The following is a 71709-nucleotide window of genomic DNA, read 5'->3' as shown; positions in this document are numbered from 1 at the left end:
GGGGTGATGTAGAATAGGAGGGACTGAGGGGGTGGGACTTTACTTGAAGCAATGCCATTATCTAAGAGAGACCACATTCCTTCATCTCTCTCTCTCTGTGAATATTGAATAAACTACTTGGTAAGAACTCTTCTTGTTTTTCTGCTTCTTGGCATCCCCCCGTGGGAGGGATAGGATTCCATAAAGCCTTGACAGCATCTCAGGCAGTGGTCTGCGCAACACAAATCTATGCACATTGACTCCCTATGTTCAGTGGATTTCCCTCCTTGCCTTAGCATTGCATCATTGGAGTGAGAACAGGGAAGGAAAGACATGCCCCTGCTTTCATCTGTTAGCAACTGAAGAATATCAATGGCCGCAGCTCCAGCACATTGAAACCCATGCACACAAACAAACACCTGGATGCTGTCACTCCCTTCTAGTTTGCTACACATATTTTGGAAATGCCAATTACAACTGTGGGTTTTCCTAAAACAGCCTTCAGTCTTTCCTGGGCCTAATTGCTCCTAAGTGTTCAGGTCCTGTGATCACAGAGAATACATAAAACTGCCCAAGAATGTCGATTCTTAGCCATCTCAGTGTGCTGGGAGATTTTCCAGCCAAGGGGGATGAATTAAACAATTTAAAAAGAAGTGCTTTGTCCTGTTTGCGATAGCAGAGAGAATGAGAAGAAATGGATGTTAATGAAGTTTTCGGATGGGCATAAGAATTCCTCTAACACCCACAGACTTGAGAAAATGCCAACATAAACCAGAGCATCTGTCTTTCTGAAGAGCCAGTTGATGAAGAGAAACATTGCCAGTGCTTAGTCAGGCTTTTCTCACAAACTCTAAGACTGATGCGGAAGTTTGCCAGTGAGAACTTTCAGCTTGAGATTCGAGGAGGGCAGAAAGGTAAAAGTTGTCCTGAAAATGCCCTCTCAGCTAAGGATGGAGGGGTAGTTAATTCAGCGCACAACCCACACCTCTTAAACTAATATGCAGCCCAAAATGCAGCTTTCTCAAATTTTACAATGCAGTTCCCCAACCACAAAATGGGGGGGCGGGGGCCAGGGGCTATTGGGTTGTTGTTTTTATTTTTATAATGTATTTTGTGGTTTTATATCTTTATTTTATTCTGTGAACCACCCTAAGACCCCTGGGTATAGGGTGGTATATAAATTATAAGAAGTAGTAGTAGTAGTAGTAGAAGAAGAAGAAGAAGAAGAAGAAGAAGAAGATTATATTAAAGGAAAGAGTGCACAAAAAGTGTCTATATTAGAGTAAAGAACATGCAGAAATGGATGCCAGTTGCTGCAAATGGTAGGAGGAGAAAGTGCTCGTGTTCAGGTTCCACATGCAGGGCTTCTTATTCTTGTAAATTAAAGTGTCGGTGTGGGTGATGTAGTTGTAATCACTGACCTGCATATCTCCTAAATTTGCAATAGTTAATGCTCATATAGCCTGTGTGCCTCCCCCCCCCCTTCTTGCAAATATGCATGAAAGTGTGTTTCTTGGGTGTAAGCCTTTGATTCGGCAAACATCTAGAACCGTATGTGGTTGATTCCATGCACAATATTTTGTTACTCTCACTGAAAATCTGTACAGTGGTACCTCTGGTTATGTACTCAATTCGTTCCGGAGGTCCATTCTTAACCTGAAACTGTTCTGAAGCACCACTTTAGCTAATGGGGCCTCCCGCTGCTGCCGTGCCACCGGAGCACGATTCCTGTTCTCATCCTGAAGCAAAGTTCTTAACCTGAGATACTATTTCTGGGTTAGTGGAGTCTGTAACCTGAAGCATATGTAACCCGAGGTACCACTGTATCTGGGTGGGCACACATAGGGATTCCCACGAACACAGTAGGACTGCCTCTGAAATGCATTCAGAAACTTCAGCTGCTTCAGATTATGGCACCTTTGTTGTCTTTGGGTCCTGCCATGTAGAACAAATACAATATGAGTATTTGAGATCTTCACTAGTTTCCAGCAGGAAAAGAAAGCATGGGCTTATCACGTGGGTGAGAACTAAGCCATAAAATGTACATTTTTATTCAACCTTGGTAGTGTGTGTTTTGAATGCAAACATTCCAATGCATAAGTGTACTTGTGTCTATCTACAGTATGCCTTCTAACACATGTTATAAAACAAGCAATGAAACCAAGAGCTTAAGGAAAGCAATAGAATGCCCTAATTCTTCATACCAGAGCAGTTCTACATTTTTGCTGTCCATGTTGTCTGAACTGGCTTCACCCAATAAATACAGCCACTATGGATTAGAGCTTCAAAGCTGGGTAATCCATCCATCAAGGATTAGGGGCTGCAATGGCACAAAAACATGGTTACAAAGCACGGATCCACATGGATTCTCTCAGGATTTTTACATTGGGCTACCCCAAACTCACCGTCAAATCACGTATCATATCTGTGGCCACAGCATAAACCACAAAAATCATACATCCACTGTTTCATTCAGAATCCCCCCCCCCCTTGTTTTCCTCCTCTAAAAACTAGGTGTGTCTTATGGTCGGGTGCATCTTATGGAGCGAAAAATACGGTAAAAGGACTGGGAAAATAAAAGGGAATTTAGCTGGTGTTGAAATGATAGCAAAAGTAGCTGCCAGGAGAGCCTCTGTGGAAAAGGCATTCTACAACCAGAGTGCCGCCACTGCAAAGACTTTCTCTCCCATAGCCACTCATTGTACCTCACTTGACTGGGCCACTCTGAGAAAGACATCTGATGTTCTCAAGGTCTGGGTAGAGACAGTGCTTCTGAGTCTAAAGAGCTGGGTGGGTACATGTATAGAAAGACAGTCCATCCTCAGACCACCCCCCCCCCAGGTTTTTGCATATTGCTATTTTGAGAGGCTTCTGATAAAGAAGACAATCTGAGAGCCCTGATCTATACCGAGATGCAATGAGCAGTCTCTCTGAAGATGGCGAATTCTGTTGCATCTCTGCACTGGAAATTATGGATGAAAGCGTTCCTCTAGGAGAGGAGAAGCAAATCCACCTGTTCTGGTGGAGCCTGATCAGGGGAAAGAAAGGCTGGAATGGGAAAACATACACAGATGCAATACACGGTTTTCTCTGATGACAGAAACTTCATTTAATTGAGTTTCTCACAGCACACTAGCAGGCCTCTTGCATCACACTAGCCTGTCTGTGATAGGTAGACTGATTCTGTTGCCATTCTCAACTCTACGTATTTAAAGAGGTGGCAGCAGCTTATTTACCTCCCGGGGCCTTGCTCTTCTTCCTTGAAATCTCCATGTGCCTGAATAATCTTGGTAATTCTTGGCAAGTCATCTACTGTCCATGCAGAGTCCACTGTGACTTAGCAAAGAACAGCAGGGCATGTTAGATTGAATTTCTCAGCATCACACTTGCCCAGCTGCCAGAAAGTAAAATTCTTCCCTAAATCTGAGATTTAGCATCTACGTTACTCACTTTTCCCTTCAGTACTGAGGCAGTGATCTATATGTTTACATAGTGAGATGAAACCAAAGTGTCTCAGGAAATACACTCAGATCAAAGGGATTGGCTCTCTCCTCTCAGGGCTGAGAAACCCTGTCAATATCAGCACCCATTTCATAAATTTAATTTTCTTGGAGTGGTCACGGGATCGAGCTGTAGGACTGCATCACTATGCTTCTGGAAAGGAACCAGCTTTCTTGCACAGCACTGTAACAAAACTGAGCAAGTCCATTCCTTTGGGACCCTCCTCTTTCAAAGTGCTGCGGACCATGTGGCCTGTATCCAACTGGTAGCCATAGTTATGCAGCACAACACTATGCATGTCTACTCAGAGTTAAGTGCTACTAAATCCCACTGAATTTACTATGTGCATGTGTGTAGGACTGTACCTGTAAGTTACATCATTGGCAAACCATTTTCCCTGAAGACATCACAGCATCCTCCCAGTGGTGCAGCAATGAAACTGCTTGCACATTTGCAAAACTAAGCAGGATCTGGTGTGGTTTCAAATTGGATGGGGGACTTGTGTGTTCAGATGCTTGCATTGCAGGGGATTGGACTAGATGACCCTCGGAATGACAACACTACAATTCTATGATCCTGCAACAAACGTTAAAGGAAAACACAGGTAAATCCATCAAAAAATGCATTGCCATCCACATCAGCTTCTTATAAAAGACTATGTAACAGGCAAAAAGAGTTCAATAAATAGACACTAAAACAAATCTTAATATCAAACTATTGGAAGGATTAATTCATAATTCATTTCTAACAAGGAGAGATTAAGCTACCGCCTGACCTACGAGGCTGTAGCAGGATATTGGATACCTTTTAAAGAGCTGCAAAGAGAAAGAGATGTGAAACACCCTCGTTGACCTAGATGATGTGGAGTCCATTGTTATAATGTGGTTAAAGTTCTAGACTGGAACCTGAGAGACCAGGATTCAGCTCCCCATGAGGCTTACTCGGTGACCTTGGGATGGTTACTGTCCCTCAGCCTAACTCAGCTCACAGGCTTGTTGTGAGGAAAAGTTGGGAAGGGCATAACTATGTCCATCTAAAGGTAAAAGGTAAAGGTAAAGGACCCCTGGACAGTTAAGTCCAGTCAAACGTGACTACGAGGTATGGCACTCATCTCGCTTTCAGGCTGAGGAAGCTGGCATTTGTCCACAGACAGCTTTCTGGGTCATGTGGCCAGCATGACTAAACTGCTTCTGGTGCAATGGGACACCGTGACGGAAACCAGAGTGCACGAAAATGCCGTTTACCTTCCCACCACAGTGGTACCTATTTATCTACTTGTACTGGTGTGCTTTCAAAGTGGTAGCTTGGCAGAAGCTGGGACGGAGCAACAGGAGCTCATCCCGTTGTGGGGATTCGAACCACCGACCTTCTGATCAGCAAGCCCAAGAGGCTCAGTAGTTTAGACCACAGCGCCACCCGCTTCCCTTGCTTACCATCTACAGCTCCTTGGATTAAAGGTGAGATTTAATGAATGGTGAAAGTTCTCTGTTCTCTGGCATATTTTGGAATGACTACCGAAATACAGGATGTTCAAAGTACTTCACAAATATCATTCTAGTCAGCCTATGACGTAGGCCAGTATATTATTCTTCCTACATTGAAGCATTGTGTTCAGTATGTAATAATGCAAGATGTCTCAGGTCAATGAAGCCTTTGCATGCTAAATCTGAAATTGTACTATTATAGCTTAAATGGGATTATAGAACAGTCTGTTTATTTTATTCTCACAACTACACTGCTGAGGTTTTAAACCTGGGAACATTCTGTGCCAAGTGCTCATTCTATTACACTTAAGCAATGGCTTAATAAGAGGGCAAGAATTCAGATGAGGGAAGGGTTTGGAAAATTAAAATCCAGAATGCATTAATTACTAAAAGAGCATTTCAAATACAGTTATGGAACTGTATATTTTTGGGGTCTGTGTTTCTTTTCTCTACCCTCTTATGCATGAGCACTACTGGGATTTTTAGCAGAGGCTGAAGTCAGGTAATTTACTGGTTTCCAAACACAATTCTATGCATGTCTACTCTGAAGAAAATCCAATTGAGTTCTCATTGTACATTTAGGATTGCAACTTGAGAAAAGAAATATATGTTCCTATAGATCAAGGCTGGCTAACCCCTTTCATGCCAAGGGCTGCATTGACCAATGGCAACACTCTGGGGGAATCACATGTTTAAAGTGGGTGTGGCTGAAGCACAAAATGGTGGCTTTCATAATTTTTATGACTGTGTAAGTAATCTGTCTGAAAATATTGTATCTTTCGATTGCCCATCCCCATATTTTTGGGAAGTGTTTTTTATACAATAAAAACTGAAACGGAAAGAAGATAAAGTCCCTACCAGAGAAGAATGGCAAACGAAGTGATGGATTATGCTGAAATGGCTAAAATGATTGGAAGAATCAGAAATTGGGCAGACCAAAATTTTAATAAGGAATGGGGATTTTAAAAAATAATTTATCTTAAAAACCATTGTAAACAGCTGAAATCGTTAGTAGGGTTGGAATAACACTTGTAGTTTAATGCTGAATTTTGAACATAACGGAGATGTAAAAGATTTGGATTATAATAAAAAATGCAGGAGGAAATGATGAAAAATACGACCCACAAAGGGGGGGGGGTGAGGGAAGTTCAGGAGATCCTTCGGAATCTTGTCTTTATGTTGTATGTTGGATATGTGATTGTAAAACTTTAATCTGAAAAACCAAATAAATAAATTTATATAAAAAAGAACTGATTTATATAAAATTTATATAAAAAATTATATAAAAAGGAACTGTGTAAGTAATCTGTCTGAAAATATTGTATCTTTCGATTGCCCATCCCCATATTTTTGTTGTTAACAACAACAACAACAACAACACAACTATTTGATCGACAAGTTTCCCTTTAATGATACCTCCAAATTTCCCACATGGAGACAGGCTGTCCCGTTCTCCAGCTTTGATCATACCTTCATAGCTCTGGCAACCAGATCTGAACAGTTATCTCTTCCATGACCTCTTCCAGTCGGTGAGGAGGGAAATCGTAGATAACTCTGCCATTTATACAGCTGAAGCTTATAAAACACACATTTGCTGACCATTGTTATCACAATAAATAGTCTGGATGTTTTGGTATGAGTTTTGCAGAATACCTTGAGCTGATCAATGAATATTAAGTGTAAACCGTTCCCCGTGGAGCTGTACTATTACAATTTTCAACTTGAAATATATCCCACATGAATCATATGAAATATTGATGCAGCAAGTGATAAAAAAAAACAGGGCTGGTTTTCTGCTTGCTTTATTTTTTGCCAGCGGGGCGACAGCGGGGGAGGGATCCTGTTTTGGGTGTATCTTTAGCTGCTGAGAGAAAAATCCAATAAGCTAAGTGTGAAATGCAACCTCCAATAGATGACTCTTTCCTTTGTTTTCTTGCTTTTATTGTCCCTGCACATGCCATTCTGTTGTATTTGTGTGTCTGCTCCTTTGGAAGATTGAATTATATCCAAGTTGTTGGTGCACTAGAATATAAAGCAAACAAGCTATTGATTGTTGCAAAGGAAGTGGGGTTGGGGTGCGAACTAACTACTTGGCCTGTTTTACGCTGTAAAGTAAAATGCACACAATATGGATATATTGTGGATACGTACAGCGATGGAAGTGGCCTAAAAGGCCTCTCCTCCTTCCAGAGGGGAGGTGTTGTGGGAGGGAGACAATTCCTGCATCACGCAGGGGGCGTTATGCCCCCTGCCCCATTCACATGGCTGGTGCGCCGCGCCCCCAGTTGAGCACCAATCGGGCGGCTTGTTGGGGGCCTGGTTTGCTGCTCAAGATGCAGCCGTGCCAGCCATTCAGCCCATTTGCTCACCTTTTCGTCACATTGGAATGTGTTGTTGGTGTGTGGAAGGGCAAGGTGTGGCCATCGCCTGCCCCTTCAAATTTGGGTATTCCGTTAAAGGAACCCGGCGGTCGTGGATCCTGTCCGATGCCTGTGTGGTGGGGGGCCATGGCACGACCCTCGGTAACATCATGGGAGAGCTTATAGTTGTATTAGCATCAACAGGCTCCCCCTATTGGTGGTTAACCCCTATTCAGACTCACCCCTCTCCAAGTGGGTGGAGTCAAATCTTCCATGGTCCAATGCCTAAGCCAATACCTTCTAACTTGCTGTAATCAATAAAGTTGTGGCCTTTTCTTGCCCGTTAACCTTATATACTGTGTCCACGTGTCTTTATTCCTCCAAGCAGGGGTCGGGTCCTCAAACCACAACAACCGGTTTCCCCTGTCATCTAACCTCAGTGGGAACACACCTTCATGGGGTCCAGATTCTTTGTAGCATCTTTCCACATAATGAGAATTTGATCATATACATGTGGCTCAAACCACGCCTGGGCCCAAAGGCTGTGTATTCACATAATGTACAGCATTTGAAAAGCAGAGCAAAAAAAGGGGGGGGGGGTTACGGTTTGCAAAGACACTTAAAGAAAGCAGAGTCCAGAAATAGGAACTCTGTTAACATTCTACTGAATAAACTGAATTTTTAAAAACAAAAACAAGAAAGGCAGGAAGGAGAAGAACTCCCAGGGTGGGGAAAGGAGGGGAAGCTCCCAGGTGAGAGCTGGGAGGGTCTATCACCTTTTGTGTGGGATGAGGGTTAAGATGCACCCCCGATAGTGGGCTTTGTATTTCTTTTTCTTCCAGTTTTTCTCTCTATTGTCTTTCTTTTTGGGGGTCTTGTTTTGTTTTGCTTTCTCCTGTTTCTAGTTTTATTCAGATTAGTTTGGCTTTTATTGTATGTTGTATGTATTGTATGGGACGCAGGTGGCGCTGTGGGTTAAACCACAGAGCCTAGGTCTTGCCGATCAGAAGGTCAGCAGTTCGAATCCCTGCGACGGGGTAAGCTTCCGTTGCTCGGTCCCTGCTCCTGCCAACCTAGCAGTTTGAAAGCACGTCAAAGTGCAAGTAGATAAATAGGTACCACTCTGGTGGGAAGGTAAATGGCATTTCCGTGCACTGCTCTGGTTCACCAGAAGCGGCTTAGTCATGCTGGCCACATGACCCGGAAGCTGTACGCCGGCTCCTTTGGCCAGTAAAGCGAGATGAGCGCCGCAACCCCAGAGTCGGTCACGACTGGACCTAATGGTCAGAGGTCCTTTTACCTTTACCTTTATGTTCAGATAGATAGATGGAGTATAATTTAGGAAGAAAGAAACAGGGAGCTATTGTCTTTTAGAGACAGGCCTTGTTGAGAACAGGAGCAAATTCAGTTTAATATCCAGAGGAAAATTCCCTCAGAACTGCACATCCAATCATAGCACATGCTACCTGTGTGGTTGTTAAGCAACACCTACAACACCCTCCTGGGTAGCAGACTTAAAACAGAGAACAGAATTAGCACTTCTGTCGCAAATCAAATGATCCCTGTTGCTGCTGCTTTTCCAAAACTTGGGTACTTTTTGCACAAAGCCGTTCCATTTCCGGGTGGGGTGGTGTTGCGGTCAGGTCACATGGCCTCCACACACAGCGAGAGCTGGTGGAGTCCCACGTCATGGTCCCGGCCAGCCAATCCGGTTGGCCAGAGGATGTGGCTTATCCCTTTAAATCAGCCGTGCGGCCAGGGGGATCTGTCGGAAATCAAGCCTTTATCAGGAGAAACTGGCAACTCTCCCAGGCACCAGGCTTGGTCTCCTGTTGACCTCCCTGTCTGCTTTCCCGGCAGGATCCAGGCAGAGTTCGCGATAGGCGATCCTTCTCAGCATGAGAAGAACACACCCCTCTTTCCTGCCCCCCCCCCGGCAGGGGAAAGAGATAGACAGAAACGTATTTACATGCCTTTATTTCTGTCTTTGCAGCGTTACAGAAAACATGACTGCTCTCTTCATACTCCTGCAGTCGAGAGAGAACACACACTTCCTGTCCAGCTCATATTACACTCTGAGCTAATTCCGGTGCCCTCTGCACTGTGAATTGACTGTCCCTCTGTTTCCCACGGAACAGTCCCAACATTCCCATTGTGTTTTGCTTTCAAGCTACCAGCAGCTCGCAGCTGCATTGCTTCAATATCGTAACAATATCTCCCTTCTTGTTCCGGCTTCTGCAGATCTGCAACGTGCTCTCCTGCTACCTTGAGTATTCCAGCTTTTACCTTGAATCGCTTCAGGAGATCCGCCTTCCCTGCTTCGCCGCAGGAAGTGCTTTTGGAAGAGCCTCCTTCCCTCCATATTTTACTTTGTCTGCTTGTTTCCTTTACAGCAATGCGCACACCTCTCAGCTGGATCGGAACAGGTGATAGCCAGCTTTCTGTCTGCCTCACTGTTCTGTGCTCAGTCTTCCGGAGGGCAGCCCTTGAGAAGCGGGTTGAAGTGGCGCACGATATGGTATCCACGTGTTATTATTCAACATAAGGGAGAGGCCTCAGGGTCTTGACACGCAACTGTCCCAAAAGCAATAGCAGCAGTAATAATAATAATAATAATAATAATAATAATAATAATAATAATAATAATTTGTACCCTGCCCATCTGGCTGAGTTTCCCCAGCCACTCTGGGTGGCTTCCAACAAAGATTAAAAATACATTAAAATCTCACACATTAAAAACTTCCCTGAAGAATACTAGCTGGGCTGTTCTTTTTCCGATTGGTTGGCAGCCGAGGACCTGGGATAGGCAGAAAATGGATTGGGATCCATCACTAAATCTCAGAATGATTGTGCTAGTTCCACAAGCATTTCAGACTACCTCTTGTTTCACAGTCCCAAGTAAAAACATGAGAAAAAGAAAAAGAAATATCTGCACATGGCTGAACTTGGGCCTGTAAAAGCTACATATACAATCATTGTCTGTGACCAGGTTTTTATGCAGTATTGCTTTTTCATTTTTGTGGGATAATTTCCCTCCACACCTGCAGAAATGCAGGTGTGCAGAGTGGTTCTGGTATTCATAGCTATCCTGGTACATGGCCCATGGGAAGCATTGGGTAGCTGGCTCCATCCCTCGAGCCACCATTTTGTGCCTCCTGTACCACCAGCCGCTCAGTTGCCACTCATTTCCATCTGATGCTGGTCACCAAGGTTCTAGCAAGTAACAAAATAGATCCCACAAGCCTGGTGCCTGACCATCTCTGCCATAGGTAAAGGTAAAGGGACCCCTGACCATTAGGTCCAGTCGTGACCGACTCTGGGGTTACGGCGCTCATCTCGCTTTATTGGCCGAGGGAGCCAGCGTACAGCTTCCGGGTCATGTGGCCAGCATGACTAAGCTGCTTCTGGCAAACCAGAGCAGGGCACGGAAATACCATTTACCTTCCCACTGGAGCGGTACCTATTTATCTACTTGCACTTTGATGTGCTTTCGAACTGCTAGGTTGGCAGGAGCAGGGACTGAGCAATGGGAGCTCACCCCATTGCAGGGATTTGAACCGCCAACCTTCTGATCGGCAAGTCCTAGGCTCTGTGGTTTAACCCACAGCGCCACCCGCATCCCCATCTCTGCCATACATTCATCTTATATACTGAGAAGCAATACGCATCCTGGTGGCTTGCCCCCCCCCCCATGTTTATAATCTGGGACTAAGAAATAAAACTCCCTGATGTTTTCCAAGGGGCAACAATTGCAAAAAGGTAGGCACCCTGGCTTTTGACTCAAATGCATTTATTTACAGGCATGGATGCGTGTTTTGGACCATGGCCCTTGCCTTCTGGCCTCAGATTCAGGGCATTGCTCCTGGAATAGAGTGGAAGATGGATGACTATTTTTGTCTGCCACGGCACCTTCTATTTTTGAAAATAAATGAATGGCCCTGCCATCAGCAACCCCACCTCCATGCATTTCCCGAAGGCACTTAGAGATGTTTAGTAATCCAGACGCCGCAGACTCCAGAATTGTGTGCATGCTTTAAATTCATAGCTGTAACATTCTTCACCTGCCCCCAGTCATCAAGACAAAACGCATATTCTTACATAAAGATTGCTTGTGCCTCTGTTATTATAAATGCCGCGTAAGAGCACGGAAATGCTCCGAGAATGTTCTCTCCGTTTTTACATTGTACACCCTCAGGCTATGAGGTGAGGGGTTGCAAGCAATTTAAGAACTGATAAAGAGTTCCTGTAATCTGAATCTTGCAGAATTTTGATGAACAGCTGAAGAACTCCGGTTAGGCATTTCCATTCCCCCTCACCCTCCTTTAATTATAACTTTGATTTATAGAGAAAGAATCACTGTAACATTCCCATAGTACTTTTGGAGCACATTATCAAAATGCCTGTTGTTATGACAAATGAGGTGGGCATGAAGATTGAGGGCCTGCATGTTGTAGGAACACAGGTGAGGAAATACTTCTCTGAGGTGCGTGCTTTTGAAGGTACAATATGATGGAGCCAGTGGGGGGTGGTATCCATTTGGCATTCTTATTCTTATTCTTTTTTGAATTTTTATATAGTGGTACCTCGGGTAACATACGCTTCAGGTTACATATGCTTCAGGTTACAGACTCTGCTAACCCAGAAATAGTGCTTCAGGTTAAGAACTTTGCTTCAGGGTGAGAACAGAAATCGTGCTCCGGTGGCGAGGCAGCAGCAGGAGGCCCCATTAGCTAAAGTGGTGCTTCAGGTTAAGAACAGTTTCAGGTTAAGTACGGACCTCTGGAATGAATTAAGCACTTAACCCGAGGTACCACTGTACTGCCCTATACCCGGAGGTCTCAGGGCAGTTCACAGAAAAGATCAACATAGAAACCACCATATATATAATCAAAATAAAAACAACCACCAAATAACCCCCCTCCCCCAAAAAAGAGCCACATTTTAAAAGGGCATAGGATGTCAATCAGATCAACCAAAGGCTTGGTTAAAAAGGAACATTTTTGCCTGGCACCTAAAGGTGTATAATGAAGGCGCCAGGTGAACTTTCCTGTGGAGAGCATTCCACAGATGGGGAGTCGCTGCAGAGAAGGCCCGTTCTTGTGCTGCCACCTTCTAGACCTTGCAAGGAGGAGGCGCACAAAGAAGGGCCGCAGAAGATGATCTCAGGGTCCGGATAGGTTCATATGGAAAGAGGCGGTCCTTGAGGTATTGCGGTCCTGAGCATTGGTAGGGCAGAAGCAGGGAGGGCAACAGTAGTTGACAACACAACAAATCAGTGTCTAATCCTTGTTTTTGCCTCCATCCTCCTCCCTGCTGACTTTTATACTTAGGAGGAGGGAGCTGACAGCCAGTGTCGGATCCCAGCCACCTGGTTATAAGTAAGAAAGCAGGGCGTTGGCGGATGGCTGAGGGCAGCCTCCACCAGATGGAACTTTGGGAACTGGCTTTTATCAGTGTTGTGGTGGAATCCTGTTGGCCATGTATGCATTTAAAACGGATCAGTGTTCTACTTTGTTAAATCCAGTTCTGTCACGTAACTCTCAGGAGTTCCCACTTCTTCTTGCAGCACTTGCTACTGGCTGCTGCTTGTGCTCCTCCCTCCCGCCATTTCCCCCGTGAGCCAGAGACAAGGGGCAGGCCCACAAGCAGCATTATTGAAGAGAAGGAGACTCTTGCAGGAGCATGGGTCTTGGACAGGTGCCTGGCCACACCTGTGTTGGCCCTGGTCAAAAAATGGAACAAGTCAACGCTACTTGATGGAATAATAATAATAATAATTTTTTATTTATACCCCAGCCACTCTGGGCAGCTTCCAACACAATATTAAAATACAGCAATGCATCAAACATTAAAAGCTTCCCTAAACAAGGATTTTAATTGGGGAGGTGCTTTCCAACCTTTATTTGTTTTGCCTTTGCAAGCAAACCTCTGAGGTAGGTTACACCTCCCAATTTACAAATGAGGGGGAAATGGGTCAGGCTATGATCAGACTTGGACACTGGAGTCAAGTAGCAGCTACAGAGTTCTGTCACAGCAGTCAGTTCTCTCACCCAGAGGAGGAGGCAATTGCCATGACAGATTCCCTCCCCAGCCGCTGGCTACTTGTCCTTGTTGAGGGGGGACCTTTTGGTAATGAATAGTTGCCATTCTGTTCATATTCTATTCTGCTCAGGTTCACTTAGGCATTCAATTTCTCTCTCACCCACCATTGTGAGGTCTGTGTTTTCCTGAGGTCAACAGGTCATGTCATCATCCTGTATCCTCATAGCGACAAAACCAGAAGATTCTGCTGGCGTATCTTATCTTGGCCTCTTCATCTCAGATTTGACACATTGCTGCAGATTATCCTTGTGAGCCTAACACCTTCTTTCCAAAGTCACTATTCCTGGAAGCCACCCAGAGTGGCTGGGGAAACCCAGCCAGATGGGCAGGGTATAAATAATAAATTATTATTATTATTATTGTTATTATTATTATTATTATTATTATTATACATCCTGCTTCATGGGGGGACGTGGGTGGCACTGTGGTGTAAACCACTGAGCCTAGGGCTTGCTGATCAGAAGGATGGCGGTTTGAATCCCTGCCATGGGGTGAGCTCCCGTCGCTCTGTCCCAGCTCCTGCCAACCTAGCAGTTTGAAAGCACGTCAAAGTGCAAGTAGATAAATAGGTACCACTCCAACGGGAAGGTAAACAGCTTTTCCGTGCGCTTCTCTGGTTCACCAGAAGTGTCTTGGTCATGCTGGCCACATGTCCCGGAAGCTGTCTGCGGACAAACACCGGCTCCCTCGGCCAGTAAAGCGAGATGAATGCGCAACCTCAGAGTCATCCGCGACTGGATCTAACGGTCAGGCTACCTTTACCTTTTTATCCTGCTTCATTTCCTCCTGCCAGGCAAAATCATGTGCTTGGCAGCTGCTTAGGATCTTCCTCTAGGAGGGAGATACTATCTTGTCTGAAAGAAGTCACATAAACAATTTCAATCTTTTATATTTGTTTTATTAAGTCCCTGGGTAGGATCTTTGCCAGGTCAGGAATGGAACTTTGTCATAGTATGGCAGGTAAGGGGTGGACCCAGGAGAAGAGTAGCTTTTGTTAGATAATCGAGAAATCCTGAAAAATATTTCAGCAGCACAGTAGTGCACATTTCTCCTAATAGCCACATCTTTTGTGTGCAGTTTTGCCTAATCTATGCCTTTGTCCAATTTCACCTTATGTAATGCATTTTTCAATGCTATTTTTATTTACCTTAGTATATGAATTTTTATACACATTATTTGGCAGGGGAACTGCTCTGAAAAATTCAGAGAAGTGCAAATGTCAAAGGAAGGCTGTGTTTCAGTTTGTGTATTGCCTAGGAAAGTGAAAATTGGGTAGGTTTGCTTATAAAGGTAAATTGAATTGAATTTATCCCCATCCCTAGTTGTTGGCTGGCAAAATGATTGCTGCTTAATTTGTCTGCAAAAACACTAGCATGCTTGATAAAGGTCTGTATAATGGATGGCCCTTCTAGACTTCTCAGGAACTATGTCCCTGAGTGCAGACTAGTAGAAAATGTTCATACATCTTCCGAACAAATGGGGCAATGATTCTCAAAGGTTACATTTGCTGTCCTTGCCTTTTTGTGCATGTTTGTGTATTTCGCCACTAAACTAATAATTGATTTCACATGATCTCCTTAAGAGTACTACAGTACTCAGCAAACACTTGAGAAAACTATATTTGCAGCTTCACTATAAAATATAATGCTGAAACTTTCCTGCTACCCCTGAGGCAATGATCACATACATTATTTCATTCTGCAGCTTGAAAGGTTCACTATATCATTTTCAAAAAAGCAGCACATGTGACCGGGGATCATATAGAAATCAGGATGATCTCACAATGTTGCATCTGATGGGATGCTGTTGCCAGATGCCAGTAAATAAATCATCCGATTTGGCTACTGGATGACAGCACCGAGATCAAATGTAGGAATAGGAAGTGAGGGCAAGTGAGGGCAATTCAAAAAGAAATCAGTGGAAAATTTCAGAAGGAGTGTCCAAAAACTGCCAAATGAGGGAAAACGTTTTTGGTACTGATAAAAACGTTCTTTTTATTTTTAAGGTGATTACTTCAGGCTTAGCTTTGATTACATTATGCAGCTGGATTCCATAAGTGAAACTTAGCTGAGTGACACTGCTACATGCCTTGTTCTGAAAAACATATATTATCTCAGCAGCCTTGAATAATGTCCAGTAAGGTATCTAGAGATATATATCTCTTCTTTTGCTGGTAAACACTGTATCAGTAATTCTGTTTTATTCCCTTGAGAGATGGGTAGTTTGGGGAAGGACTATATTTTGTGGATGTGCCTGTAGATGTGTTGGCTGACTTTATGACTAATGGCTACTGTCCATACAGAATTATAAGCTCTGCAATATTTAAGTGCATTTACCCTCTCAAAAATCCACACATATGCAGACCCCACACACATGGACAGAGAGTAACAAACAGCCTCAGGTGCCAAACCAGAACAGACACCATTTTAATAAGCTGAAAAAAGAAGATCCATATCTCACCCCCAAGGTCTTATTTTGGCTTGCTTTTTTTCTCTAACAAGGTTTAGCACTCCAGCTATCACACCTGCATATTAACTATGGCTACATAGACAGCCCACTCTGCCCCTCTTCCTAGTCTGGGATAAAGTCCAATATTGCTTGTCTGGGTGAATTTACATGCCACATCTTAATAATAAAGCTGAGGTACCTGCCAGAACTCAAAATGCCGTAAGTCTAGAGACAGGAACCCCAATGCTGTTGGTATGATCCCAACACCAAGTGCAATTTTAAACTTCTTTTAAAAAGAAATCACTTCACCGAGTTTATGAAACCCTATACACACACACACACACGTTCTTATGTCACATATGTATACATCATCATATTACATTACAGGGCATATTATAATATAATTTCCAACATGTAGACAAAGTTTATATACCAAATTCATGTACCCAAAGAAAGAAAAAAGAAAAAAACAAAGACATAAAGCCATTTCAAAATAATATTTGTACCAACACTACGGACTTCCTGTCAATCTTGCTGTTTTGTTTTTTTTTTACAAATGAATGCACTCTTATCATTGTATATTTTTTTACATTTTATCTAATACATTCCTATATCAATATGTACCCTTCATCTTGTTTCTCAACTCAATTTCTCTCCAACGCCAATCAAATGCTAGCATAGATAGCGAACCTTTACTATATTTTTGAACATATGGAACCCTTTAAAAAAACTGTAGATACCAACCTGAGAGGAGAAGCTATCTTCTGGGTTTATCAAACCAGTTGGCCCATTGCCACGCTGACTGAGCAAAGCTGGAGAGGAAACATCTTCCAGTTTCACGATGCTTGCATTTTCATCATGCCCCATGTTGACAAAGAAAAAGGAAGTCACTAATTCTGGCTGCATAGCCTTTACCACGGCATTGGTATGGTCCTGTCCTAGGAATATATTTCACCTATGCTGCACTGTGATGCAAGAGTGTGACAAAGAGATGACAATCAATACCTGTCTATTATAGAGAGAGATAACAGAATAACCAGGCAGCTTGGTTTTGCTGTCTGTCCTAGTCTTAATGCCCCCAAACAGATTCTCTCTCTCCATTTAGTTACAGAAGCCCCCATCAGCCCTCTGACTTCTGGTTCCAAGACAGCTTTATCCTATTTTCTGTCACCCTGGCTGCATCTTTTCCTTGCATCTATTACCACATGTAACCTTCTGACCGAGTAATGTGATCTTGATTGAAGACACCAAGGAATCAACGAGAATTCAATTGGTAAGCCTCCCGTTTCAGAGGACAGGCTTTGTGTGAGTTCATGTCATTTGTCCTGCTCTTTTATTTCTTGCTTTGTATCCAGTATGTGGTGGTATTGGAGGCTGCATCAAATACGTACCATCATTATCGAGATATGGCACCTAGGGCCAATATTATTTATACCTTCACAGTGGAAGCGCATGATGCTTTGCAGAATTTCATGAGCAAGAAAAGGCAAGCCCTTTTCCTTAGGAGCAAGGAAAGAGACAAGAGACAGGAAGAAGAAAAGGTGTGATGGCCTGGGAATCTGATTCAGAATCTGAACCTGAGGAGTCCCAGCCTGCACAGGAGTCCCTGCCTCCAGGGCCGGCTGAGCCGGGGCAGGGGCTTGAATCTGAAGGGCCTGCGCCTGTGCCGAATCCTCAGGAGCAGACACCAGATGAATCCACTCTGGCTCCGGAGGTGATCGAGGACCCATTGCCGGCAGGTGTGCCTCTCCCAGCCCTGTCAGGGGAAGGTGAGCCTCCCCCTGGGTCCAGTAACCCTCCAGCCTCTCCTGAGCTGCAGAGGCTCAGGGCAGAGAGGCGGAGGGAACTGGGTTCTCTCAGGAGGAGTGCTCACCTTAAGGCCAGGAGAGGCGGGTCACCCGTGGGCCGGGACAGCCCCTGGCCTCAGAGGAGATAAAGGCCAGTCAGCCCAATCCCAGGTTGCGGGAGCAACGACGTTGGAAACCTGTTTCTGCCAGCACCCAGACCTGTTTTTCCAGAGTTCCCAACCACACCCGGCTTCTTGCTTTGGACTCCGCTTCGCCCTTGGTGGACAGTCTCCAGGCCCTCGGCCCAGGACCGGACTCTGACCACGCCTCACAGTAACACACACACACACACCCCCCGGGACCAGCACAAAAGGCTAGAGAGAGGTAAGGGACTCTGGGAATAACTGAAGTTGCTGTTGCACTCGTGTTCTTCTTGTGGCCTTCCCATGGGCTTCTGGTGTGAGAAGAGGGGCACTTTCAGACTGTTGCTATTTTCAAGTGGGATTCAATCATGTCCTGGCAAATTCAGGTTGCACAATTATAGCACATTGGGAAGTTTTGTAAAACAGACCCTCTACACTCAAAGATCAGGTGTTTTGTGAGAAGGAATGGGATAGGGAAATGCACTGGAAAGTGTGGGATAGCACTCAGAATCACAGAACTGTAGAAATGGAAGGAACCCCAAGAGTCATCTAGTCCAATTGATATGATAATCTTTATAGTCATTGTCCCATACAGAACAACGAAATTGAAAAAATCTACATCAGACATTCAAAAACCAACAATCCCAGCTATCCCAGCCTGGTTCACCCCCTAAAAACTCTGATACCCCATAATTAAATACAATATACTCCCATAGAGACTACCATACACTGTGTTTAAAACCAAAACCGCTTTTGGATAGAAACTCTTTCTCAGGCAGCTAGTCCTGCTCTTTATAATCCTGTACCTTCTTCCAGAAGGCAGAAGCTGAAAGAGATCATTTCCGGGGTGCGCAATATCCTGCACTATCTCTGCAGCTTTCTTATGACACCTGGAAGCATAGATTTGATCCAAGGTGGGAAGAGTGCACCCAATTATTCCTGGCAATGAAGGAATCTCAGCTAAAGTATCCATGACAGATGGCCATCCAGCCTCTGCTTAAAAACCTCCAAGGAAGGAGAGTCCACAACCTCTCATGGGAGTCTGTTCCATTGTCAAACAGCTCTTACTGACAGAAAGTTCTTCCTGATGTTTAGTCGGAATCTCCTTTCTTGTAACCTGAAGCCATAGGTTCGAGTCTCACCCTCCAGAGCTGGAGAAAAGCTTGCTCCATCTTCCATATGACAGCCCTTAAGATATTTGAAGATGGCTCTCGTATCTCCTCTCAGTCTCCTCTTTTCCAGGCTAAACATATCCAGTTCCTTCAACCATTCTTCATACGGCTTGGTTTAATGCATCACCTAAAATCACGAAAAAATCAGGATGAATGTTCGTTAAATAGCCAACTCAGGATGAATGCTTAAGAAACAGATTGTTCTGGAAGTGCCTCGGGGCGATGGACAAGATGGTCTCTTTTTATGTTCTGGGGTACGTATAGGAAGAGATTAATGTGAATAAAGGATGTTCATTTTTGTTTTGCTTGCAGATGAAATTTACATGGCTAAAACAAAAGATTGACAATAACTTTTCACACCCCTACATCTGCAGATGAGTATTTCCCCTAGTGTTCATTATTCTTCACAAGACCATAAAGGCAATACAGTTTCCAGAAATGTGGCATCTCTGGGCACTGTGTGTAATATAAACCAAAATTAGCACCCTCTCTACGATCAGAAATAACAGCATGGTGATTTAACATGTAAACTATAATGGCTCAAAGGAGATGAACAATGCTAGAAGTTAAGTCAAGGTCATTCGGCCACCAGCACAAAACACAGATGTGCAATTAAGCTAAACACCAAGGAAACAGCTTCTCCCCTTACCTTCCTTAATATCTCCTGCCAGTAGAGCAAACATAAGTGCCAGCAGTAACAATGAGATATATCTATAATAAAAACAGCTGAGGGATTGTTCCTTTGCCCAGGTCTTGGGGGGCGGGATGCTATGAGCCAAATAAGGGAGAGAAAATATCTTAACTCATGTACAGATTATTAATTAGAAAAGACAATTGTCCGTGTAGCTCAGGCACAGATACAGAAATATATGCATAAGGAGCTGAAATCCAGAAAAGCTGTATGAAGCAGATAACCTGACAGGGAATTCAGTCCTGTTTAAAGCATTGAGTGCTGGAAGATATCAGTGTTGTCCAGTCTTCGGATAGTCTTATCTGCCCCTCTGTATGGCCTTAGTAATTCACAAAACCCGAGACTTCAAGCAAAAGCACAAAAAAGCCTTCCCATGCCCATTAGCTCTGTATATGAGCATGTGTAATTAATTTAAAAACTAGGCTATTTTTTCTTTTTAAGGGAGTGTTAAGTGGTTGCTATTTTCCATTATTACTATTTTCTACTATGGCTAGGAAGGGGAGGAAAAGAACAGAACACCTTGAACGTATCCATTAGTGAGTATCCCGTCATACGGACTTGTCAAAGTGAAATAGTTCCTAGTTAATTAGCCGTTATAGCGCCTGGAGCAACTATTGCTTCTTCTTTTTTTTTTCAAAATAATAAAAATACATGAATCATTTTGAATCATACCTGTGCAACAGGGTGGGCAGAATGAAATAGAAGCATATTCATTTTCATGCTCAGCAGAAGAATAATTTGAGAATGGTTTATTAGGCTATTTTCATTTTATTTTCTTCTTGCATAATGGGGGGTTTCAAGGCTAGAACCAATGACCCCTAGCACTCTGCTTTGCTGCCCCCATCGTGCTGAGCCACTCAGAACCAGAGTGCAAAATGCTCTGTTCCCAGAGCTATGATGCCCTTGGAGGGCCCAGCATAATTCTACACACCTAGGCATTATTTCCCCATGACCTAATAGGACTATGAAAGGCTCCAGGTCAGGCTTCATTTTTTTTTAAAAAAAAATATATATTTATCAATGGTTTCAGAGTTACAGAAAAAAAGAAAAAAATAAGAAACAACACCACAATACATAAAAAGTAGAAAAAAAACCAAAACATAAAAACCAATACAACAATACAATAAAAAGATGAAAAAAAGATTAAAAAGACACAAATCCCATATTACATATCTTTAACTTCCATTTGCTTGTTTCATTGACCTCCTCACACCTCCCTTTTTGTATTCTAATTTAATTAGTTATTTCAGCAAATTCTTTCCATCTTTCTCGATTTTTATTAAATAATTTATCTTAACAATTTAACCTGTTTCAAATTGCCTTAATTTATTTAACCTTATCTTACCGTAAAATACCTTAGAGCTTAAAACTTAATACTCAATTATACATAACTCCTGATATCATTTCTACTAGAGCCATATAGTTTCATTCCAACATTTTCCCTACTATTCGTTAATTTTAGGCTAATTCCCTAAATAAAAATTTTTCTTTATAAATTTTCTTCAAATCTTCATCCAACGTCTCTTCTTCCTGGTCTCGGGTCATGTCAGTCTTTACTGTCCATTCCATCTAGTCCATCAACCTGGTAATCTTATGTCCGAGGCCCTTGTCTCTTCCATGTCCCTTCTGCAGATCTTCTTCTTGTTTATACCTGCACTTTTTCTTGTCTTTTGTTGGTCTCTTTCTTAATTTCTTTCCTTTCTCATTGAGGAGTAGGTCTCTGGGAGGTTCCAATCCAAAATTATCTCCGTCTCCCTTCATCAAACCAGCCCGTTCCCCACAGTCCCACTCCCCACAGTCATCAATGTAGTCCAAAAAATATTTAAGAGCATATTTCAAAGTCTCTCCGAAGTTAAGAACCTCCTCAGCTCCAGACTCCCCCTGGCCCACTCCAACTTCAATCTTCAAAACCAACGGCTTATTCTCCTGCAGGGCCTCGGGTCTCTCCATTTGTATTATTTGAGGTGCAACCGCAACCTCCTTCATTATCTTCTGCACTTGCCCAATCATTACAGGTTCCTGAGTTGGTCCCTGAATGGTTTCTGTGACAATATTCCCTATTTGTCCACAGTTATTGACTACAACAGTCATCAAATCCGCTTTCTCATTCATCAAGTCCATCTTCTCATGCATCTGTTCCAACAAAGCATTTGTCTTGCATAAAGCAAGCACCAAAACTTCCTCCCAGCTCATATTTAGTCAAGGTCAAAAGGACTGGTCCCACGATCTTAATCTCACAGCTGTAGTCCTCAAGTAAGCTGCAGCAACAATTTAGTAAGCTCACTCTAGAGGAGACAATTTCTATTTGTATCCATCTTTTTAAGGCAAGTCCAACAAAAGAAAATTACTTTCATTTTTCAGATATTTTGTTTCTTTAAAATGCAAAAGGCAACATTGGAATCAGTTTATTTCTCTTCTTTAGCTATCTGTCAAAGTATTCCATTCACAGTCAGTGAACCTCTCCAACAATTTCTGTCTCTGACACCCCATTCCCAGGTTAGAGATGGTGGAAACTTATCTTTCTTCACTCCCTCTCCTGCAGGCATTAAACAAAGTCCCCCCCTTTTCTCCTGCTTCCAAGGGGGTTTCAGTAGTTATAAATGAAGGAAATTTAGACTTTTTAAACAACTTTCCAGGCTTTAGCTTACAAGGTTTTTGCTTCAGTCTATATACAAAAAGCGGAAGGTGGACTTCCTGTTTTGAACCTTCCCGCTTCGGTGCCAAATTAAGATATTTCTTCATCCAATTTTCCGTTTCTACTCACGGGTACTTGTTTTAAACCCAATTGTCCACAGGAAAAAGTCAGCGCTCTCCGGTGATGGCTGTGCGGCTTCACTCCGTGAAAGTAGCAATCAGTTTGCAGCACCGCGCCGCTCACCCCACTTCACTCCGGGACCCCAAAATGGGGTTCCCCGTGAGTAGGGGAGGCGCTCCTGGTGCCCTGCTGAACCCCACGTTCCCAGGCTTCCTCCGCCTGGGATTTCTAGCGGGTCCCCACCTTCGCCGCGGCGGGAAGACCCAGTTTCCATGGAGCCAGTTCCTCCGGTCGGAGGAACTCCGCCATTCACCGATGGCGCTAACCCGGAAGTCTCGGCTCCAGGTCAGGCTTCAGCAGTGCTCAGCGCTGATCATAGTTCCTATGCATGATATTTCTTCCCATGCTTATTGAATACCCCACAGATTCCATTTATTTTTTATTTTATTTTTTATTTTTTTTATTAAAGGTTTTTCCTTAGAATCTCCAAACATTCAATTTATACATCACATAGTTCACTTATTGGACCTCCCTCAATTCCCCTGGTAATCTTCCGTAGTTATTCCTCCACCTACGCATTTCTTAATTATAATATCACCTTTAAGTAAATTTTCCTATCTTCATTTTCTTTCTTGCAATATTTCTTATTTTTTTCCACAAAGCTTCTTTAAAACACACTAGTGTTGTATGATCCTCACATACAGTTTCCAAATACTCCCTAAATTTTTCCCAGTCCTCCAGAAACTTACGGTCTCTTTGAAATCTGATCTTTCCCGTTAATTTGTCCAATTCTGCATAATCTGTTAACTTTGTTCTCCATTCTTCCAAAGTCGGTGCCTCTTCTTGTTTCCATCTCTGGGCCAGTAGGGTTCTCGCTGCCGTTATTGCATACTGAAAAAGTTTTCTATCCCTCTTATTTATTGCATTTCTAGTTACTCCCAGCAAAAAAATCTCTGGTCTCTTTACAAAATTATACTTCAACATTTTCTTTAACTCATTATATATTGTTTCCCAAAACCCCTTTACCTTTTTGCATTCCCACCACATGTGCATAAATGTGCCCTCCTTCTCTTTGCACTTCCAACACTTATTACAGATTTTATACATTTTTGCAAGCCTAGCCGGTGTCATATACCATCTGTATACCATCTTCATAGTGTTTTCTTTCAACGTAATACATGCCCCCACAGATTCCATTTCAAGCCTGCAGCATTCCACCCTGCCAGCTTTCCTGGCTGCTTGATGAATCAGGATCTGCTAGGATCTGCATGTGGCTGCCCCATGTGGTAAATATCTGAACTTCAGCTTAAAGCCTTCTCAAGGAAGAGCCTTCTGGATGGACTCCACTCATCTAACCTGACCACTTTTTGTCTTTTGACAGATTTGGGTGGAATTTGCAGACATAATAGCCCTTTCAGAGTGGATGGAGTATGCCAAATTTCAGGCAAATAAAGGCACAGATTTTTGTACTAGCCAACTTTAAAAGTTGGTCTTGGTCTTGGTGTTGTTTTAAAAAATAGAGAATTAAAAAAACACCTTTTTTTAGTTAAAAAAAATTTGGATTAAATTTTCAGGAATACAAAATGAATCCTGCCTTTTTGAAACAGATAAATGCAGTGTATTTGTGGTTGGTCTCTTTAAGTTTGATTTGCAGGATCAGATATCAAAAGGACTCACCTCCTCAACCACAACCTGCAGCCACAGGAAAAATCTTGGCTGTAGGTCATGCTTAAAAGAGAGAGGGGTAAACCACAATCTGGGTTTGGATGACATGCTAAGCCATACCTTGGCTTAGCTGCAGCACTCCACTGACATCAAAAGCACAAGGAGATACCAAGTCGCTGTGATCTCCTTCTTTGGGTGCATTTGTACATTTGCACTAGAGATTTTACGTTCTTGGACTCCGTGATCACTGCAGATGGTGACAGCAGTCACGAAATTAAAAGATACCTGCTTCTTTGGAGAAAAGCGATGACAAACCTAGACAGTGTCTTAAAAAGCAAAAACATCACCTTGCCGACAAAGGTCCGTATAGTTAAAGCTATGGTTTTCCCAATAGTGATGTATGGAAGTGAGAGCTGGACCATAAAGAAGGCTGATCGCCGAAGAATGGATGCTTTTGAATTATGGTGCTGGAGGAGACTCTTGAGAGTCCCATGGACTGCAAGAAGATCAAACCTATCCATTCTGAAGGAAATCAGCCCTGTGTGCTCACTGGAAGGACAGATTGTGAAGCTGAGGCTCCAATACTTTGGCCACCTCATGAGAAGAGAAGGCTCCCTGGAAAAGACCCTGATGTTGGGAAAGATAGAGGGCACAAGGAGAAGGGGATGACAGAGGATGAGATGGTTGGACAGTGTTCTCAAAGCTACTAACATAAGTTTGACCGAACTGCGGGAGGCAGTGGAAGACAGGAGTGCCTGGCTGCTCTGGTCCATGGGGTCACGAAGAGTCAGACACGACTAAACAACAGCATAGTTTGGTTTAGGGTGGCGTACAATCACGACCAGTGCATTCATCTGCAAAATACGAATTTTGCATGCATTTTTATGTCAATGTTTCCTTTCGCCTGCACTTTTTGCAGGCCAAAACTAGCACAAAATCTGGAGGGGTATGTATTTGAGGAATTGTGTTCCAATCTCCAGGCAAGTTCAGGAGTTTTGGATCAAGTCCATCGCTGGAAAAAGGGAGGTGAACAAGTTCTGCTCCACAGCCCTAGCTCAAATGAGGTTTTCCATCCCTGTGGTGAACAGTTGTAGCAGTGGCTGTTAGAGTCACTCAGAGGCTTCTGAACCCATGATGGCTGGCTCACAGACTGTTGTATAAACTGGAGTAATAGTAATAGTAATAGTAATAATAATAATAATAATAATAATAATAATAATAATAATAATAATTAATAATACTTTATTATTTACCCCACCCACCTGGCTGGGTTTCCCCAGCTACTCTAAGTGGCTTCCAACATAATAATAATAATAATAATAATAATAATAATAATAATAATAAGAAGAAGAAGAAGAAGAAGAAGAAGAAGAAGAAGAAGAAGCAGCAGCAGCAGCAGCAGCAGCAGCAGCAGCAATAAAACACCAAACACTAAAAACGTCCCTGAACAGGGCTGCCTTCAGATGTCTTCTAAATGTCATATAGTTGTTGATCTCTTTGACAGCTGATGAGAGGGCGTTCCACAGGGTGGGCACCACTACCGCCCTCTGCCTGGTTCCCTGTAGCTTCACTTCTTACAGTGAAGGAACTGCCAGAAGGCCCTTGGAGCTGGACCTCAGTGTCCGGGGTGAAGGATAGGGGTGGAGATGTTCCTTCAGGTATGCTGGGCCAAGGCTGTTTTGGGCTTTAAAGGTCAGCACCAACACTTTGAATTGTGCTCAGCAACATACTGGGTGCCAATGAAGGTCTTTCAGGACCGGTGTTCTACTGTCTCAGCGGCTTCTCCCAGTCACCAGTCTAGCTGCCGCGTTCTGGATTAGCTAGATCAGAAGGGTGGGGTCAAGCCCTGGATCCTGAAAAAATACAGCATTCCAGTGGCAGATCTGCATAGCAAAAGTCTCACAAGCTGGTTTCTAAAAAGACAAAAAACTACTTTTGGAAGGTGCGGGTCTGATTACTGCTTGTTTGCTTTAATGGCGCCCAGCCAGTCTAAGCTGAGGGTTTCTGTAGTGATGAGGCAATCAACAGAGTAAGCTTGCTGTAAAGGCTTTCCTCCCTTCCTCTCTACCATAATGTTTTATAGTGCTGGCTTAATGCCAGATGCCAACTTGTTGATCTATTGTGCAGTTGTTTGCAGCCAGATGCAGGCAGCAAATAAAGCATCACAATGGCTGGCGTTTGAAAGGCAAGCAATTGCTTTAAATTCTGATTCCTCCCTGTCACTTTGGGGTAATATGAACAACATTAACATCTTGGCAGATAGCTTGACAACTGGATTTTCATGAGACTCCAAGGGCCAGGCTCCCAGCTTGGGAAGATTGACAGATCCATTGAAGTCAATGAACTGTAGTGATTTACATCGGTGTCAGCTATGAGGAAACAAGTAGTTCAATATGGCATCAGCCTAAACCTAGATGCACTATTTTGCTGCTGAGATGACAGGCATCTTATCCCCTCTCTGGGCACAGAAGGACAGAGCTAAACCCTGGAGATCTAAGAGACAAGAGATCAGAATTGACTCCATGTGGCAACCAAAATTTAAAACTGAAATGTTGGGATTCAGAATGTCAATAGCTATAGAAGTAATTAAAGTGAAGGTTGGGCCAACTCTCTCTGTGCATCCTTCAGCTTTGGGTATTAGAAATTGCTGTAGAAGCTGGTTTTGAGAGTCTGTCAGTCATATTAGATAATGCACAACAAAATGGAACGACTAGGAAAGTTGTAGGAGAGTTGAAGGATATCCTTAGAGGGCTCCTATTTCTTCAATGTAATAGTGCCTTATCTTTCTAGCAAATAAAGCTTAAAGAATGAACCTAGGGCACATAATAGTGCATTTGCCCACCTCAGATGAGTCTGCTCACACCCAGTCGCATGAAACTTCCTCTCCAGTAGTACCACTGTTTCCTGGCGCCTATGCCAGTTAGCCACTTGTGTTTCAAAGCAGGGTTTGGGACAAGTTTCTTGTGTGAATTGGCACAAAACAGCTTAAAATCAGCAGGCACACACACCTCTCCCATTGCACTATAGTGAATGCAACAGTGAAATGCAGGACCTTCAAGCTAGCTGCCAGAGCCATTCTGGCCAGAGAGTCAGGTAATCAGGAGAATCCAGTAACCTTCCACTTTGTCCTACAGTGGTACCTCGGGTTACAGACGCTTCAGGTTACAGACTCTGCTAACCCAGAAACAGTACCTCGGATTAAGAACATTACTTCAGGATGAGAACAGAAATCTTACTCCGGCAGCACAGCGGCAGCGAGAGGCCCCATTAGCTAAAGTGGTGCTTCAGGTTAAGAATAGTTTCAGGTTAAGAATGGACCTCCAGAACGAATTAAGTTCTTAACCCAAGGTACCACTGTATTTTTAAAGCCATGACCTGCTTTTACTCTTCAGTCAGGTCAAGATGTTACCTTGGTAAGCCATTTTGTTGCTCAGTTCCATCTGTCAGCTCTTTTTCGCCATAGCTTTTTTGTTGCCTTAGCTCAGGAAAGCGGAAACTGCAGCCCTTCAGATGTTCTTCAATTCCAGTACCCATCAGCCTTGGCCACTGGCCATGTTGGCAGGGGCTGCTGAGAGCTGGTGTCCAACAATGTCCAGAAGCCACACAGGCTCCAAAACCCTGTACCCACCTTGCTGTGTCTTCAGCGCTGACTTCTTGAAACCAGGACTACACACAAATCTATGATTCTATCACAAAATGCAATGTTTGCTTCACCCAGGTTGCATACACACCATGCATTTCAAGTGCATTTTCCACACACACCTTAAGAATCATGGGGACTGTATTTTGTTAAGGATGACAGGAATTGTAGTTCTGTGAGGGGTAAACTTTAATGTATGGGTATCAGGGACGAGACTGAGGAGGAATGGTGGAGACCGCCCACCTCCTCCTGAGCCTTCCAGAGAAGAGGAAGGTAGTATTGAATTTGTGGTTTGAGGAAGGTCACAGCTCAGATACAGATGAACTGAAGAGTTGGAAGGTGTAGGAAGAAGAGAAGGGGGAGACAGAGACAGAGCAGTCAGCTAACATGTTATCACTGGAGAGCATTTCTGATCCCCCCCTTCTCCCAGAACACAGCATGCATTGAAAGTGGAAGACCAAATGACTCAGAGAAAATTAGAGGGGCTCAGTTGGAGCAACACCATTAACCTAAGAGGCAGCATACAGAGGCCTCTCACTGTGAATATTGAATAAAGACTCGGTAAGAGCTTCCTTCCTTGGCTGTCTGCCGTGAGAGGGGGGTGGATCGGAATTCACTGAACCTGACAATGGTTCACAGGCCTGGTAGATTTGATGGATATTTGGTTCATCAAAGACATCAAGCAGTACTTCTTTGCAAACTGCCAGATGAACCCCCAAAAAGATATGGCAAGAATGGCCAAACGGTAGGGGTAGGTTTAAGGGTGTGTGGCAAATTAATGGAGGATTTGTGAACGGGTATCAGTCATGATGGTTAAGTGGAGCCTCTGTGTTCAGAGGAACTTAAAAGATATGCCCAGGAAAGAGTGATCATAATTTTCATTCCTGCCTTGTGAGCTTCCTAGAGGCATCTGATTACCTACTGTTGATGAAATGCTGGATTGGAAGGGGTTTGGCTTGATCTAGCAAGTACTTCGTGAGATCCTGCTGGATCAAGCCAGAGGTCCATTTAGTCCGCCATCCTGTTCTCACCACATCTGACCAGATGCCAATAGGAAGTCTGCCTGCAAGACCCGAGTACACCAGCACTCCCCTGCAGTTTCCAGCAACTGGTATTCAGGACATACCACCTGTAACGTTTCCTGCATATAAGTGAATAAATATGTGCAATCCACAAGGGAGTGCTTTCCTCCCCATCTGTTATTTTGCCCCAATACATAGGAAGTTCAGAAAATATTTCCTACTGCTGCTTTTGGTGACTGAGCTCATTGGGTAGTTTCACAGAAGCCATTGGAGCCAACATTAGGTAATTCTTTTTGTTCACCACTGATGCAGAAGAACAATGTTCACCATCCATTCAGCAATCTCCCAAGTCATTCCCTTCCCTCATATTGCTGGTACCCTTTTTTCCCCTCCAGCATAACCAAGCCTTTAGTTTCTAGGAGTTTGCTTTCCACAGTGCTAGTTCCTGGGTTTAATAGGTTGCACTTACGCCTTAAGCGGATTTAATATTTTACAAGTTTACATTGATTTCCTCCCGCCACTATTTTGCATTTCTGCTACTAAAAATAAAGCCTCTGACATGCTATAATAGGAATTATGTTCTTTTGTTTGAGCCTAATGAAAAGTTAATAACTTGCCACAGGCTGTTTTCTAATTTAACTTGCCAAAAAAAAAAAAAAAAAGCACACATCCCACAACTTCTTCTAACTGAATCTGATTTAACCTCAACTCAATCCTCAATCCATTTGTCTGTGGGGATGGCAGGCACCTATTAAACTCAGGGTTAAATGGTTTTTCACTTAGGCGATGTGCTCAATTGAATGTGGTGTCTTAATGTCACTGCCTTTGAGAAGTATCACCACAGGTTTCCTATGTGACAGTATCACACTAGGGAGAGCATATTTTGGTTGAGGGCGGAGGAAAGGGGGGTGACAATTCTGAAATGCCTGTGACTGGAAACTAGCAGAGTGTAATATGGCAGCGCAATTGACTCATAACCTCCCGGCCAGAGGCTTATCACCCTGAATTTCTTAAGTGGTTAAACACCCGACGTGGACCATTATTCCATTCTCCAGCATTAGGCCTGCCAAGACAGAGTATTGTTATATTGTCAGCGACAAACTGCATCAGACATTCTAGCTGAGACTTTCAAAGGCACCTAGTGGATTCTAATGAGAAGTGAGTGTTCCCCATAGCTTGTTGGCTGTCTGCACGAGAAATAGCTTTCAAACATTTTTTGCTAGCCTTATTGATGCTCTTCATCTGCCCTCAAAATTCTCCAGAATGTTTTGCCTGAGCAGGAAAACCCAAATTAGCATTGTATTTAGCTTCAGTTACTATTGTAGTTGATAATAATAATAATAATAATAATAATAATAATAATAATAATAATAAATGCGTATTCTGCCCTTCATCCAAAGATCACAGGGTGGTTCACAACATACGAAAGAGTAATGTTAAAAATGAGTGGCTGTGTTGCTGCTGCCCAAGGAACACTTTGTAATAAGCGAAGAAGCCTGATTTTTTTTCCCTGGCAAACTCAGCAACAGAAGAAGAGCAGGAATTAGTCCGAATGCCCTTAGTTGCTACAGGTGGGGCAAGGATCTAAGCACCTCAGGGAAGGAGCTTTAAGGTTCCCCGAAGGCATAGAAACAAAACTGGCTTTGCTGATGTATCTCCCCACACTGGGTAGCATAAAGTGCACCTTAATGATACATAAGGTTGTTCCTTGGAGAGGTTACCACTTCCCTCTCAGCTGAGGTACTCTGCTTTCATAGCTCCTTGACCATCATAAAACCAGTAAGTGAAGATGTAGCCTTCTTAATCATGCCAGGACACACTGCAAATTCAGAATTTCTGAATTTCGCACATGTTCTAAAGGAAAGGGAGCACTGACAGAAGAGAAATTGGGCAGCCTGGGTGGCAACCTAAGGTAGTTTGCTGTTTCTGTGATGAACTTTGGCAGAAACCTTGATGCCCAAATGATAAACACACTTCCCAACCCTCCTTCCTTCCTCCCTGCCCTCCCTCTTCCATAACTTCCTCCAACTCTTGACATCCCCCAACTCTCCGGAGTAGATTTGGGAAGTGGGACGCAGGGGCACCACAGGGAGAAGAAGACAGGGAAGTTCAATTGCTTGAACACACATTCCAAATGTACAATGACCTTGCTGGATTCAACCCTACCTTGCTGGATTCAACTGAAGGAGCGTCTCCACCCCCATCGTTCAGCCCGGACACGGAGGCCCAGCTCCGAGGGCCTTCTGGCTGTTCCCTCCCTGCGAGAAGTGAGGTTACAGGGAACCAGGCAGAGGGCCTTCTTGGTAGTGGCGCCTGCCCTTTGGGATGCCCTCCCATCAGATGTCAAGGAAATAAACAACTATCTGACTTTTAGAAAACATCTGAAGGCAATCCTGTTTAGCGAAGTTTTTAATGTTTGATGTTTTATTGTGTTTTTAATATTCTGTTGGGAGCTGCTCAGAGTAGCTAGGGGAACCCAGCCAGGTGGGCAGGGTATAAATATAGTAGTAGTAGTAGTAGTAGTAGTAGTAGTAGTAGTAGTAGTAATTATTGTACCCACCCTCCTCTGAATGGTCCCAGTTGTACTGACCATGCACTTCCAGGCCAGACTGAACAGCCAAAAGGCTTTCAAGATTAGGGATGTGAGGATTTCTCCCTTCCTTTCTTCTTACTATTTCTCTCTCTTGCATCCCATTCCTTCCAAATTCTAATTTAACTTGGATATTTTCTCAAACTGATTCATGAATTAGAGCATTACCAGTTAGCCTCACCACTCAGTTCCTTTGGTCCATCGCATCCTTTCTCTCTGGTGTGCATGTCATGTGATTTTGATTGTGACTCCATCAACTTGCTTTTGAATGCAATGGTTTATGACACATTTTTTTTTAAAAAAAAAAGTTATGCAAAGCACTTATATCCTACCTTTTGCCACAAAGTGAATTCAAGGCTGCTCACATAAGCCTGCTTACATAAGCATGTGTTGTGCAATAAGTAAAAATACAATATTAAAATTCAAATAACGTCAAATAACATCAAATAAAGCATTGGTTATGGAGGTGCACATCATTGTCCCTACAAGGCTCAGAGAAGAAGAAGAAGAGGAGGAGGAGGAGGAGGAGGAGGAGGAGGAGGAAGAAGAAGAAGGATGAGAAGGAGAAGGAGGAGGAGGAGAAGGAGAAGGAGAGAGCAAGTCAGGCTGAAGTAGGGTAGTGAGTGATTTCGCTTAATAATGCTACTCAGAGGTGAGCACTACTGTGCACCCCTTACTGCCCCCTTGCCTCTTGCATGCAGGCACCTGAGATGCTGAGGAAAGCAGAGGCCACCAACATGTGCTGAGGCAAGGAGTGAGCAAGGAGCAGCAGCAACATTTGGGTAAAGTTGAAGGAGTTGGACTTTGGAGGACTGGAAGTAGCAGCAGTAGAGGAGAGGGAGGAAGGGAATGAGGCAGGGAAGAGGCAGCAGGTTGGGAGTGATGACTATGTGATGTAATCAAAGGAGACATGGCTTGGGAAAACCAATAAAACCCAGTACATCAAACACACACTGCATGGCACGATGCAATGTGCCTTCCCAGTACTGGCGCCTGCCCTGTGGAACGCCCTCCCATCAGATGTCGAGGAAATAAACAACTATCTGACTTTTAGAAGACATCTGAAGGCAACCCTCTTTAGGGAAGTTTTAATGTTGGGTGTTTTGTTGTGTTTTTAATATTCTGTTGGGAGCCACCCAGAGTGGCTAAGGAAATCCAGCCAAATGGGTGGGGTGTAAATAAGTGATCGTGACTGTGATCATCATCATCATCATCATCATCATTCTAGAAATCCTTTTTGCACTACTGCCAATTAACAGAAAAGCAGATGTTACCTCTGAGAAATCCAGAATGTGTTCAGATCAGAGAGGACATCTTGTGGTCCCACACCCCAAAATGCAGGTGCATCCAAAGTTTGAAGTGAGAGTTCAAGTTGTGCAGATGAAGCCTGCCTTTTCTATTTATAACGATGATAATTAGCAGCATCCATGATGCCTCTTTTTCACATTTTGTGCTCTGGCTGATTCTCCAAGTTTATAATCATGGACATCAAACCACTCCGTCTGATTTCAAATGGCCTTAACCGACGGTGAAATTCCAGGGTCAAAGTTGTGCTCTGCATAACGGATTCCATGGCAACCAAGTGGTGTCATAAACACACCATTCTGCCTTTACCTGGAGATCAAGGAGAAGGCGACCGTGGGCCATAAAGGGGGGAAATGGGCCTTTTTAAACCCTATACTTCAAGCGTGACTAACAGGAACACTTAACCATGCTGAATGCTTTCTCCTTTGTGTGAATGTTCTCTTCTCAAGGTTGCTCAAGTGTTCCTGTTAATAAGTTGGTAGCATTTTGAATGGCCAGACATCTTCCTAATATGTGTGTGAGAGCATGCTCCAACAGGTATATTTTATGCACAAGAGATTTTCCCCACTGAGCCCAAAACTATTCATGTCTATTTAGCAGGAGCCTCCACTTAGCTCAAGGAGACTTGCTCTCAAGTGAGATTGCTTAAGATTGGGGCTTTCATGTAAAATGGCATCTACCTATGCAAATATGAACAAAATTTATGAGCCACCCCCCTCCTTTGCAGCAGGAGGTCCATATGAGCAGAATCTGCTCAGGGGCTTGGCATTTAAGGTCCTACAGATGTGGGTTGCGCACAAAAACCCAAGACTCACTCTCATATTGTACAACCTAGATTCAGGGACATGTATATATATTTCAGTCTGACAGAAGATATAAATTGGGAGCATCCTGAACATGTTTTTACTTTTCACATACCAGTCTTTTTGTTCAATACTTACGTTTACTAGGTAAAACAAGGGATCAGGGGGAAATCAGAACCTCTCAGATGGGTGCCATTGTGGGCTGGTGCTCTCCCTGCCTGTTACATATTTCTGAGAAGCCCAGAACAAACATTTCAAGTCAAGACAGAAGCTTGCCAGTGTGTGCGAGTCGACACATTTTTTTAGATCTAAGACTCTAGCTAGCTCCTAGCCGCTCCAAGCCGCAAGTGGTCAAGCTACAAGGCAGGGCCAATTTGTATTTCCTTTTCTTCAATCCATCTTCCATGTAGTAGTGTCAGGTTTTAAGCTTTCCAGCCAGGCTTCTAGCATTGCACATGGCCATGTTTGCATGAAGGCCCTTCCAAGGTGCCCTAGCCATCTGCCTAAATCTAAGAGAATGAGAGAGGCGAGGGCACATTTATTTGACCTGCACCAGAACCAGGAGTGATGTCTGACTGAGGAGGAATGATGGAGACTGCCCCCCCTTCTCCTGCACTTCCCGGAGAAGATAGATTTAGAACGGTGGTATGCAGAAGGTCATAGTTCAGAGGCTGCAGAGGGGAGAAGCTGAGAAATATTAGGAGAAGAGCAGGAGAAAGAAGAAGAAGCACTAGGGGAGAGACAGCTGACAGATTCAGTGCCCTTGGAAAGCTTGCCAGACCGCGCCCCTGCCCCAGGTCCCAGCATGCATTGAGAGTAGGAGAACAGAAAGCTCAGAGGCAGAAAGCTCAGATCAGCCAGTGTAGGGATGACATATAATAGGAGAGACAGAGGAGGTGGGACTTTACTCAGAGCAATGCCATTATCCAAGAGGCGACATCATACGTCTATCTCTGTGAATACTGAATAAAATACCATGGTAATAATTTCTTGTTTTTCCATTTCTGGCTGCCAGCCATGAGGGAGCGGGGTCAGATTCCCTGAAGTTGACCATCAAGCCAGCTAGGGAGACAGCTTGCTGTAGTTTTTAGCACCTCCATTGGCTGTTGTCAAACCAGCATCTGTTCAGGACTGCACCCTGTTGACCGGTGTCTTACTGTAACAACATAATGGTGAGGTCCAGCACCTATTTTTCTTGGGGGGAAATAATGTAATTTGCACTTCCTGGAGCAGCATGTGAACTAAATGCAGCTCTCCTTTGAAATTAGCACTTCTCTGAATTTTGCAATTCAATTCTCTGACAAAATAATGTGCACAAACAGTGAATGCATAAATCAGGTCATATGACATCAGGGTGAGGTACATTAAAAGCTGGATCAGCTGAAAGGGTGGTTTCCAGTTGCCTGCAAAGTGCTCTGCAAAATAGGGCTTTCAAAGGGGATGCTGAAGTTGTCTTCAGAAACACCTTTCCATGCACTGTCTTGCCCAGCACACTTGCACATGTGCATAGGATATCTGAAATGTGCACACTTCAGTTTAACCGCAGCTCATGCTTTCGAGTTGGATGAAAGCTGGATGAAAGTTGGATGAGAGGGAAATGCAACAGAAAGCAGTATTTCTCATGAAACTACAGGATACAGTTCGATTGTGGCTAACATCATGTGCACTCAGTGTTGAGAGCAGTAAATGTGTACACAGCCTCAGACCTATTGGCTTAAAATAATCAAAGATTCGGAGAATAATGAATAACAGTTTGCCCTTGAATTCCAAAGTCACTCTGCTTGGCTGTATTGGCTAACATACTACAAAATGCACAATAGCCTCTCATTTCAAATTTATTAAGCACAGCTAAAATTAGTAGTGCAGAAATAAGAACTGGCTTCATCTTATCTTTCAAACATTAACGGAATATTAATTATCACTAAAGTTTGATATGTTGCTGAAATGTCTAAATGGAAGGAAAATGTTAAATTAACAGGATGGAACACAGAGATCTGCAAAAAACATTTTTTAAAAAAGATCTTCAGCATAATTGGTACCCGTTTATTCATTTTGGGAAACCAAAGTGTAATATTGATAATAACAAATGTAATGGCTTTGCAATCCTATTATATGAATGGGATTTCTTACTATTTGATGTAAGAAATGCATCTCTACTTTGGTTCCATGAAGGCAATGCAGCTTAAATATTTAATAAAAAGGCATTTTTGGAGGGGAAAGCCACCCACTAGGGAAGAGACATCAAATATCGGGCTCCATAAAATGGGGTTTCATATGTTCCTCTCCTGATCTCATTCATATTCACTGGCTTCCTTCCTCTTTGCTTCCCTTCTCCTAGTCCCTCTGGAATTGCTCCTTCCTCATTCCCCTAGTCCCTGTAAGGCAGGAATGGGGAATTTGTGACCCTTCAAATGTCATTGGTCTCAAATTCCAATCAGCCCCAAACTGCATGCCAATGGTCAGGATGGTGGGAGAACAGTTCAACAACCTGAACCATTTGCCTGCCCACAGAGCCTAGGGCTTGCTGATCAGAAGGTCGGCGGTTCGAATCCCCATGACGGGGTGAGCTCCCGTCGCTCGGTTCCTGCTCCTGCCAACCTAGCAATTCAAAAGCATGTCAAAGTGCAAGTAGATAAATAGGTACTGCTGCAGCGGGAAGGTAAACAGCATTTCCGTGTGCTGCTCTGGTTTGCCTGTAGCAGCTTAGTCACACTGGCCACATGAGCCAGAAGCTGTCTGTGGACAAACGTCAGCTCCCTCAGCCTATAGAGCGAGATGAGCGCACAACCCCAGAGTCGTCCACGCCTGGACCTAATGGTCAGGGGTCCCTTTACCTTTTTACCTGTTGTACAATGTTGTCATCCTGTTGAGATAGGGGCCTGTCATACTTGCCTCGTGTAAAATGCCATGGATATGTGTGAGTGTGTGTGTTTGTTTGTGTGTGTCGAATATATGAATAACAACTAACAGCATCCACAACAGTGATATTAAAGAGCTACATAGATTATGTTCCACACAGTAAACTATCAGAGCAGAAGGTGGCTTTTCCAGGTCCTTAATATTTAGAAATGTCCCAGCAGCACCTCCGCTGGGCAGCCTGGAGTTTTATATAAAACATATTCTGCAGATGTAAGCCATAACAAATGTTTATGCAGAAGTAGTCCCTTCCCAACCCTCAATAGCTCAGAAACCTGTATAATTGTAACCCTTAACAAGAAAAAACAACTGTGTAATGGGATCTAGGTTTTATGCAGATAAAACCATTATGCTCATTACTGGAGCATAACAAAGTAGAAAGACCTCTGCACTCATGGATAATGGGACATGTGTTTTATTTATTTTAACTCTTAGCATTTTCTCTCAGGATTTTATATTCACTTTCTCAAAGCCTTCCAAAAGCAATTTTAGCTCAGTAAAAGATGAAGGGTGGTTTTTGTTTTAATAAGGCACTGAATGAATTACTTGTGTGGAAAGAAAATTCTTTGGAGAATGTAAGTTCATTTTGATGTGGGGTTTTTTATTGGGGGGGGGGATACTTTGCCAACATGTAATACTCTTTGAGTCATATAAGTAGAACTGCACTGAATAGCCTTTAGTTTCAATAGAAAGTACAATGCAATTTTTTTAAAAAATGCTGAAAATAAACTGGTGCAGGTGCCATTTTCCTTTATTGAGTTTGTTCAAACAATCTTCAGCCTTGTTTGCTCCACATTGCTGGGCAATCTGATTGGCAGCTATGGTGGTCGCTGTGACTTTGTTTGCAAGCATCCATAAGACCATCATGTCAGACATACAGTACAACCCTAAGAATACTCCGTTTATCATCATCATGAAGTCCCATAAAATTCACTGGGACTTACGGTACAACCATGATCTCATCAGGCGATTTGGGCTGGGTGTTCATCAGTATGTGGATGATACCCAGCTCTACCTCTCTTTTAAATGAGAATCCAGTGAAGGCGGTGAATGTCCTATGTGAGTATCTGGAGGTGGTTGGAGGACGGATGGCAGCTAGACTGGTGACTGGAAATGGCTGCCAAGATCGTATAACACTGTTCCTGAAAGACCTACATTGGCTCCCGGTATGTTTCTGAGCACAATTCAGTGTTGGTGCTGACCTTTAAAGCCCTAAATGGCCACAGCCCAGTTTACCTAAAGGAGCGACTTCACCCCCATTGTTCTGCCTGGACACTGGGGTCCAGCTCCGAGGGCCTTCTGGTGGTTCCCTCACTACGAGAATGAATCCACAGGGAACCAGGCAAAGGACCTTCTCAGTGGTGACGCCCACCCTGTGGAATGCCCTCCCATCAGATGTCAAGGAAATAAGCAACTATCTGACTTTTAGAAGATATCTGAAGGCAGCCCCATATAGGGAAGTTTTTAATATTTGATATTTTATCACTTTTTATTATTAATATTCTATTGTGAGCCTCCCAGAGTGGCTGGGATACCCAGCCAGATGGGCAGGGTATAAATAATAAATTATTGTTATTATTATTATTCATTAAATCAGGGATGGGGAACAAGCCGCCAGAGGCAGATTTAGGGCAGCACAACTGGTTTCCCTGCACTGGGCACCACAGTGCATGACCACTATAGACTAGTAAACATGCAGAATGGAAGGCTGGGGTGCACCAGGTTTTGGCCTCACGCAGGGTGCTGCTGAAATTTGAAAGACAAAAGTCTGTACCTGTCATCACCCTTCGTACAACAATGTACAGCAATGTTGTACCCAACGTACAATAAGGTATGTTGTTGTTGGACTCCAATGTACATTGGCCCAGCTAGTGTGGCCAAAGACCAGGGGTTATGGGAACTGTAGTACAGCAATATCTGCAGGTTTCCCACCTGTGTGTTACATCATCAATTCCATTGTGTTGCACTACATCATAAGAAATCAGGTTACATGTCATTATTGACATCATCCTGTGGATCACCACAACCAGTAGGAGACAGAATTCTCAGACCAAATCAGCTTGGTTGAAGGTGGAAGGGAATAAATTAGGGACCTGTTGCAGAAGAAGAAAAGACAACCACAGCTGTTCTCTTCCTGATACTTGCTGATTCCTCACCTGCTGTGCTAAGCATGGTTCATGGGCTGTTATGGTTAGGGTGAGAGGAACCACGGGTGTGTCTCCTTTTCCATCAGCAAATATAACCATCTATGGCATATCTGATGTCTGGATGAATGGTAGCTAATCCACTTCAATCACACCTTCACCCTAGTCAACCTCAACATCCCTGCCCTCCCCTATACCTGGTTAGCCTTCTCTACTAGTGGTAATGGCAAGACCTCTGTGTTAAACGATGACTTTCAAGGGTGCTTGTCCTAGGGTGGTGTGAGGGGATGATTAGCTGCTTGTGCTTAAAATTGTGCCCCCTCAGAGTTTGTGCGGCTCCACAAACCTCTGTGTGTGACAGAGCTCCTCAGACATGTCTGCTCTAGTCACTAGTAGAGTCTGACAGTGGCTGCCTGCGGAAGCGTTTCCAGCAAAGAAGCTCCTTAACGGAAACGCGTCTCCTGGACTCACGACGTGGCAGCTTCCGGCGAAGTATGGGTCTCCCTACGGTTGCTTCTGACACCTCCCCGCTGTTTTCGCTGGACGTGTCTCTCACCCCTTTCTCTCCCCTGCTAGTTCCTGCCTTGGCTTCTGCGTCTCTCTCAGCATTACTGAGATCCTCCTCCAGAGACCCCTCGCTCCCCCTGCTGGTCCCTGCTTTAGCTGCTGACTCTCTCCCAGCCTCTGGGAGCCCTACCACCTCCCTTTCCTCTGATGTCAGTTCCCTGACATCCACCTCCCCTCCAGGGCCCCCTTCCCCCCCACCCCTACTCTCTCCTCTGGGCGGTGAGGAGCTAAAACCCCGAAAAGAATCCTCTTCATCTTCAGACGTCTCGAACATTTCCCTCCATCGGTCTCCGTTCCGGCTCGCTGAATCCTCCTCCGCCTCGGAATCAGAGAACCCCTCCAACTCTTCTTCTTCGTCGGTGGTGGCGAAGTATTCCCTCCGGAACCTCGCCACTGGCTGAGGTTTACGAGGGAATCTCTGATGAAAAGTTTCTATCAAAACCTCGTCATCTACATCCTCTGCCATGACCCAGGTGTTTTCCGACTCCGGCTCCCCTTCCCACATTACCAAATACTCTACTTGATCTCCCTTCCACCTGGAATCGAGAATCTCCGCTACATGGTAGCTGTGTTCTTTTTCCTCCATAGCTGGTCCCCTATTGACCCTCCCTTCTCTGTCCCCTTTATACGGTGACAGCAACGACCTGTGGAACACTGGGTGCAGCTTCATGTGGTTCGGTAACCGGAGTCTGAAAGCCACTGGGTTGACCTGCTGCGTGACTTCAAATGGGCCCAGCCTTTTGGGTCTTAACTTCTTACAACCCCCTTTGAATGGTAACCCTTGGGTGGACAGCCACACCTGGTCCCCCACCCTAATGCTTTCCCCTTCCCTTCTGGTTTTGTCTGCCTGCCTCTTATATTCCTCCTTAGCCCTGTTTAAGTTAAGTTGGAGCTGGCGATGGATCGCTTCCATTTCTTCAACGAACTGTTCTGCAGCTGGAACGCTCCAGTTCTCCCCTTCCCCCCCTGGGAAGGCTCGGGGATGACACCCGTGATTAGCCAAAAAGGGGCTCATTCCCGTGGACACGTTCTCTGCATTGTTGTAGGCAAATTCTGCCAACGCCAGCTTCTCCACCCAATCATTCTCTCTGTCATTCACATAACACCTCAAATATTGCTGGAGGACACCATTAGCTCTTTCCGCCTGCCCGTTGGTTTCTGGATGACGGGCAGTTGAGAAATTCACCTCTACATGCAATAAGCTCATGAGCTTCCTCCAGAACCTGGAAGTAAATTGTTTCCCTCGGTCAGAAACCACCCTCAAGGGGGCGCCATGCAGCCTAAACACATTTTCCACAAACAATTTAGCGGTTTCTTCCGCTGTGACCGCATGTGAGCAGGCTATAAAGTGGGCCATCTTGGTTAACAGGTCTACCACAACCATGATGGCTGTTTTCCCTCTGGACCTTGGCAGATCAGTCATGAAATCTATTGCCACTGCCTCCCATGGTCTTTCCGGCGTGGGTAGTGGTTCTAATAAACCTGCCGGTGCCCGCCTCTCCCCCTTGGCTCGTTGGCATTGGTCACACCCTCTCACATACTCCCGCACATCTTCCCTGACCTTGGGCCACCAGAATTCCCTGGTAACCAGCCACATGGTTTTGTGTTGCCCAAAATGCCCTGCTGTGGGGCTATCGTGCAGTTGCTTGAGTACCTTTTCCCTCAATTCCCCTTCAGGTATATATAACGCTCCCTTGTAGTACAACGCCCCGTTTCTCTCCTCAAAACCCCCGGGTTTGTCTCCCTCCCTCCTGAGACCCCTGAGTTTGTCCTGGGCGTATTCATCCTGCACCGTTCCCTCTACCAGTTCCCTTTGCCCCACCAATGCCGCCCCACACACCCAGCGGTCCTCTGGAATGACATGGGTCTCTTCGGGTGCTCCCTCCCCCTCCAAATATTCAGGTTTGCGTGAGAGAGCGTCCGCCCTAACGTTCTCTGGGCCTGGCACGTAACAAATCTCAAAGTTAAATTTGGAGAACTCCTGGGCCCATCTCAACTGCCGTTGGTTGAGCACTCGCGCAGTTCTCCAATACTCTAGATTCTTATGGTCCGTGCACACTTGCACCTTATGTTGTGCACCAATTAGCAGGTGCCTCCATCTCCGGAAAGCCTCATGAATCGCAAGAAGTTCCCGGTCGTACACCGTGTAGTTCCTCTCGGATTTGTTCAGCTTTCGCGAAAAGAAGGCACACGGTCGCCACTCTGACTCCTCCTTCCCCGGCTGCAGAAGAAGCACCGCCCCTATGGCTCTGTCAGATGCGTCTGTTTCGACCCTCAGCTTTTTTTGTAAATCCACATGCAGAAGTTGTTCATCAGAGGCGAAGGCCCTTTTCAGTTCCTCAAACGCTCGCTCCGCCTCCGCCGTCCAAACAAACTTCTTTTTACTGCTGAGACAGTCCGTGATGGGCGCCGTCAGGTGGGCGAAGTTTCGGATGAACTTACGATAAAAGTTTCCAAACCCTAGGAACCTCTGCACATCCTTCTTGGTTTTGGGTGTTTTCCATTCCAGCACTGCTTGAACCTTGCCGGGGTCCATGGCCAACCCCTTGTCTGACAAGCGGTACCCCAGGAATTCCACCTCCTTGGTATGAAACTGACACTTCTCCAGTTTCACCCACAGCCTGTTGGCTTGCAGCCTGCTCAACACTTCTCTGACGTCTCTCACATGTTGCTCCTCATTCTCCGAATACACCAACACATCATCTAGGAAGGCCACGCAATTCTTGTAGAGCAAAGGCCCCAGTACGTGGTTCATGAATGATTGAAAACACGCGGAGCCTGTTTGTAATCCAAAAGGCATCACGAGGTATTCAAATGCCCCCAAAGGGGTGAACATGGTGGTTTTCCATTCATCCCCTTTCCTTATACGTATCAGGTTGTACGCCCCCCTTAGGTCCAGCTTTGTAAAAATCTTTCCCTTCCGCACCCTGGTCAAAATATCATCAATCCTGGGCATAGGAAAAGCCGCCGGCTCTGTCACTGCATTTAACCGCCTGAAATCACATACAAGTCTCGGCTTGTCCGTGTGCTTTTTATCCACAAAAAACACTGGGCTACCCCCCGCTGCCTTGGACTCTCTGATGAAGCCTCTCTTCAGGTTCTTGTCAATGAACTCTCGCAACTCCTGCATTTCCCTGTCTGACATGGCATACAACTTGCCTACAGGAAGCTGTGCTCCAGGGAGTAAATTGATCTGGCAATCAAAGGGCCTATGCGGGGGTAGTTGGTCAGCTTCCTTCTCGCTGAACACGTCGCTGAGATCAGCATACTGTGGTGGCACCTTCCCCTTCTCCATTACTTCAGTCCCTGCCAGGGTGGCTTGGGCCCCTGCTGAACCCTTTTCCCCCTGCAGTGTTCTAAGCAATGTGCTGAACCGAAGGAAACCACTCTTTGATGCCAGCCCACCAGCGGATCATGTAGGGCTAGCCAGCTCATTCCCAAAATAATGGGAGCGCCTCCCAAGGTGGCCACATTAAACGCTATCAGTTCTGTGTGCCTTGCCACCCTCATTATCATTGGGACGGTCTGCAAGCTGACTCCTCCTCCCAACAGTTCCCTGCCATTGATCGTGGTCACCTGCAGGGGGTTGCTTAAAGGGATCGTCTGTATCTGGTGTTCAGCAGCAAACTCCTTGCTCATAAAATTGAAGGAGCTGCCTGAGTCCAACAGCGCCTTTATTTTTAGGGGGTGTCCATTTTGCAGCTCTAGCGACACTTCAATCACTAGAGCAGGTCGAGGAGCTTCTGGCACGGGCACTTTCACTGCTCTTTGGCCTGGCTGCAGTGCCCTGACGGTGGCAACCAGGCGTTGGCTTTTACCTGCTCCGTTTCTCCCTGCTCTCCCCCCTCAACAGCTCCCACCATCCCTTGCCATTCCTTCCTCTGGGGGCAGACTCTGGCAAAGTGGCCTGGCTGTTGGCAGAGATAGCATTTCCGGGCTCCTTTTCCCTCCTTCTTAGCCCCCTCACTGGGCTTTGAAACTGCGCGCGCGCGCACTGTTCCGACTTCCATCGGCTCTGCCGGCGGGAAAGCTGGCTCAGGAATGTCTGGAATGCGTAACTCCTTCCAACGTTCCCCTCTCCCTTCCCGCCTCTCCAAGGCTCTTGCCTCCTGGCGCGCTCCAATGGTCAGCGCAGATTTGGTCAGCTGATCCATAGACACCGCCCTGGGGCTCCGGGACAGCTCGTCTTTCACAGCCGAAGAAAGACCTTCTTCAAATAGCATCTGAATGGGTGCCGCCGATAAATCCCACCCCAATCTGTGGATCAGCATGGTAAATTCAGTCCAGTACTCACGGACAGATCGGCTTCCCTGCTTGCAAGCCATTAGCTGTCTGCGCACCACCCCTTCCTCAATATCGCTGGAAAACATGATATCCATTGCACGAAAGAACTTCATAGTGTCCTTTAGGATATCATTGTGCGTTGCCATCAGGGGTCGAACCCAGTCTCGCGCCCCCTTCTCAAGATGCCCAATTACAAAAGCAACTCGCGATTCCTCATCAGGGAACTCATCAAACTGCACATTAAGGGCATATTGCATCTCTGTCCTAAAGGCATGGTAATCCTTGGGGTCCCCCCCAAACTTCTGCACCAATCCTGGTACCTTTCTGGGGAACTGAGTGGTTCTCCCCTTCTTGTCTGCATCCTGAGCCCTTCTCTCCTCGAGCCTCGCCGTCTGCAGCGCAAGTTGGACCTCCAAAGCTTGATACCTTTCTTCCAAGCTTGGACCAGCTCCAACCCCTGCCTCTCCGGTTCCGGCTGGGTTGCTCATGATGCTTTCTCCTGCACAGGCAGCGTACAAAGACTGTCAGACTGCTGTGAGGGGATGATTAGCTGCTTGTGCTTAAAATTGTGCCCCCTCAGAGTTTGTGCGGCTCCACAAACCTCTGTGTGTGACAGAGCTCCTCAGACATGTCTGCTCTAGTCACTAGTAGAGTCTGACAGTGGCTGCCTGCGGAAGCGTTTCCAGCAAAGAAGCTCCTTAACGGAAACGCGTCTCCTGGACTCACGACGTGGCAGCTTCCGGCGAAGTATGGGTCTCCCTACGGTTGCTTCTGACACCTCCCCGCTGTTTTCGCTGGACGTGTCTCTCACCCCTTTCTCTCCCCTGCTAGTTCCTGCCTTGGCTTCTGCGTCTCTCTCAGCATTACTGAGATCCTCCTCCAGAGACCCCTTGCTCCCCCTGCTGGTCCCTGCTTTAGCTGCTGACTCTCTCCCAGCCTCTGGGAGCCCTACCACCTCCCTTTCCTCTGATGTCAGTTCCCTGACAGGTGGCATCATATTAAGTGAGATGACACAGCTTTGGGGTAAACTCTCTCAGGTACCTATGCACGCTGCTGTCACTGGAGAAGAAGGAAACCAGTCAGGCATACGGGAAAGGAGTCTGCCTAATTTGGAGAGTGGAAGAGAAGGAAGACAAAAACAGACAAGAGAAAGAGCTTGGTGTTAACTGACTTAGAAAAGGGAAACTGGGAGACAGTGTATCTGTGATGGAAATGATGCAGCGCATTGCTTTCCTTCCCCACACTAGAACGCCCATCCTTGGGGCCAGGGAAATGAAAGGATTATTTCCCTGCATTTCCAGCAATGTGTAGTCTTCATACTATTGAGTTCTGGGCAGAGGCCAGGAGCTGCCTCTTGTTTTGCCATTGGCAACAACCTCAGTGATGGAGTGGGTCATGGGGAAATGTGATAAATGCCCTCCACACACACTGCACGAGCCATCTCCAGATTACAATAAATGCAAGATATCATACAGCTGCTGTACCTCGAGAGTGAGTCTTCCTGAACATTTGCCATAGCACATCATACAAAATAAAACGCATTTCCTCATAAAGTACCCATAATGTCTGGTTGAAATGTCATCAGTAACCTTGGGAAGCACATTTCCACAAAGCCAAACCAATCGTCAGGTGCAAAGCCACACACAACAAGGGTATGTATCTGCCCTACTTTACAGAGGACAGTCATCTGCCACAGTCTTCCCTGCTATGGTGAGACACATTGCATTTCTGTTTAAAGTATAGGGTGATATGCAATGTTAGCTGTATTCTGAGTAGACCCATTGAAATAAGCGGATTTAAGTATATTAAGCCCATTTATTTCAATAGGTTTTCTCTAAATTTGAGTTATTTGGATGTCACTTGTAAGCATTTATATAGCTGCACTTAGATAAATGTATCAGCATACGCACATTTCAAGCAATCTGTATCACTTTTTGTCCTTTTTTGTGCAGGAGGTACAATCAGTATCACTTTTTGTCCCTTTTTTTGGCAACGCAGAAGAGACCATATTATTCACACCAGGAAAGGGCTGGACAATGTTTATTGATACATAAGAATACAGCTGTTCTACAGTTTGATCTGGGTGCCAGTACCAACCTTCAGCCATTGTAATAATCTGCATAGGTCTGCAGTGATCGATAGGACTAATTGTGCCATCAGAACTAGAACCAGCAACTCCTTAGTGCTGCTGCCCATTGAGATGAGCCATTCAAGACTTCAGGTTGAAAGGTCATGAGGGCTATGATGTGCCACCTCCTCCAATGGGATTCCATCCATGCGGGCAACCCATTGGATCCTCCTCACCTGGCAGGTGATTTAAAAATGTTCAAGTCAAGGTTGACTGGGCTACAGGCAGTCTTGATGACCTTCTGCCTATACAATGGTACCTCGGGTTAAGAACGTCATTCATTCTGGAGGTCCGTTCTTAACCTGAGATACCACTTTAGCTAATGGGGCCTCCCGCTGCCACCGTGCAATTTCTGTTCTCACCCTGAGGTAAAGTTCTTAACCCAAGGTACTATTTCTGGGTTAGCGGAGTCTGTAACCTGAAGTGTCTGTAACCTGAAGCATCTGTAACCCGAGGTACCACTGTATGTCGGTTCCGCCATGCACCTGCCAGATCCCCTCATAGCTCTGTTCCCCAGATGCATACTCATTAAAATAATTTTAAAATTTGCATATGCCACTTTTCCAGGCAAAGCCCATCTAAAGTGGCTTTACAACAACTAAAACTACAAGGATTAAAAAAGGGGGGGGGGCTTCCGCTTCCCACCCTGCCATCTCTTTAGGGTGCTTAGGTACTAGAATCAAAATATGTACAGGGTCCCATTGTTCTACCCGAGATCCAAGCCTGGAGATTAAATGCACCATCGAGCTATTCATCATCTCGGCACAGCTTTAACACCTCCTGTCTACAGTGTTAACTTTCATTGATGATCTAATTTAAACCAACTGTTTTTGCTAATTCAGAAATTAATGATGTGGCCACCACTAATTACGGTGGAGGAGCAGATGAAAGTTGCATGCCTAATGACAGATTGAAATTACAAAACCAACTTTTAAAGAGGGATTAGAGATCTTCCCAAACTCTGCTGCGTCACATTGTCCTGATGGGAAGGGGGGGGGGAGGGGACAGGTATGGGCTTGGATGTCCAATTTTACAAGGGTTCCAAAGGGTAGGGAGAGCAACGTTTATGTCAGGAACAGCAGAGAATTCCTCAGCCTATGCTCAACTGAGTCTGTAGCAAGATTTTCCAGGATAAGGAATAGAAGGAAACCGCTATCCTCTATGTGCTCTGGCATGGTCCTGACACCAGACAGCCCATTAGCTCCCACAGACCTAGCTTGCCTATAAATTCCAGGTCAGCATGAGACAGAAGGCAGGCGGACCGCAGATATGTAGGGTGCTTTGAATTATCAGACACAGGTGGCGCTGTGGTCTAAACCACTGAGCCTCTTGGGTTTGCCGATCGGAAGGTCAGTGATTCAAATCCACATGATGGGGTGAGCTCCCGTTGCTCCGTCCCAGCTCCTGCCAACCTAGGAGTTTGAAAGCATGCCAAGTGCAAGTAGATAAATAGGTATTGTGTGGCAAGTTACCTCCCCCAATGAAATGAAGACACGGACACAATGATATAAGGTTAATGGGCGTAAATGGCCACAACTTTATTGATTACGAAAATTGAAGGTATTGGCCTTAGGCATTGGCTCCTATCGACTACCCGGCATGGTGACCAGGAAGGGTTGAACACAAACCGCGGGAGTCCTGTTGAAGTACGCCAACTAGGATCCCATGGGTGTCACTGCTCGGGGGCGTGCCGGGGGCCCTACCTCGCAAGGCTTCGGACAAGGCCACGCCCCCCGGAGTCCTCTACCGGACTACCCCTTCACATTGGGGGAAGGTGATGGCGCTTCCTTCCCCCCTCCATTTGTCTAACCATTGCCCCATGCCAATGCCTAACCGCCAATGCCGAGAAAGTTGTGACGATTGCTATGAGGTAGGCGAAAAAACCAAAAGGCAAGAAATTGCGCCAACTTGGAAAAATTCCTACCAGGCCCCTTGCGGCGACCAACCGGAGTCCATAGCAAGGCCAAGTCTAGCTAATCTAAGGGTGGGAGGGATGGGAAAACCGCTCTACAGCTGGCGAGGGGGAAAAGAGGGCGGTCCCCGGGCATGCCTGGCCCTAAATAGCCCGGGCCACGCCTCCCCCGCCCGCCGATTGGCGGGCTGGGTGGCAGACATGCCCGGGGATTCCCCCAAGTCTCGCGGGGGCAAGGGAAGCCCCCGCGGATGTGGGAGGATCCTGCCCGCAACACCCTCTCCGCTGCAGGGGCGGAAAGGGCTTTGCTGTAGTGGGAAGGTAAAAGGCATTTCCGTGCACTCTGGTTTCTGTCACAGTGTTCCGTTGTTCCAGAAGCGGTTTAGTCATACTGGCCACATTACCTGGAAAGCTTTATGTGGACAAAAGCCGGCTCCCTTGGCCTGAAAGTGAGATGACCACCGCAATCTCATAGTTGCCTTTGACTGGACTTAACCGTCCAGGGGTCCTTTATGAATTATATTCACATTTCTTTATATGGTGCATTTATAACCAGCCTTTCTTCCATCATGGAACTGGAGGCAGCACCAGTGGAGGTTCCCATCCAGCTCCCATCCAACCACTGAGCAGACCCAAGACTGCTTAGTTTAAGCAAGGAGACTGAACCATTGGCTCTCAGGCCCTGGACAAGTCATTCCAAAACCTCCTCCCCCCCCCCCCACTAACCACTGAAAATTGCTGAACACTTAATCACTGGTGGAATGCTTAATCCCTTTTCCACTGTATAATCCTTTAAATTGTATTTTTACAGAAATGGCTGCTAGTTGTCTGCGGACCACCATTTGTGAACCCCTGCCACAGACTATAATGCCAAAGCTGCCTCTCAGGAAGAGTTGCTTGGACAAGATGTCAGGGTTGCTGTCATCTAAAGGAGGAATAGTGTCAAAGCAGTAATCTGGTAAGAGTTTATAAAAAGCATTGTGGGCAGGCAAATCTCAGATTTGCAGATTTGCCTTTTTAACTATAACCCCCCCCCCCCCCAAAGATCCACCAGCTAGAGCCCTGATGCAAAACCCATAAACTTAGAATTAAATAAGTCTGAGCCTGGAAATTAAGTTTTGAGTATCTGAACTGGATGGAGCTCAAAATCTTCCACACAAAAACCTACTCTGTTTTACCCAGAGCATTCTTCATTTAAACAGCTTAAGTTGAAGTGGGGCATTTTGTCGCTCCTGTTTTTATCAGAAATCATTGCCAATCTGCTGCAAATCACCCAGAGATCTACTTTGCACTAAGGGATGTAGATAGGAAGTTGTGGGAAGAAGGAAAATGATATGGAAGAAAGCCGGTGTCAGAATGAGATCACAATGGCTAGCCCCTCCCCTTAAAGCAATAATCATAATCATGAAGTCACAATGTCCAGTCTGCCTCCTTCAAGCAGGCTGAATCACCAGGAGGCCACAATGTTCAGTCAAGCAGTATCAGCATAAACTTGCTATGGCAATCCCTCTCTTTTAAGTAGGAAGAGATATATTGTGCTCTGTAGTTATCAATCTCCTTGAAGCTGGCAGTAAAAAGGTAAAAGGTAAAGGACCCCTGGATGGTTGAGTCCAGTCAAAGGTGACTCTGGGGTTGCAGTGTTCATCTCGCTTTCAGGTCAAGGGAGCCGGCATTTGTCCACAAAGGCAGCTTTCCGGGTCATGTGGCCAGCATGACTAAACTGCTTCTGGCACAACGGAACACCATGATGGAAACCAGAGTGCACGGAAACACTGTTTACCTTCCCACCACAGGGGCACCTATTTATCTACTTGCACTGGTGTGCTTTCAAACTGCTAGGTTTGCAGGAGCTGGGACAGAGCAACAGGAGCTCACCTCGTTGTGGGGATTCAAACTGCCGACCTTCTGATCGGCAAGCCCAAGAGGCTCAGTGGTTTAGACCACAGCGCTACCCATGTCCCTGAAGCTGGCAGTAACAGTGGGCAGAGGCAGTCATTGTCTGGCATCCCAAAGTTGCATGTGAGTTCTGATCATCTTTTTCCATCAAACTGAGCCCAAACTATTCTATGATGCTTCCCTATTCATAAATATAGCCCTCGCTTGTGCTCATTTTTGCTTGTATTCACTGAAACAGGTAGAAGTTTGATGTAGACACCCAAAGCAGGCAGAAGAGTCACATGGCTCCAGGCTGAGTATGCATTTCTGCAGCTCCACTCCACTCATGTTCCTTCTTCCAATGATAATATCTGAAGAGGGCTATAGCTGCTTCTGATTGGCCATTAAGCAAACTGATATCATTCCTTTCAACCTTCAAATTCAGTTGGATTGCTCACAGACTGATTGATTTGATGGAGGAAGATGCTATATAAATCCTGTCAAGGGCCCAAGGCAATTTACAATACACAAAAATAAACAAAAATATAGAATAGAGCCCCTGTAACCAAGCCAGGAAGTTGGAGGGTGCAGCAACCAGGATCAGCAATGATTGAGCAAACAGCAGGAGTAAGTTGATCTGAACAGCACTGTGAAAGGAGGTGAATATTTCCATGATCTATCAACAGGTTTCTTGGAGGGGGATTTCCATCATTACAAAATGGCTTTCTTCTGGGATTTTTTTTTTTTAAAAGACTGTTCAGCATGGTGATCATTTCCCAAACTTTTCATGGTCCGTACATAAAATGTGGTCTCAGCCCCTATAGCATGAAACTGGCCTGAAATCTCCCCCATCCATATTTCCTAGTTAAAGGGGGTTTGTCAGCATTGCCATTATCAGCAGCTGGGAAAGTCCAAAACACTGATCAGTTTATTTATTGATGCTGAGCTTGCCATGTGGCAATGGGTGAAATTTGCAGAGACTGCCCTTTAACAAAGATATGCAGTCAGCAAACCATCTTATCTTATGTATGTATGTGTGGCATCAAATATCCCAATGGATCTCATCAAGCAAGCTTCATGCAAATACGTGAGCACTACTAACTGACCTTTGTTGGCTCAGCATTAAATTTACTATTTGGATGAAAAATTGTCTGAAGAATAAATAGATAGCTATTTTTTAAAGCACATGCACACACAGTATCCAGCTCTGAACTAAATCCACTAATTGATGCTAATGAGTTGAGAAGTTGTTGTTGTTGTTTAGTCGTTTAGTCGTGTCCGACTCTTCGTGACCCCATGGACCAGAGCACACCAGGCACTCCTCTCTTCCACTGCCTCCCGCAGTTTGGTCAAACTCATGCTGGTAACTTCGAGAACATTGTCCAACCATCTCGTCCTGTCGTCCCCTTCTCCTTGTGCCCTCCATCTTTCCCAACATCAGGGTCTTTTCCAGGGAGTCTTCTCTTCTCATGAGGTGGCCAAAGTATTGGAGCCTCAGCTTCAGGACCTGCCCTTCCAGTGAGCACTCAGGGCTGATTTCCTTAAGAATGGAGAGGTTTGATCTTCTTGCAGTCCATGGGACTCTCAAGTCTCCTCCAGCACCAGAATTCAAAAGCATCAATTCTTCGGCGATCAGCCTTCTTTATGGTCCAGCTCTCACTTCCGTACATCACTCCTGGGAAAACCATAGCTTTAGCTATACGGACCTTTGTTGGCAAAGTGATGTCTCTGCTTTTTAAGATGCTGTCTAGGTTTGTCATTGCTTTGTTGATAAGTTAGAATCACTGAATACATTGCCACAGATAGAAACATTGCTGAATGTCAACTTAAACACGCTGCTTTTTAGTGGAGACAGTTCACACATTCGGCTGTGAGCCGTTTATCAAAGGCACACTATCTAGGTCCCTGTGTGCAGTTGCTTTTGTGCCACCATGCTGAGGGTGTTTGCTCATGCCTGTAAAAGTGCTTCCATTTCCTACTATAGGTTTTCCATTTGGAAATGGGCCAACTTGATTTACTTCCATGTAAAGCGTGCTGCTTCTCTGCTCTGCTATCCAGTTTATTCTGATCACTTAAACATTTGCGTAATATTTGAATTTTCTGTCTCCTGTCCCTTCAGTGTTTGCATTCAAGCAACGAATCATTCATAAATGGTTAAAAACAGTACTTACTTCACTACAGCCTCCAACAGTTAAGAGCACAAGAGGCCGCCTTATTGCTATTCCTTGTAATGGAAAATACAAAACGGCAATTAGTCGTATGCAGGACGAACAAGATCCTGCAAGGCTTGCTAATTTACCCAGAGCGTAGAAAAGTCAGGACAAATCTGGAAGTGTGTAAAAAGGTTTCTTTAAATGATTGCAATTATGTTCTGCGAGAACAATGTAAGTCTTGGCTCTGCCTCCTCTTTACGAGGCCTTAATGCTTTCTATGTAATGGGTGTGTATCTTTGAAACAGCCGTGCACATTTGAAATGAAGCACAGCATTCATAGTTCCAACAACATGATTTTATGAGCTTCGCTCTTACAGGGAAAAACGTTCAAGTCCAATTGCAGTTATATCTGTTTAAAGCAAAGATGGTGAACAACTCATTCCACCTCTCTTTGAACCAGATTGTGGGTATGAATTACCACTTTGAACCTAGGAGTGAATCCTTCCATTGAAAAATGAGAGGTTCATCAACAATGGGAGTAGCTTGACCAGGTGATTTTATTATCTTAATGATCTAGGGTGAAATTGGGGCCAAGTTCAAATGACTTACCTCTGTTTATTGTGCTCCTTTTCTGTGAGTGTTTTATTGCAATATTTGTAGACTGCTTTTCCAGAAACAACATTTTGCACAAAGGAGTTCACGATAATGACAAAGCATTAGAAACTGACAGCCAACATTGGTATCAACATAACAATATCATAAAACAAAGCAATATGTGGCTAAAGTAAAAGCAAACACTTCAATAAATATTGACTGCACTGAACAATTAGTCACAGCATCTGTGCTGACTCTAGGCTTAATTGACTAAACATGCATAGAACTGCACTGTAAGTCAGACTTTATCTCAGCGATTTCAGACCCTCCAAGCAACCCTATTTTCCAGGGACAGTCTTGGATTTACAGAAGCCATCCCAGTTTCTGATTTGATCCCGGAATGTCCCACTTTTCCTTAGGATGTCCAACATGAAAACAGAACGATATGGTAGGATGTCCCTATTTTCATCAGAGAAATGTTGGAGAGTATGCAGATGTGATTGTGGAGGCCTCCACACACCCAAAATCAAGCATGAAGGCTGCAATTTTATATTTATCACATTTATCTGGTCACTTCTGCCTCTCCTCTCCCCCACTGCTGAAATTAGAGTGTGAGCAGCTTAAGGCAAGAGCATGTGTCTTGCTTTTATGTATTTTGATAAAACACCAAATGCACCGTTGTGCAGGGTGGGGTGATTAAAAAAATCCCTGTCAGACTGGGAATATCCTCTCACCCGGTTTAGGATATTCCACCATTCTTCAGCAGTTTTTTTTTTTCCTTTGAGAAAAATAAGTGGCTCACGTAAATGGAAACTAAGCTTTAATAATAAAGAAAAGTGTAACACAATAACGTAGTGTCTGAGAGAAACTAAAACAACATCCTGAGGCAAGAATGAGGCAAGAAGGACAGTTGGCCTCTCTAACTGAATTTCACTGAACACCCAAAGGGAGGGGCCGATTCCGGAGCACAACACAAAAGATGACAGACATTTTGCTCAGTAATGGACTGGATGAGAGCCAACAAACTGAAGCTCAATCCAGATCAGACTGAGGCACTGTTAGTGGATGGTTCCCTAGACCAGATGGGTGGGAGATTGCCTGCTCTTGATGGGGTCCACACTTCCTCTAGAGGAGCAGGTTCATAGCTTGGGGGTACTCCTGGATTCTTTGTGTCACTCGAGGCTCAAGTGGCCTCAGTGGCCCGGAGTGCCTTTCATCAGCTTCTGCTGGTGGCCCAGCTATGCCCCTATCTGGATAGGGATAACCTAAGAACTGTTGTCTATGCTCTGGTAACCTCAAGGTTAGATTACTGCAATGTGTTATACGTATTCAGAAACTTCAGCTAGTGCAGAATTCAGTGGCCAGGTTGCTCACCGGAGCAAGACAGTTCACACCAATTCTGGTCCAACTGCACTGGCTACCAATTGGTTTCCGGGCCCAATTCAAAGTGCTGGTTTTGACCTATAACGCCTTAAACAGTTCAGGACCTCAGGACCCGAAGGACTGCCTCTTTCCATATGACCCTACCCAGACCCTGATCATCTTCTGAGGTCCTTCTTTGTGTGCCTCCTCCTCAAGAGGTCCAGAGGGTGGCAACACAAGAACGGGCCTTCTCTGCAGTGGCTCCCCATCTGTGAAATGCTCTCCCCAGGGAAGTGCACCGGGCGCCTTCATTATACACCTTTAGGTGCCAGGCAAAAATGTTCCTTTTTATCCAGGCCTTGGAATGATTTGATTGACATCCTATGCCCTTCTAAAATGTGTGGGGGGGTTGAGGGGTTGAGGGGGTAAGGGGTTATTGGGTTGTTTTTATTTTGATTAAGGATTTTGTGGTTTTATATTTTGATTTTATTCTGTGTACCACCCTGAGACCTGTGGGCATAGGGCCATATATAAATTTAATAAATATAAATAAATAATCCAGTTAGGCCCCAGTGTTTTTCTAACAGGCATTATATATAGTGCATCCTATCTGAATTGGCCACGATGTTTACGAAAGGTCAGCTTGGCATTACAGTGGTACCTTGGGTTACAGACGCTTCAGGTTACAGACTCCGCTGACCTAGAAATAGTACCTCGGGTTAAGAACTTTGCTTCAGAATGAGAACAGAAATCATGTGGCGGTGGCATAGCAGCAGCGGGTGGCCCCATTGGCTAAAGAGGTAGCTCAGGTTAAGAACAGTTTCAGGTTAAGAACGGACCTCTGGAACAAATTAAGTTCATAACCCTAGGTACCACTGTACTTGCCTCAATTTAAAGAGCAAACCTCTGTTTTCAGCAAACAAGAAAATGGTTGACTTCTGCCTTTTCTGTCTAGTGCCTCGTCAACCTTAAATAACTGTAAGTGTTTTGAAGAGAACTTATTAGGATACTTCCATTTTCTTAGGATGCTCAGGCAGGTGGAGTTTTCATAGCTCTGCTCTGTGGTGACTTACATGCCCTATCCAACTGACTTTCGCAAGTTCTGCCTCTGATAGTTGTGCAATAATTACCGGTAATCCGCATCACTGGGGGGAGAGTAGCTGGCATTTCCCCTGACCTGAAGAGAATACTCCCTAACTTGCCTAATCTTCCTCACCGTATTTTTCTTACTCCGGTTCCTCTGCTTGGTTGGAGATTTTGCTTGAGTGACATTGTGACGGTGGGCAACCTTCTAAGCCTTGAATAAAGCCTTGAAAATTGTAGCTATGAATTATGTACCCTAACCCACAGGGCTAAGAAATATTTAGCAGCAGTGTTTTTTCTTTCTTTTATGATTTAAATGCCAAATGAATTGAAATAATAATAATAATAATAATAATAATAATAATAATAATAATAATAATAATAATAATAATAATTTATTATTTATACCCCACCCATCTGGCTGGGCTTCCCCAGCCACTCTGGGTGGCTTCCAAAAAGATATTAAAATACTGCAATACATCAAACATTAAAAGCTTCCCTAAACAGGGCTGCCTTCAGACATCCTATTAATACACTTATTTAATACATTAAGGTGCCTATCAGCATAAACCTTCTGTGCTGTAAGTACCTGCAGTACAGCCCCACACATGAATTCAGTGTGTCTTACTCCCAGGGATGTGCATAGAGTATTGCAACCTTAACTGTCCTGTTGTCCAATAGGCTACTAGTAAATAACAGTTTGGATTTCCAGGAAGAGCTGGAATGCCTAGAGGGCTTAGCCTAGAAGGACAACCAATTTGTGGAGGCTCCATGTGTTTCCGGGGGCAGCAAGTTAACTATTGTTTTTGCTTTTTAAAGGAAATCCCAGGATACAATGCAAGAAAGTTCATGGGGGGGGGACCCTACTTGACCTCATATATCTCCTAATATTATGTAAATGAATAGACATCACAATCTAGTCTGAAAATGCATTGGACATAAGTTTTAATGGAGAAGGATCAGATGTGGAAACGTTGGTCAAGCATTTGTCAGTATGGAAAGCCACACCACTACCTTGGGCAGTCTATCAATAAAACATTAGTCTACTGGCAGCAAAATGTCATGAAAGCTTTGGGAATAAGAGTCACTCAGAACCCTAGATTTATTTTTAAATGCCTTTTTGACATTAACCAGCAGGCACCTGAAAATTCTCAGAACTGTTAGATGCAAGCCTTCATTGTAGCAACCTCCAAATCTGCCAGCCAATCTTCATACTTCTAACCCAAGGGAACCAATCATTGTGAATTCTAAAATATGGAAGCATGCTCTTCTGCTCTGGGGAAAGTAAATGTTTTTTTTTTAATGTTTTAATATTTTATAGCAAAAAAACCCCAATATTTCCAGGAGAACAGATATTAACGTTTCATGTAAACAAACCATTAGCTGTTGACCTTAACCCTTTCCACTTGAACTGGTATTATGAAAATACATGAGTTGCTTTGCTGCTCAATTTGTGATCGGATTCTCCTTCTGGGTATTTTTCTTTCCTATTCTTTTAAAGCTAGCATTCCGATTGCAATATACTGTATTCAGTCCCATGAAGAGAAGCTTAGTTTTTAATGCAGTGTTTTATTTGGCTTGAGAAAATGATTTGACTTATTCATTTATTCTGTATTGTTTGAAGGCTGGGGTGGGTAGTTATTTTTAAAAGGCTGTCAGGAATGAAACAGATCAATAGTAAAGTCCTTGGACTTTGAAGCCTCCAGGCTATATCAGAAAAGGGGTTTTTTAATGCCAATATGCATTGCGTGGATTAAGTATTCCTTCTTTTGATTTCAGGGTCATATGTCTGCAGGAAAACTGGGAACAAATTGTTGACCAAGCTAGGATTGGTTTATGATACACCCATAATCTGTGGCATTTCATGTTCAAATTTTGTGAAGTTCAGGTTTTGCAGTGTATTTTATGTTATATTCAGCCTTTAATGACAATTTTTTTTTTTTGGTCTAGCAAGGGAGATCCATTCATAGAAGCAGTCTTCCATGCTCACCTGCACATCTGGGGCTGGGAGCACACCTCCATTTGGAACCACTAGTTATTCTATGTGACAGATAATGCTTGTCTGAAAATAAATTCTACTGAACATGATGGGGCCTACGAGTGAGCAAAGGATTGCACTGAAATGGTCCGTGACCAGAGCAGGATTGCAACCAATGTTCAAGATTGATTTGTTTTGGATCATGAAGGCAGCCTTATTGATGAGAACTTTGAAATCACAATAGCTCAGTGGCTGAAGAAAGGAAACTGATCAGCCAAAACACATCTGTCTGCCAGGAACTTAAAGAGAGCTACCCTGCCTCTGCTCTGCACCCCTCCCTTTCCAGCAAAAAGTGCTTCCATCTTAACTGACAGGGGTTGGGGGGGGGAGGTAGTTGCCTATCGCTGGATCCTCCCCAAAGGCACTCAGACAGCAACAGGTGAAGCTGTCAGGAGGACCACCGATGGAAGAACAAAATCAAGAAGGTACATCAAGCCTAAATTGGAAGTTTTGGAGTGTCTGGATATGAGCTTACAGCAGAAACGCCATATTTGTGCTATGATGGAAGGATCTTAGGTAGTGGAGCTGAGGAAAGTCCCAGCTAATGATCCTGAAGAACCACCGCTAGTCAGAGCAGATAATAATAATAATAATAATAATAATAATAATAATAATAATAATAATAATAATTTATTTATACCCCTCCCATCTGGCTGGGTTTCTCCCACCACTCTGGACAGCTCCCAACAAAATATTAAAAAGACAATAAAACTTCAAACATTAAAAGCTTCCCTAAACAGGGTTGCCTTCAGATGTCTTCAAAAAGTCAGATAGTTGTTTATTTCCTTGACACCTGATGGGAGGGCGTTCCACAGGGTGGGCGCCACTACCGAGAAGGCCCTCTGCCTGGTTCCCTGTAACCTTACTTCTTGCAGGGAGGGAACTGCCAGAAGGTTCACGGAGCTGGACATCAGTGCTGTGGTGGTATATTGCATATGTATACAGTGGTGCCTCAGGTTAAGTACTTAATTCGTTCCGGAGGTCCATTCTTAATCTGAAACTGTTCTTAACCTGAAGCACCACATTAGGTAATGGGGCCTCCCGCTGCCGCCGCGCCGCCGGAGCCCAATTTCTGTTCTTATCCTGAAGCAAAGTTCTTAACCTGAAGCACTATTTCTGGGTTAGCGGAGTGTGTAACCTGAAGCGTATGTAACCCGAGGTACCACTGTATGTTTGTTCCAGGCTGAGCAGTTCGAGAGCACATACCTGTGCATGCTTTCTTGGGAGGACGCTTCCTAGTTCCCATCATGTTTGTACTCCTGTGTTGGCTTGGTCACGTACACAGAATGGAAGGTGGAAGGATTTGCAAGCACATGCTGTAGGGGGAGTTAGCTTCAGGGACTAGGCCTGTCAGCAGACCAACCTTACATTACAAAGATGTCTGCAAACATGACATGAAGGCTGGCAACATTAACTCAGTCATATGAGAATCCCTTGTAGATGATCACAGTGCCTGGAGATAGTTTATGTATTATTAACTATTATTATTATTTATTGAATTTATATACCGCCCTATACCCGGAGGTCTCAGAAAAGATCAACATAAAACCCACATTATATACAGTCGTACCTTGGATCCCGAATGTCTTGTGAGTTGAACGTTTTGGCTCCAGAACGCCGCAAACCCGGAAGTGACTGTTCCAGTTTGTGAACATTCTTTGGAACCCGAACATCTGACATGGCTTCCGCAGCTTCCGATTGGCTGCAAGAGCTTTCTTCAGCCAATCGGAAGCCGTGCCCCGTTTCCGAATGTTTTGGAAGTCAAACGGACTTCCAGAACAGATTCCATTTGACTTCTAAGGTACCATTATATAATCAAAATAAAAACAACAACCTGAATCACACCGCCCTCCCCCCCAAAAGCCCAAAAGCCACATTTTTAAAGTGCATAGGATGTCAATCAGATCAACTAAAGTGCTGGTTTAAAAGGAACATTTTTGCCTGTATCCAGAGCAGTGGCCTGAGGAGGAATGACCGCTGGGAGGAGTGCGAAATAAGAAACATTATGGTGCACCTGTAGCAGCAAAACCAGATGCTTTCATCTGCCCCAGCTGCAACAAAACATATCTCTCCTGTATTGGTCTCCATGGCCACCATAGGCACTGTAACTCTCCAACAAGAGAGACGTAACTGTAACTGCTCCAACGTTGCCCCCAAAGGTTCACTTTTCCATTGTCTCCCAAGACGACGGATGCTAACATTGCAGATCCTCCTGCTTTCACACCAAGGGAGACTGTAACACTCCAGGGTCAATGATACCTTGTCTGGAAAAATGAGTGAGTAATTAAACCCAGCCATCATTTTACTGTTGATTTTCATAAGCTAATTGTGCATTTCACCATAGCTGTGGGCAACATGATTAATAGAAGATGTTAGAGCAATCAAGCTGAAAGCAAGTGATAATGGGCTATCCTGGAGCAGGCTTGCTTTCTGACCATTTATTTTAAGTTGTGCTTCGAAAAGCTACTCCATCATACTGAAGTTGCGCAGAAAATTCGGCAGCTGTATCAAAAAGGACTTCATTGTAGGTACATTTTTTAAAAAGCCTGCTGGATGATGCCATTAGCCCATCCAACATCCTGCTCTCACAGAGGCCAACCAGAGCTTCTAGGAAACCCAGAAGCCGGACACAAGTGCAAGAAGAAGAAGAAGAAGAAGAAGAATTTGGATTTGATATCCCGCCTTTTACTCCCCTTCAGGAGTCTCAAAGCGGCTAACATTCTCCTTTCCCTTCCTCCCCCACAACAAACACTCTGTGAGGTGAGTGGGGCTGAGAGACTTCAAAGAAGTGTGACTGGCCCAAGGTCACCCAGCAGCTGCATGTGGAGGAGCGGGGAAGCGAACCTGGTTCACCAGATTACGAGACTACCGCTCTTAACCACTACACCACAGTGGCTCTCCCTGCAAGAGTGCTCTACCTTCTTACAGATTCCAGCCACTGGTATTCAGAAACATACTGCATCTGAGAACAGGCAGAATAAAGCCGTCAGGGTTAGTATAAAATTATACCCCATTTGTCTAAGCCTCTTTTGAAGCCACCCATGTGGGCAGCCACCACTACTTCTTATGAGAACAAATGCATTAGTTCAGCTTTTGTTGTTGTTTAGTCGTTTAGTCGTGTCCGACTCTTCGTGACCCCATGGACCAGAGCACGCCAGGCACTTCTGTCTTCCACTGCCTCCCGCAGTTTGGTCAGACTCATGTTAGTAGCTTCAAGAACACTATCCAACCATCTTGTCCTCTGTCGCCCCCTTTCCTTGTGCCCTCCATCTTTCCCAACATCAGGGTCTTTTCCAGGGAGTCTTCTCTTCTCCTGAGGTGGCCAAAATATTGGAGCCTCAGCTTCAGGAACTGTCCTTCCAGGGAGCACTCAGGGTTGATTTCCTTGAGAATGGATAGGTTTGATCTTCTTGCAGTCCATGGGACTCTCAAGAGTCTCCTCCAGCACCAGAATTCAAAAGCATCAATTCTTCGGCGATCAGCCTTCTTTATGGTCCAGCTCTCATTTCCATACATCACTACTGGGAAAACCATAGCTTTAACTATACGGACCTTTGTTGGCAAGGTGACGTCTCTGCTTTTTAAGATGCTGTCTAGGTTTGTCATTGCTTTTCTCCCAAGAAGCAGGCGTCTTTTAATTTCGTGGCTGCTGTCACCATCTGCAGTGATCATGGAGCCCAAGAAAGTAAAATCTCTCACTGCCTCCATTTCTTCCCCTTCTATTTGTCCTGAGGTGATGGGACCAGTGGCCATGATCTTCGTTTTTTTGATGTTGAACTTCAAACCATATTTTGCGCTCTCCTCTTTCACCCTCATTAAAAGGTTCTTTAACTAGTTCAGCTATGGACTGTGTAAAATAGTACCTTCTTTTGTCTATCCTGAATTGTCCAGCATTCTGTCAGTTTGCATTTCTTAGTGCAGAAAGTGTTGATCTGATGTGTGAAGATCTTTCCTATTCTAATTAATTCAAGAGGGTTCTGGAAGTTTGTGAAGTTCCCGTTTTGCAGTGTTGCTTGTTTCTCTGTGTGAAAGAAACAAGCAGAAGGTTCATGATGTTTGGGCTATTCCTTCAGAGAAGCTGAATACAAGAAGCTTAAACTAGTTCTGTTATCTCTTTCAGTCAAGATCATGCTGACTATAAAAATAGGGCCAGAAGGAGCCTGACTTTCATTTTCTCTTTCTTTCTTTCTATGTAGCTTCCTTCTGGTGCGGTGTTCTGTACATAGTATGTTTAGTATTAAGGTTTAGACATTATAAGTTATTGTAAGTTTAAGTTAAGTCTGCTGTCTTACGGACAGTGCCAATCCTGAATGTATTGGATTTGTGACTATTATGCTCATTTGCCTTCAGTAGCAGTAAAGCTCTGCTGGATGAAATACTATTGCCTCGGGTCTATTTTTTGGGAATCCTGCAATGTGTTTAAGTTTTTACTCTACTAACTATACATTAGAATCTACTCTGGATCAATACTGAGCAGAATTTCCATGACACAATCAGCTTCACTCAATGTTGCTGAACTCTAGTGTTATGAGAGAAAAACTCAGATGTATCTCAATTGATGCTCTTTATTTTATTTCATAAAAATTATACACTACTTGATTGTAAACTCTCTCCCTCTTTCTTTCCCCCCACCCCCACCTCTAAGCAATTTACAAACAGATAAAACAAGAAAATCAAGAAAAAATCACAACTTTGCTTTGCAACTTACTAAAACAGATTAAAATTACCTCAACTTTCTAAGCATCTGGGAGGCTTGTCTAAACAAGGATGTTTTTAGGAAGCTGTGGAGAGCACAGTGAAGGCTTGGTCTACTATTGTTGAAAGTAGTTTAAGGGCTCAGTTGGTTTTTAAGTTCCCTATCCGCATATTTGAATTCCCTCAAGTTTCTTGACCGTCCCTCAAAAGTCTACTGTTTTGCAGGAATAGATTGTGTTTGTCAGGGTCTCCAAGGCAATGGGCCTGGGCTAGGTTGAGACCTATACAGGCTCTATGCACTGAACAGAAAAAATGAGGGAAGAGTGTCTAGTGTAAGGAAGTACTAATTTTTCCCACGATTACTACTTTGAGCAGGCTTCCTCAAACTTGGCACTCCAGATGTTTTTGGCCTACAACTCCCATGACCCCTAGCTAGCAGGACCAGTGGTCAGGGATGATGGGGATTGTAGTTTCAAAACATCTGGAGGGCCGAGGTTGAGGAAGTCTGACTTTGATGCTTGAAAAAAAATTGAATGTCAAATTCTTTCCAAAAGGGAAAAAAAATCACATTTGTGTGTGTGCCACTACTTTGTTGGTGCTCTAAGCATTTTCTTCGTCTGCCTGTTGGGTAATCTAGCACCATATGGAGGCAGAATTTCATGGCGTGAGGTTGGGACAGATGAATTACCTAGCACTCTGTTTGCTCAGGTTTCCGAGACTTCTCCAGGCATGCATGGGAACCCAGGGTGTGCAAGATGGGCTTCTGCCATTGCTAGACACCATGCGGTCTCTGGATTGGTCAATCCCGATATTAAAAAGTGGAGGTGGCTTTCTGGTTTTGCCTGCTCAACAAAGCAACGTCTTCTGTTTGCTTCACTGTAGCTCTCAGCAGGACAATGCTGGGCATTTTGCTGCCTGAGGCAAAGGACAAAATTGCACTCCCCTGTTGCTTGTAGGAAGGCCACTGGATTGACATCAGATGTAGGCCTTGCTTGGCTAAAACTGCCCCGTAGGACAATTGGGGAGGCTTGACGGACCTGATCAGCCCTACAGGTAAGAGGTTCCCGATTGCTGGGCTACAGTTTTGCCCTGTCAGTGCTTCATTTTTTAATAATAATAATAATAATAATAATAATAATAATAATAATAATAATAATTTTATTCATTGTAACCAGCTCATGTGACTCTGGGTGGCTTTCAACATATATAAAAACATATGGAAACATTAACCTTAAAAAAAAAACCCTTACCTATACAGGGCTGCCTTCAGATTTCTTTTAAAGATTGTGTAGTTACTTATCACCTTGACATCTGATGGGAGGGCATACCACAGGGTGGGCATCACTACCAAGAAGGCCCTCTGCCTGGTTTCCCATAACTTGACTTCTCACAGTGAGGGAATGACCAGAATTTCCTTTTCTGAAAACTTGGTTCCCTCTCTGCCCAGCTAATGATTACATCCATCCTCTCCTCCTATCCATCCTTCATGCTCCAGAATACAGAATTGCAGTTCCTTTCATAAAGTGGAAAATGATATAAAAGTCCTTTTACTGGTGGTCTTCCCCACCCCCGCCAGTGCTCTCTGTAGTAACACAAAGCACTTCTGCATGAGAAACAGGTGAGGTTGATCGAATTAGGAGTCCTTTCATGAGAGGAATCCAAATTAGACTTTTAAAATTCCAGGGTGGCAGGATTAAGCTAAATTTGTGGCAGTACACATTGGAAGACATTTCAAGTCCAGCCCAGCTGGCAGCTAGCCTATGGAATCATGACATTCAATTGCCTCAGCAAACTGGGTAGAGAAAGCGTGACCTTGCCATCTTTTCTTCCACTCCCTTGAAATGAAACGTTGTACCAGTTGCTTGTAAGGGAAGGGCAGGGAGGCTGTGAATACATTACACAGAGCTTCAAGGGATTAACACTGAAAGAATGTTTGAGACCAAATCTATTTGCCTGGGAGCTGAGATAAATTCTCCAGAGGCATAGAAGACACAGTCTCCATTCTGCATTTCTTATTTGTGTACTCTGATCATTTCCCTCCAGACTGGTAAACAATGATTAGCACATTGGATTTTCCTTCCATAAATTATTTGCTTTCTAAAAAATAAGCTGAATCCACTGTGATTCTCTCAGCCTGTGCAGTGATCAGCTAGCTTACATGAGCGATATGCAAACAGCTCAGGTCATCTGTGGAAGCATAATGTTGGCAGGCTTTGGGTGTGGTGAGGCAGCAGGACTGGCTAAGGGTTATTAAAAAGGGAAATTAATGTGTGGAAATTTGTATGACCTGGGAAGGATTTCCAGCCATGGCTGGTTGCTAAGCTTGAACTTACAGGTTTTGTATGAGGGAATGGAAATGTGGTAGTGCTGTGAGTGGACTTGCATGTTAAATATATAATGTGTGAAGTGACCCTAAACCTACATCTCTCTCTCTCTCTCTCTCTCTCTCTCACACACACACACACACACACAAACACACACACATTTTTCAATTTGATACATTTCAATAATTTTACAATCATTTTTAACATTTCAAAACTTGAATTCCTTCCCCCTCTTTTTGCGGTTCCTTAACTTTTTTTACATATATTTTCTGTATATTCCAAATTAACTTAACTTAATCTTTTATTCATCTACTTTAATTGTATGCTCTTATAAAACTACAGGTTATTACTATAATCCTGCCAACATTCTTATCTGTTTGCAGATTGTTTGTAAATATTCATGAAACCATTTCCATTCTTTTATAAAAAGTTTGTTATCTCGATTTCTTATTTATCCAGTCAGTTTCACCATTTCTGTGTATTCCGTAGGTTTTTGTATCCATTCTTCTTTCGTCGGGAGTTCTGCTTCTTTCCATTTGGGGGCAAGTAATGTTCTTGCCGCTGTAATTGTATACATGAATAAATTTCTATACAGTTTGGGTAGTTCTGTACCTATAATTCCCAAAAGGAAAGAAGGTTGTTGTTGTTGCCATATTTTCATTTCATATATGAATCGCTTCCCAGGATGCATCCCCAAGTGATTTATAATATAATAAAAACAGTTACATACAGTGCTTTTTTTCTCGGGGTACGCAAGGGGTTCGCATACCCCTAAACATTTTGTGAATCTATGTTTCGCCTCATTTGAGGGGCAGTATTTCAATATGACTAGAAAAATGAGAGTACCCCAAAACATTTATATATATTTTTTAAGAAAAAAAGGAGTGGTCACATACATAAAAGCAGTTAAAACAATGTCGTGCCCTCCAGACATTGGACTACAGTTCCCATCACGCCCAGATAATGTGGCTGATGGGAGTTGTAGTCCGACAGCATCACCATGTTGGCTACTCCTATCCCAAAGAGTTCTTATTTATGACTTGGCTTTATGAGACATTTCACGAAACAAATTTTATCTATTTTATCAGGAGATGCCATATAGAATAAACTAAGAATAAAAACGTCACATACTACATAAAAAGCTTAAGAGGGGTGTCAGGATAAAAAAAACCCAAAAGCCAAACCAGCAGAATAAAATTCGCGTATGCAGCACAGAAGCAAAACAGCCATCAAATGCATGCACTAAAACCATCAGCCATACCAGAGGAACTTAAAGCAGGATCTTCAAAAGGCTTTGGAGAACAAAAGTAGCCCCCAAGACTGACTCCCCCTCATGTACTCACTCTGCCTCAAATCCCCACCCCCCTCTCGAGAACCAGCTCTTTCCAGTGAAGGCAAAAGGTTCCTGCAACAGTCTTTTAACAACAATGCTCTGCTATCCCCGTCTGTGTCTTAGGGCTTGGCTTTCTCTCTCTGTATCATCAGGATGAACAAAAACTGTCCTAGTTTAAATGCAATGCTGACCTTGTAGAAACCTCATTTGCTTTCAAACACATGAAAGCTGAAAGCCCCGAACAGGGACCTAGGACCAACTTCAAATATTTCAAACACACTTTTAAATGTTTGCTGCTCCCTGCTCTCTTTCTTTCTCTCTCCCACCCTTCCTATGTCACACTTCTTTCTTTTCAAGCCTCTCTCTCTCTCTCTCTCTCTCTCTCTCTCTCTGAGTTTCGTACCTATTTGACACATTTCCTTTTGTTTAATTCTCTTACAAAATGATCATTTGTGCAGTACTCCCCTGAGTTTTCTTGCAGGAGAAGATCCCTTTCTTCAAAGTGAAATAATAAAACACCTCACCTCTTCTCATGTAGTGTGTGTGTGTGTGTGTGATAAAAATCTCTTTGAGGGATACTTTTGAAACTTAGCCAGGTTTGCAATTTGAGGAGAACTTGTGGCTTCACCAAGTGTGAGATTGTATGTAACAGTGGTTAGTAGTCCACAGTGGTTAGCTTGATGTGGTCAGATGGGGAAGAGGAAAGAGGCTAGAAAGAGATGTCAGAAGTTGAAGAGGTAACAGGACTTAGTGAGCTGGGAGAGTCAGTGGTAGAGAGAAGTCCAGAATCAGGTTTAAGGAATATTTGAAAAAATATGTTAATATTTAAATCTTAGAATAGCTTTGGAATTGGATATAGGATGTAGGGTTAGAAGTAGAAGATAGTGCATTTTAAAATAGTATTATTTATAAGTGATAAAATGTGAAGTTATTTTAAGTGTGATAAAAAAAAGATGGTTAGAAACTATGAAACAGTGGTACCTCAGGTTACATACGCTTCAGGTTACATACTCCGCTAGCCTAGAAATAGTACTTCAGGTTAAGAACTTTGCTTCAGGTTGAGAACAGGAATTGTGCTCCGGCGATGCAGCAGCAGCAGGAGGCCCCATTAGCTAAAGTGGTGCTTCAGGTTAAGAACAGTTTCAGGTTAAGTACGGACCTCCGGAACAAATTAAGTACTTAACCCGAGGTACCACTGTATGTGCCTGGCGTGCTCTGGTCCATGGGGTCACGAAGAGTCAGACACGACTAAACGACTAAACAACAACAACAACACCACTGTATATGTAAACTGCTAAAGATGAAGTAAAATGAAAATCAGACAGGTGGGACTTGGGGAAGCCCACTTAACAATGTTTAGAAAAATAAGGATATGAAAAGTATTTGTTTGTATTGTTTGTTTTTCTGTTTGTGTTCTTTATTTGTGTTATAAAATGAATAAAAAAAATTGAGGGGGGGAAAGAGAGAAGTCCAGAATCAGAAGTGAGTGAGAGGAGGAAGGCCAAGAGGCAGAGATGAGTCAGGCTCGTGCAGAGTCACGGGTGTCTCCTGCTGCTGCTGCAACAAGCTCCCCAGAACCAGAAGAGGGATGAAATGAGCAGAGCAGTAACAGGCTGCACACAGGCAGAGTCTCTGATTGCTTAGAAACAGCCCTGGAGAGGAGGAGACGTAAATGACTGTGGGGAGGCAGGAACTTTCAGTCTCAGAGGAAGACCCACTGGGAATGAACTGCAGGGATGCCAGTGGCGCTGCAATCTATACCACTGAGCTTCTTGGGCTTGCTGATCAGAAGGTCAGCAGTTCGAATCCCCTCGATGGGGTGAGCTCCCATTGCTCTGTCTCAGCTCCTGCCAACCTAGCAATTTGAAAGCATGCCAGTGCAAGTAGATAAATAGGTACCACTGCAATGGGAAGGTAAATGCCGTTTCCGTGCACTCTGGTTTCTGTCATGGTATTCCATTCCACCAGAAATGGTTCAGTCGTGCTGGCCACATGACCCGGAAAGCTGTCTGCAGGCAAACGCTGGCTCCCTCGGCCTGAAAGCAAGAAGAGCGCTGCAACCCCATAGCCACCTTTGACTGGACTTAACCATCCAGGGGTCCTTTACCTTTTACTTGTTCCTTAGACCTAACACCCAGCCAAGTCTGTCGAGATCATGTTTTTCTTAATAAAGAGTTAACTCCAACTATGAATTATGTGATTTACTGCTGGCTCACTCTTTGGCACAAGGCTATAAAAAAGCCAATCCAGGGTCCAGGCTTTTTTAGCAATATGGCTGTCTTCCCTACCTTCCACCCTGGCTGCCATGTGTGGCAGGATTGAGAATGTGACAGAGCCCTACCATTCCGTAAAGCTCTTCCCAGGTTCATCAAGAGACATAAGACTGCTCCCTAAGGAGGCTTCTTTCTCTTGTTGCCTTTTGGACTTGCCTCCTGGCGTCGTCTTTCACCATTCTTCCTGAACGGTCCTTCAGCCTTATCTCTCTCTTCATTCTTGACTCCCGAATCTTTCCTAATGCAACTACGTGACCTGGCCTATCCCAGACAAATAGAGACATTCAGGCCGCAATTCAATGCCCACTTCCCTGGACTCATTTCGGAGTACATATGTCCAGGACTGTGTTGTCGGTAAGCCTACATTGAAAGTGTCGGCCTCCTTTTCACTCCCAAAAGCCTAAGTCTGGAGGAGAGACTGTTTCAACAGCCAATTAAAACAAAACCATAAACGTTGCATCTCCTGTATTGGAAAAGAGCCTGACTCCTGGGCTCTTAGTAAGCATTCTAAGTTTTAAAGGAGAAAGAGATCAAATCAGAAAAGTAGGCAGGCAGGGGGCACTGCGTTATGTCTTGATTAACCCATAATTATGTGTTGCAGGCAACACATCCGATTGCAGATTTTAAAATAGGAGATTTAATTTTAGAAACAAAAAATTAGCTCGGAACAGCTACCAAATAAGCACAGATCCCCTTGCAATCAGTGCAGCAAATGCTGACTTTTAAGAAGTACAAATAAATTAGGAAATAATTAAATTCTTCAACAATTTTACTTTTTGATAATAAATAAGAAACATATTTCTACACAAGATGGGAAATGTACATTAGCACGAGGTAGGAACACACCAAGTTGCCTCATACCGTCAGCCCACTGGTCCATTTAGCTCTGAAAGATTGGCAGCAGCTCTCTCCGATTTCAGACATCTTTCACGTTCCTTATTTTTTGAGATACCAGGGATTGATCCTAGGAACTTCTCTTTCCAGGCATGTGTTCTCTCACTGAGCTACAGCGTTCCAGCTCTGGTGAATTTCCTAGTTTGGAAATGTGTGTCTTCCTGGCCTGTAAATGCTTATTTCAAATCCAAAGTGAGTACTATGACCCCATAATACTTCTTTGGCTTAGATTTGATTCTGAGCTGGGAAAGAATTTGATTCCTTTCTTCCTTTTACTCATAGGCCCAACCTTCAACTGTCTATAAACTGTCCTAAAGACTGAACTGACAATACTGTAACCAGCTTATTCTTGTTCTTGCCACCCCATAATGTCTATTTTGCATTTGGGCTTTTTTTACAGGGCTTTTTTCTGCAGGAACTCACCAGAACTTAGTTCAGGCACCTCTCAGGTGGGTTCCAGAACATTTCTGATGGGTTCCATTGCCATTCTAAGAGAATGAGGGCCATGTTCATGGTGAGTTCCGGCACTTCTTTTTCTAGAAAAATGGTGCTGGCATTAACTAATACTACAGCAAATGTACTTGCAAAAAGATGCTCTGAACATCATTTTGTTCAGGAATGTGCAACCAAAGTGGTAAGCTGTTATTGATAACTTTTGTATGAGTGCGGCATACTCTTGTAGAATAACTCATGACCAAATATAAATTCTTCAGGAAAATGCCTCTACTCCAGACATTTCTCCAAAAGAAGATTGCAAGAGTACACATAATTCTGCTTGCAAATCACCCCTATCAGATGCTTAAAGGGACGGAGAAGAGATGAAGAGAGAGTACCTAGGCTGCACACATAATGCTACAGAGTGACATAAGCACCACTTAATAGATGATCAGGGCTGTCAACTCTGATTGCACAGCTATTCTGTTAGACATGGGTCATTAGGATCTCCAAGTCCTCTTCCCCCAGCTCAAAGCTGTATGGATTTAAACAAAAGAACATCACTGAGATATTTGACAGAGCTGGTGAAGCTCCCAGTGAAATGTTTCCTCATCCCTCAGGTTTCAAACCATGACCACAGAGATATGAAGCAGGTATTATAACAAATCAGTGATTTATGCTATACTCTGTATTTGAGACTATAGAATATCTCTGACACTACCTGAATGAACATTAATTTTATTATCAGACATACACACCCCTAAAAAAAAAGACAACAACTCATTTTCTGGTAATTCATTATTCTTGATCTATTTCACAAGGAATAAGTTTACTCCTGCTTCCCCAAGTTAGCTGTATTTGAATAATCACAAGGTAATATTTGTAGGGATTTTCTGAGGACAAATTCTGTTAGTTGCTCTAATAATCAGGAAACATGATTATTAACATGCTAGTTGTGTCATCATGGCTGTATGATTTCAAAATTCATTGATATGGTAGGTAATTATTTTCACCTTCTTTAAAACGTATGGAGACTCTACAAGTGCACTACTGAAAGTATACAAATAGCCAGCTCATTATTTTAGTGCAGGTTCCCTTGAAGCCAAAGCAGCAGCATCCACGCAAAAGAGGAAGGTATCAGTAGGCTTGGGGAAACTACAAGAAAAGAAACACAAGAGAGTGTTGGTGAGGGGGAGCCAAAGTCCCACTGCAAAGAAACCCACTTCAGAAAGGACTAAACATGTTCTGCAGACATAGAATGCTCCTAGAATGCTAGGAGAGAGAAAGAGAACTGGTGGAAAGGGGGATGGAATGGAGTGGCATATTCTTGAAAAGGGCACGACTGACTGGCTGGATCCCTGAAGAGGTGCATTCCATCTTGACCATTTTGTTGCCTCTCTCAGCTGTTCTAATTTAAATGGTAACTGTCCTGTTTGTCACCGTATCATTAGAATAAAGTAGCCTTCTTTCAATATGCTGTAGCACACACTTGTCACTCACTTTCTTGGCTGTACAAATTTCAACCAGATGGGACTTTGATCTCTTCAATTAGTTTTGTTGTCCCGACCTGAGGAACTAGGCAGCATTTCATCATGATGATTACTGAACCGGGATAGCTGTACCGACAATGAAGCTTCATAATATATAAATCTATTTCACAATTGGATGTCTGAATTATGTGGCTTGGGCTCATCCCCAGCAAACAACAAAGAAAGCTGCAGCAGAGTTTTAGATCATTCTGTGCATAAACAATGGCTAAAACAATGGATGGGCAAATCCATCTGTTTCTGGCAAGTAGCAGATGGCATCAGCTGGCACTGCTCACCTGACTTCCCCAAACCAAAGTCACTACTGCTTGCTAGGAAGGAGAGGATGAAGCAGTGGGGAATTCAGCATGGTGCAAATATATTGGCAGGAACACCAGATTGGCTCTGCCAATGCGTTAGCACTGTGCTTATCCCCCCTCCACCTTAATCCCCCACTACTTCCTGTAAGCAGCAGGAAGTCAGCTGTTGGAAGGTCAGTGGAGCACCACCAACCCCACCATGCTGTCCAGTACTGTTTCCAGTTCATATCACTTAAGTATCCCCCCTCCAACACATAGCTTTGAGCCGGGAACTAATTCAGAGCATTCAGGAGGTGACGAAGTCAGAGCATAGATAGGTTTCATTCTGCACATTTGTCGAACTGGTACAGTGCTAGTTAGTTCATACTGGAATTCACCAAGATTGAATACCTCCAGCAATCCTCAGGCAAACATAGGTAATATCTAGGGTTGACTGCTGAACATTCCCCATAACAGGGATTATTTGATGGAAATGACAAAATGTAAATGTGGGTGAGTACTTTTGGCTCTAGTTCACCATATCCACAGACAAACACCATAAGCCTTCACACAGTTCCCCCCACCTTCTCATCCCTTGTTTTCTTGTTCACTATTTGGAATTCCAATAAATATGCCCAGCGATCATCTTTGCTAGGTGGTCTGGTAATGAATAAGATACCTTGGTAACTTTGTCAGTGTGTGTATTTTGCAGGGATTTGGGTTCTTCAGATGGCACCAGATGCAAAACTGGAATAAACACAGCTTCTTTTTCTTTCTTTTTTTTAAAGAACTCCCAGTTTTTCTTTGTGAAAAATGGCTTGTCCCTCCTTCCACCGAGGGGTTATATTGCTGCCAGCAAATATGCCTTTAATTTAAATAGTGTAAGCCTGTGAAAGAAAGTTATTTATTCCCACATATTCCCCAACAGCCGACATGCAAGATTGATCTGTAAGAAAACCAAAGAACAGCACTCAAAACTACCAGTGACAAGATAGTCATGAGAAATATGTAATTGTAAGAAATTGACTGTAAATCACATAACTACGCAATCTAGGCAAGTTGTATATAAGGGTCGGTCCATATCAAAACTTGCAAGATTGCACTGCTGACAAATCACTATACACAGTTTACACAGTAAGTCCTTGAAAGAATCATTCCTCATTGATTTCCTAACTCTTTCTGGGTTTATAAAATGAGTATGATTAGTCAATGAGAAAAATCAACACACACCTAATGCTTCCAATGAATTTTGCAGTAAATTCATGTAGGAAGTTTCAGTGGGATCTCAGATAATCTTACTCATTTCATCGCCACCTTATGCATGTCCCTCAAAACCACAAGACCAACAATGTGTACCTGAAGCCACATATTAATGGTGTTCTATTTCCTGTGGAGCCTACATTCCATTTGAATCATAGAGAGCCATC

At 44.1% G+C, this 71709-nt stretch overlaps 2 long non-coding RNA genes across 4 annotated transcripts; one reads left to right on the top strand and one right to left on the bottom strand.

Moving 5' to 3' along the window:
• Positions 1–11097: 11097 nt before the first annotated feature.
• On the bottom strand, positions 11098–13706 carry LOC309532761. Its single transcript, XR_014220014.1, has 2 exons — positions 13527–13706; positions 11098–11186 (listed from the first exon to the last, which is right to left on the bottom strand). It is a non-coding gene; the product is annotated as an uncharacterized lncRNA (long non-coding RNA).
• A 709-nt stretch (positions 13707–14415) lies between these two features.
• On the top strand, positions 14416–23891 carry LOC309532305. 3 transcript variants are annotated; one of them, XR_014219722.1, is made up of 6 exons: positions 14416–14698; positions 16980–17147; positions 17318–17415; positions 18035–19230; positions 20109–20203; positions 23613–23891. It is a non-coding gene; the product is annotated as an uncharacterized lncRNA (long non-coding RNA). The 3 variants fall into 3 exon arrangements; XR_014219723.1 differs by having other exon boundaries at positions 14416–14716; XR_014219724.1 differs by lacking the exon at positions 14416–14698 and having other exon boundaries at positions 16423–17147.
• The last annotated feature ends 47818 nt before the right edge of the window (positions 23892–71709 follow it).

The sequence above is a fragment of the Podarcis vaucheri genome, assembly GCF_965113315.1.
Source record: "Podarcis vaucheri genome assembly, chromosome: 5".
Lineage (NCBI taxonomy): Eukaryota > Metazoa > Chordata > Lepidosauria > Squamata > Lacertidae > Podarcis > Podarcis vaucheri.
The sequence above is the reverse complement of the archived record's forward strand: the minus strand, read 5'-3'. Positions and strand labels throughout refer to the sequence as shown.